The sequence below is a fragment of the Cryptomeria japonica genome, chromosome 7 (genome assembly GCF_030272615.1).
Source record: "Cryptomeria japonica chromosome 7, Sugi_1.0, whole genome shotgun sequence".
Lineage (NCBI taxonomy): Eukaryota > Viridiplantae > Streptophyta > Pinopsida > Cupressales > Cupressaceae > Cryptomeria > Cryptomeria japonica.
This window is the reverse complement of record NC_081411.1, coordinates 685,400,153-685,472,241: the sequence shown is the minus strand read 5'-3', so window position 1 is coordinate 685,472,241 and position 72,089 is coordinate 685,400,153. Positions and strand designations below refer to the sequence as shown.

At 35.4% G+C, this 72,089-nt stretch overlaps 1 protein-coding gene and 1 pseudogene across 1 annotated transcript; one reads left to right on the top strand and one right to left on the bottom strand.

The window, feature by feature from the left end:
• Positions 1-20,612: 20,612 nt before the first annotated feature.
• On the top strand, positions 20,613-30,665 carry LOC131078466 (phosphoenolpyruvate carboxykinase (ATP) 1-like; annotated as a pseudogene).
• A 2,878-nt stretch (positions 30,666-33,543) lies between these two features.
• Positions 33,544-38,615, bottom strand: LOC131078501 (putative multidrug resistance protein). Its single transcript, XM_058016226.2, has 6 exons — positions 38,369-38,615; positions 37,780-38,237; positions 36,872-37,412; positions 35,830-36,741; positions 34,628-35,625; positions 33,544-34,048 (listed from the first exon to the last, which is right to left on the bottom strand). Exons 1-6 carry the CDS (start codon positions 38,558-38,560, stop codon positions 33,670-33,672), a joined length of 3,480 nt encoding a protein of 1,159 aa, XP_057872209.2. The 5' UTR covers positions 38,561-38,615; the 3' UTR covers positions 33,544-33,669.
• Positions 38,616-72,089: the final 33,474 nt, after the last annotated feature.

Sequence of the window (72,089 nt, the reverse complement as noted above, 5' to 3'; positions counted from 1 at the left end):
TCTTCTTGGTTTCCTTTTTGGCCTCTTTCTATGCATGTCTTTCTCTTTCATTCTTCACCTCCTCCGAGGTGAATCCCATTTGAGCTGCCACCTCCTCAACCATCTTTGTAACTTTACTTTTTCTGGTAGGTGCAGTGAATTTCATGTGCAAACTAAGATCCTTCTCTTTGAATGTTCCAAATCTCTCTTCCTTAGGATCAACCGATTGAATCAATAAATGTTGATCATAAGCCTCAAGAGTGACAGATTCAACTTCATACCCCTTGGGCATGATCCACACTATTCCTCTATCTATAGCTTCCATTAGACATTGATCCTTGTCAACCATGAAGCAAATGGTTTGCTCATACATCTCCACAATTTCCATAGAGATCCTCTCTCTTCTTTTCATTGCTGCTTGGAAGGATTTGAAGTATCCCTAGAGAGTAGATATTTGCACTCTAGAATCTCCAACTCCCCACAATCCCTCTTTAATCTACATCGCCACCGGTCTATCATAGGCCCATTGGACCTTCCCTTTCACACCGAGTATCTCATTCAAGAAGTATAAGGCCAAGCAAATAAGAAGAGTTCCATATTTGAAGGTGTTCTTCTTATCTTGCCTAATTTTCTTCAAATTTCTTAATAACTCATTTAGGAGGACTATGCATAGGTCATACCTTTTGTCTTCTTTCAACATCTGATATACAAAGTAAATCGCAGCACCAGAGACAGAGTTATGTCTACTTGACTGGTAAACCTTGTAACCGACCACCATTGATGCAAACTTCACACCATTCTCCAAAATGTCATTGATGGTCATTGATCTGTTGTCAAATTTTGAACCAGTAGTTGCTATCACCATGTTATTCGATACTTCCTCATGATAGGTACTTCACTGCATCCACTAAGGCATGTCACGGCTCGGATTGCCTGTTTGGTAATCTTGTGAGGCCTGTCAAGCCATATGAATTCATCATGAACCCGACTGAGAATGTACCAGATTCACTCTGCTTCATCAAACAATGGAAAATAGACAAACTATGAAAAACCCTTGTCCTGAAGAACTTTATACTCGGGTTTGATATTTCCCAAACTATCTGCCAAGTGTTTGTTATATAGGTCCAACATATCTATGCTACCAAGCTCTTCGAGATCATAATGGATATATGACCTAATGTCTTCATTGTGAAGCACATCATAGGGTATTGATGAAAATGTACCTTCAAGATCATCCTCAACCGACTTGAAAGGGTGTTTGTTGAATATAAGTCTTGCTCTATCCTTAATCTCGACCATTAAAGGGATAGCAATATGAGAATCTGAATCCATTTAGAATTTTAGGGTTTGTGGAAACTGAAAGCCTAAATAGACAAATACCTTGATTCGCAACCGGGCACTAAAAATCGCTTTAGAGTTGTTGAAATCACTGTTGAAGTCACCAAACTGCTTCACTCTACTTCTCTGCACTATTAGTTTGATCGCATTGTGATAAAATAAGCTTTGAAGTGCTTTTTTATCCTTCAAAAACCTAATTTTCCATTGCAATAAATGCAACTGGTTACCATGATTTTCATAGAGTCACTTACCAGGCCACCAAATCTTCTCTAAAACTTCCGGATAACATCTGCATATTTGATTTAAGCCTTCTTCAACCTTCTAGAATTGATTGCAAATCATTGAAGAGGGAGTTCTTAGAATTTTGATGAAAAGTTCCCCCTAAGGCATAAAGCCCTAGTTACCAGATGAAGATCTTGCATTGGATTCAAGTGCAAATTCATTTTCTTCTTTCGATTCATCTTTTCTAATCCACGTCTTCTCATGTTTGTCTTTGGTATCTTCTACCTTCGCCTTATCCTTCTCATCTAATTTATTTGTGTCCATCGGAGAACTGTTTTTGCTTCTGCAGTACTTTGCAATGTGATCGGTTTTGTTTCATGTACAACAAACAAAATTATTCTGCATAGGGTTGAAGTTCATCTGATTTTGTCTCATCCTGCACTAGTTAGAGACATGTTCAAACATCCTACAAGCATAGCATCTCTTCTTTTAGAAGTTATTCAATACTGCTCTACACATATTTGACTTGTGACCAAAATTATTGCATATGAAACATTGACCGGTAAAGGTAGGAGAATTACTCACGTTGTTCATTCCATTATTCATCATACTTCTACATTGATTCTCCATATGACCAAAATTATTGCGAGAAAAGAATCTACCATTGAATTTATGAGCATTAGGTTGTCTTACCTGAGGATTCTTTCTCTTCTTTTGATCAGCTTTTGCATTGCTTTGTCTAGATCCGAAGGATTCACCTTTCTCAAAACCAAAGTCCTCGCATGTCCTTTCCATGTCTCTGACTTTCCAACATCTCATCAAGCCTTTCCGAGCTAGCTTTGAAATTGTCTTTGTAGTCATTAGCAGTAGTAAGTTCATCTCTTAAGGTAGCAATCTATCTTTCAACTTCTTGACCATTATTCCTTGACTGTGTCAACTCAAGTTTCAACTAATCATTCTCATAGGTAAGCCTGAAGCACTCATCAACTCTTTCCTTCAATGATTATGCCAGATTTTCTTCATTCTTCTTCTGGTCCTCAATCTCCTTAGTCAGACTAATCATAATGGATTACATCTCATTCTTCAAGGCAACATTATCTCTCTCAAGCTTGCTAACTTCATCAGCTTTATCCTGGTATTCCATGATCTGATCTTCTTTCTCCTTTATCTTGTCCATCAATTCTTTTCTCTTGTCTCTTGAAATGTTCACTTTCTCCTTCAAGTAATTGATGAAATCATCAACAACATTTAGGTTTTTCTTCAAGGTATAGATCTCATTTCTTGCTGCATCAAGATCCTCAAGTGCCACACTGAGTTGTCTCTAAAACCACAATCCATTGAATTAATCTCTCGGACCTTCCTCGAGTGGTTAAGCTTCCTCAGAGGAACTAGGCTCTAATACCAATTATTGGAATTAGGGATCACTGAGAGGGGGGGTGAATCAGTGATCTACCAGTTAGCATATTTTCAAACTTAACTTTAAACCATTGGAAGCAAACAATTGAAACTGAAATGTAGAAACATAGAACAAACAACCACAAGAGCATAACACTGGATTTTTACGTAGAAACCCAAATGGGAAAAACCACGATGGGATTTCATCCCACAATATTATTCCACTATGGCCTGTAGAAAAACAATATTACAATATGGGAATGCATAGGCATTTAGGCACACTGCCTAGAGCTCACTGCTCAATTACAATAACCTAGAAGGCTACAACCCTCAGGGAAGGCTCACTGCCTTACAAATTAGTTACAATGATGAATTATAGTGAATGAACTCTAAAATAACATCTATAATGCTTGGATGAGTTTCAGTTGAGTGCCAAATATACTGACTGGATCACCTTCTCTATTGTGCTTTGTTCTACCCTGTTCACTATCTCAGACAGCTACTAGATCAAGAATGCACATGTGAAACTATGCTACAAAGAGTTCTCGATCACCACTTTATCGCACACAATCATCCCATACTCCAAAAAGATCATCCACACCAAACTTATATACTGTAAATCATAAAATAGGTCTTTTACCATGTCGCCCTACTAGTGTAATATGTAGTCTCGTGTTGGCTTGACCAAATCCCAAAAGATAATTGTGAATCAGCAAAAAAATAATAAAATGATGTGTCTATGTCGGCCCAATCAACCAAAACAAGATTCAATGCACCATAATCACCGGAAAGCTTCCAGACCAAAAATGCTTTGTTCACCCTGGAATACTAGTTAACATCCGCTTCCGCATAAGAAAAATTATGACCACTAGATCGAATCTCTATGAATATTTTCCATCAATGACAACCCTAGATCATTAATAAGCCACCAAAAACCACCCCAAACCGCCGAATGAGTGTCAATTGCCAATAGAGTCTTTATGAGTACTCGAAGCATGAGAGGGGCATCCATTATCTTAATTAGTTAATTAATTACCCATGTATCCTTAGATTTTATTTATAACCATAAATTTCCAACAATATATTCTAGTAGCCTCTTTGTGCCTTGACCTTCATGGAAGCCACTCCCATAACCCTGTCTAATATCCACACCCAAACTTATCACATCGTCTAATGAATGTGGCATGCATAATAAAACACAATTTCCAAAATATCAACAATATTCACAACATGATTCTAATGGAATAATATCAATATTTAATGAAATATTCCCATATTTATAAATATCATAATTCACATAAAAATATCAAATTTCAACATTTCAAAAATCCAAAAACCAACAAATTTAAAATTTCACCTTTAAAATGGCTTGAAAATTTACCCAAAATTAAATTTGTCAAAATAAAAAACTAAAAGTACCATTTGGTTGAAAAAGTGCCCAAACCCATTCTAAGCAATAAAATTTGATTTCCATTCAATTCTTATTTTTTTGGCATAATAACATGACATTTTGGAAAAAATCTCAAAATTTTACAACAATAAATTATTCAACATCGAATTAGATTAGTTATGTCAATGGTCGACAAGTTAGACTACTAAATAGAAACTTATGTACTATAATTTAGAATTGTCAAATTAACATCAAAATCACTATATTGAAATATAATTTCTCTAAAATTGAATTCTTGATTACCTCATGTCTTGGTTTTTTTTCTGAAAGGCTTTCTGCATATGATGGTCCCTTAGGACAATCAAGAGTCCTAACATATTGCAATGGTAGAGGAATTTTGACATTGCTAAATCTTACACAAGACTATAATAAGTAAAATAAAATTGGTACAAATTAGTACATAATTATTTACAAAGAAACATAATACAAACATATATAATCTACTTGTATCTAAAAGTATATCTATAATATAAAATAAATGTATACCTATTGTGATGCTTGTTCTATTATTGTAGGAGGGCTTGTCATCTCTAGCACCTAATGACTCTCTAGGATGTGTTCTTGCCTCTGTTATCTCATCCTATGTTGGCAATAGATACTCATCTGGTGATTTCAAATGACTTCCGGTAGTTGCTTATTTGTATAGGGTTGTCATTGATGGAAACTCTTCTTGGTGATTCGATCTAGTAGTCGTGATTCATCTTATCCGGAAGATGGAGTTAACTAGTAAAACAGGGTATTTTTGTAATGTTTTGGTACATAATGATTTTCGATGATTGTGGTGTTTTTGGTGATTTTTGATGTGATATTGGTGATTGGGATGAATCTTAGGAAGCGTGTGATTATAGTCTTTTGGTCTAGTGCTATGTTTTGTTCATGATTGAAGCCGACTTGGAGCTACACATTACACTTCTTAAAGCTGACTTGAAGCATGCTACTTTTGTGTTGAGACCGGATATATAAGATTAATTTGGCAATTGATTTTTGGTATGTTAGTGGTGTGGCGATCACTTTTGGTGCGATTGAGAATAGTTTCACGTGTGCATTCAATTCGGTAGCTGACATAGATAGAGACAAGGTATTGGCAGAGTGAAGACAGTAAGAGATTCTATGCTTAACCAAAACTCATTATTGAATTATGGGATGCTGCTTGAGAGTTCACTTCTTTGTATTTCCTCATTCTAATCAAATTGTAAGTTAGTGAGACTTCCCTGAAGGTTGTAGCCTTCTGGGCAATTGTAATTGAGAAGTGAGCTCTAGGCAATGAGCCTAAATGCAAGTGCATTCTCCATCTATGTAATATTTATGTACTATTGGCCATAGTATATGAATATTGTGGGTTCCAGCCCCATCGTGGTTTTTCCCTTTTTCGGGTTTCCACATAAAAATTATGATATTGTGGATTTGTGTATTCTTTGTTGCAAGTTTATCTTCTTTTCTACTATGCATTGCTAACTGGTGGATAAAGAATAAGTTTGAGGATTTGATTTCCAGTAGATCACTAATTCACCCCTCCCCTCTCAGCGATCTATAATTCTAACAATTAGTATCAGAGCCTAGTTCCTCTGAGAAAGCTTAACCGCTTGAGAAAGATCATGGACATTGATTCAATGGATTCCGGTTTTCAGAGACAACTCAATGTGGAACTTAAGGATCTTGGTGCAACTAGAAGTGAGGTCTGTACCTTGAAGAAAAACCTGAATATTGCTGATGAATTCATTAGTGAGCTAAAGGATCAAGCAAGTCTCTTTAGAGAAAAGAGGAAGGAATTAATGTACAAGTTGAAGGACAAAGAAGATCAGATCATGGAATACAGGGACAAAGATGATGAAGTTAACAAGCTTGAGAGAGAGAATTCTACTTTCAAGAATGAGATGCAATCCATTATGATGAGACTGACTAAGGAGATTGAGGACCAAAAGAAGAATGAAGAGAAGTTGATAAAATCACTGAAGGACAGAGCTAATGAATGCTTCACGATTAGCTATGAGAATGATCAGTTGAAGCTTGAGTTGGCACAATCAAGAAATAATGGTAAAGAACTTGAAAGATAGATTGCTATCTTGAGGGATGAACTTGCTACTACTAATGAATACAAAGAAAAATTCAAATTTAGTTCAACAAGGCTTGCTGAGATGCTGGAAAGTCAGAGACATGGAAAGGATATCGAGGTCTAGGATTTGAGAAAGGTGAATCCTCCGGATCTGGACAAGGTAATGCTAAACCTGATCAAAAGAAGAGAAAGAATCCTCCAGTAAGATAGCTTAATGCTCATAAATTCAATGGTAGATGTTTTACTTGCAACAAGTTTGGTCATATGACAACTCAGTGTAGAAGTAGGATAAATAGTGAAATGATGAACAGTAACAGTATGATGAACGCCATGAATAATATACCTACCTTTATCGGTTAGGGTTTCATATGCAATAATTTTGGACACAAGTCAAATGTGTGTAAAGTAATAAATAACTTTCAAAATAGAAGATGGTATGCTTGTGGAATGTTTGGACATATTTCTAAACAGTGTAGGACAAGACAAAATCCGATGAACTTCAGACCCATGAAGAATAATGTTGTTTGTCGAGCATGCAACAAAACCGGTCATATTGCAAAATTCTGCAGAAGCAAAAATAGTGCTCCGGTTGACAAGAACAAATCAAATGAAAAGGGAAAGGCAAAATTAGATGAGATTAGAGATCAACATAAGAAGATGTGGGTAAAGAAGGATGAATCTAAGGCAGATAATGGATTTGTACCCGAATCCAGTGTAAAATCTTCATCCAGTAACTAGGGCTTTTGGCCTTAGGGGGAGGCAAACCAATGCAAATCTTGTAGTAGCACTTGATGATATTTGTAGTCTATTGATTGCAAATGGTAGGAATTGAGCTTCAGTTGATATCTAGAATTCAAATGGCTAATTTCGACATCCCGTAGTGGAACGGGGCATCCGACTGAATATTTGAGGTGCATTTATTTCAAAGTAAAATTAGGGTTTGTAAAGTTAAAAGGGAAAATACGAGAATAATTATTCACTTTGTGAATAGTGTTTTCGAGCTGAGGAACAAGGCGATCAAGGTTTCTAGGCAATCAGAGAGCAAAAGAGATTTGGCAAGTGATCTAGGGCATCCGTCAGTTGGTTGAGGTATTTTTCGAAGAGTATTTTTCAGAGTGATTTTCTGAGAATTTAAAATGGCATCTGCATCTTCCATTGCTACTCTACTGGTTGTTGAGATCAAGGATAGGACCCATCCTATATTCAAGAAAGACCCCTACAAATCGATGGAAAATGACCCTGTTGGAGAATTTCCTTTCATTTTGCATGGAGTTTTGCACGTTGATGATGTTAGAGCCTACATTCACTATGAAATTGAGGAAATCGGCTCTAAGGATATCCTAGAATTTTATACTGACAACATCATGGATGAGATCAACAATCCCAAGCTGAAATTTGCGTAACTACAAAGAAAGGGTATCACACAATTTATAAATTGTCCGACATTCGATGAGAAGGAATGGATAAGGTATGCATTAAGAAGGATCACTATTGAATTCATGTGGCTTGACCAACCACACAAGATCATTGCTAATGCGATTAGGGCAGTAACCTATTTAAACCAAACTGGTGAAAAGTCAGGGTTTTGGAAGGTAACAAACCCTACCATGAACAAACTAAATGATGCAGAGTTTGACGAGTGATCAATGAAGATTAGCACAATAAAGGAGGATGATGTCAAATTTACAGCAATGATAATTGGCTACAAGGTGTATCAGTCTAACTGACTAAATTCTGTATCCAAAACTACTATCCATGCAGCTTACAAGATGGTCACTATGACCTGTGCAATGTGCTATTGGAGGAGTTAATGATAAATTTGAAGAAAATCAAACAAGATAAAAAGCATGTCTTTTAATTTTGTTCTATGATTATTTGTCTGGCACTCTATTTCATGAATCAGATCTGCGAAACCGACAGAGTACAATGGGCTTATGACAAACCGTTTGCTCAACAAATAAAGTAGGGACTTGACAGACTTGGTAACCAAGATAAACAAAATGCTGCTTTGTGATATTTCTTTAAAACTTTTCAAGACAAAATGGAACAGACACTGAGAATCCCCAAAGAAATTGTAAAGAAATATGAGGGGACAATCTTCTTTATGGTGAACAAAGATGAATGTCATATGGAAGCAGTTCAACCTCAGATAGTATGGACAATGCCTATGGGGTATGAGGTCGATGAAGCTACCTTGGATTCCTATCCACAACACCTGCTAAATGCTCTAGTAGACACCAAGGAGGAAAGGTTCAGAACCTGCAAGGAGAAATCAATGGAGTTGCACTCCAAGTTCTCTGAACTGGCAAGGAAGAGGAAGGTTGCAAAGATTGTAGAAGAGATTCTTGTCAAAGAAGGACATCCCTGGAAGAAAGTAAAAGTTGATAAAGATGTGAGAGATGCAGTTGAGAAAGAAAAGAAATAAAATACTACACCTGCTCCAGTTAAGGTGAAGGTGACAAGACCTAGTCCTGCTCTGGTGAAGACACCTCGTGCTGAAACAGAACCCTGTGGTGCATCCAAGGGGAAAGGTGTTCTGGGGAAGAAGCATAAGACTCAAAGAGAATATGTGGCAGTCTCGTTGGTGCAATCTAAGGCTGAATTAGATACAGACATTCCCAAGGCATCTAAGAAAGGAGAATTTACTAGAGTGATTCGGAAACCCCAATCTGGTGGTGAGAAGAAAGGGGAAAAGGAGAAGAAGGCTACATCAGACCCTACCGGGAGACCTACAAGAGGAAGGCAGGTCAAGACTCAACCAGAGTCTGATGATCAAAAAGGTAAATCTGAATCTATTCTCTCATTGACAACAGATTACTTAATAGATGAAATAATAGTAGATGGAAATTTGAAGAATGTTGAAGTTTGTTATGTAAAATTTGATGATGATGACAAGAGAAAGGTAGAAGAAGCAATTGTAATTTATTTAAATTAATTTTAGTAAAACATTGATTGAATTAGAAAAGTCCATTCCAAAGGAATTGTACAATTTAATTGATGCTAGAAGAATGCATGCAAGCAAAATTGATAGAGAAATGATGGAAATAGAGCTTGCAAATGTATGCATATGTATTACTCATAGTGAAGTTAATAGGTTAATTGAAGAAGAAAATAAAAAGGAATTAAGAAGTAAGAAACGGATTAACAGATTATTGATATGGAATGTAGAGGAGGTGAGGAAAGAGACAGAGGAAATATGGAGAAAGATTATTTAGAATGACCCTCTGTATAGAGGTGCACTTAAGCCTTCTTAGTGAGAAAATCCTCCAGTAGATGATGTAAATAAAGAGGAGGATACTCAAAATGTTGTGGAGCAACAAGTTTGGATACTGTCAAAGTTGAGCCTGCAAAATAAAATGATAAATCAGTAGAGGCAAAGGATGGTGCACCAAGTGGTGACACCAGTGCACAGGAGGCACCTAAAGAAGTCAAATCTGGACTGCTTGAGGCAAAGAAGAGGGAAGAAGAGAAACAAGAAGAACCAAATAGAGGAAAGGGTAAGGCAACAAAGACTCCGATACTTGTGGCAATTAACACAACAAAAATCCAAAGCCAAGGGATTTTTCCACAGTTCAACATCAGTTTTGATAAACCCTTCAATCAAATGTCTCCGACAAAACGAATGATACTTGTTGCTTCTCTTCAGGCACAAGTTAGTCAAGATCTATTGAAATCAGAAAATGAAGACAAAAAGCTAATTTTGATGTCTATATATGTTTTGCAGAAGGTGGCTTCCAATGTACAGTTAGATTTGAATAACAACCCATTCGATAAATTATTACAGTTGATTAACAGTGTAAATACCAATTTTGATTCTTTGGAGAACTTTGGAGAAGACGACTGCTCATAAAGTTTTGGACAAGTTTAAGGAAGTTAGAAAACAAACTCTCTTGAAAATGATTGAAGATGACAGGGCAACACTGAATAAAAGATTGCAAACCATTTCTGACACATTGTTAGAAGATGGTAGATTACATAAATCTTGCCTTATTTTGCCTAAATTTAGTATTGATATTGATAATCAGATAGGTGTCTATTATGGGAAGCTTTCTAGTATTTCTCAATATTTTGACTCCAATGTAACATTAACCAGAAATATTGAAGGACATATTATAGCCTTGAATGATCAGATCTCAGGCCTTCAAGCAGATAAGGAGAAAGTTTTGAGGAAAGTGGGTGAACCCCAAAACCTGATTGCCATCTGGTTAGATACCATGCTAAGTAATAAAGAAGACTATATGAAGGAAATGGCCCGAACTGTACCATAAGATTTGAGAGAATTAGAAATTTATGCTACTGTATTTAATGCATTTATCATAGTTTTGGATAACCTAAAGAGTGGGTGGGATACTCACCTAGTATTTTTAAAGACCACTTATGCTGACATCTTCAAGTCTTTGTAAAATATATGTTGAATATATATATCAATTTTGGGAAACACACCATCTTTGGCATTGTTGTCAAAGGGGGAGAGATGAGGTGAAAAATGTATAGAGTGATTGTATGTATGGAGTGAATAGTCCAATGTAATGCAGATTTTTGGATTGTTGATGTAAGGGGGAGCCTCAAAATTCTTTTATTCCTCAGAATTATTTTGTTCTTTCATCCGATGTATAGGTCTCAAAGGTGTTGCCATCAATGCCAAAGGGGGAGATTGTTGGCAATTGACACTCATCCGGTGATTTTAGATGACTTCCGGTAGTTTCTTATTTTTTTAGGGTTGTCACTGATGGTAATTATTCTTGGTGATTCAATCTGACAATCGTGATTCATCTTATCCAGAAGATGGAGTTAACGGGTAGGCAGTTAACCGATAAAACAAGGTATTTTTGTAATGTTTTGGTCCAAAATGATTTCTGATGATTGCAGTGTTTTTGGTGATTGTTTTTGTGATCTCGGTGATTGGGAAGACCCTTAGGAAGCATGTGATTATAGTCTTTTGGTCCAGTGCTATGTTTTGTTCAATATTGAAGCCGACTTAGAGCTGCATGTTACACTTCTTGAAGCCGACTTGAAGGAGATTACTTTTGTGTTGAGACCGGATATATAAGATCGATTTGGAAATTGATTTTTGGTATGTTAGTAGTGTGGCAATCACTTTTAGTGTGATTAAGCATAGTTTCACATGCGCATTCAATCTGGTAGCTGACAGAGACAAAGACAAGGTATTTGCAGAGCGAAGATAGTCAGAGATTCAATGCTTAACTGGAACTCACTATTGCATTATGAGATGCTACTTGAGAGTTCATTTATTTGTATTTCCTCACTGTAATCAAATTGTAAGTCAGTGAGACTTCCCTAAAGGTTGTAACCTTTTGGGAAATTGTAATTGAGCAGTGAGCTCTAGGCAGTGAGCCTGAATGCAAGTGCATTCTCCATGTATGTAATATTTATGTACTCCTGGCCATAGTATATGAATATTGTGGGTTCTAGCCCCACTGTGGTCTTTTCCTTTCCGGGTTTTCACATAAAAATTTTGGTGTTGTGGATTTGTGTATTCTTTGTATCATGTTTATCTTGTTTTCTGCTATGCATTGCTAACCTGTGGATAAAGAATAAGTTTGAGGATTTTATTTTTGGTAGATCACTGATTCACCCCCCCTCTCAGTGATCTTTGATTCTAACATCTTGTACATTTGACATATGATGTACCTCATAATCAGATGTGTCCATGGAAAACTCAATAGGTTGTCCAAGAGGGTGTATACATAGGTGTTTGCACATAGTACAATGATTAGACACACAAATATGTAGAGACAAGGAGGGTATACCAATATCAACCAATCCAATAGGTGTATCAGTGTCATGTGGTTGAGTGATTGGGAGTTCTGTGTGATCAAATGGTTAGTTAAAGTGTGTATGGACAAGATGCTCTACAATGTTGCATTTGCAACAATGTCTAGGTGTTGTATCATAAGCAAGGAAGCAATATGACGAGGGGGAATAAATGGGATTTGTACTACTCGTAGTGCCCTAGATATATCACAAGGTATTCCTTTACCCATGAACCTTAGAAATATATACAAAATCAAAGTAGTTACCATGCTTACTCATGACAAATTCAACATGTAGTTTTTGAAGAAAATATTGGGGAACATCAAGATTGTTGTTGGGTGGTTTATCAAAAACCATCCACCAACGATCCAATTTTTTTTTATATGTGATACCCTGATGCATGCACCATTTGATTAAAAAAATAGGCTTATGCACATCAATGAGTTGTATAGTTTTAGGATTGATAAAAAGTTAGGCTAATTGGGCTTTTGAAATCTCCAATTCTTTCATCGGATCATATGATAAGCTATTGGCATATTATTTTCTCTTGGCCTCTCGCCACTCTAAAATGGAATTATGTTGGTTTGTGAGGGTTTCAACATGGTAAATTATTGCTTCTAGAGTGGTTCTCATTGAAGAAATTTGAGGGTTCTTACAGTATAACTGACAAATATTCTTCAATTTAGTACAAAATTGCATTAATTAGGTCTTGAATTGAAAGATGGTTTTGTAAGGGAAAGTTTGGTGGTGGAGGAGGATTTGGTTGGGTAGGTTTTGGATTTTCAATCAATAATACACTTGTTTGAAGCAGAAAACTAAAAAAATTAATAATTTGTTTAGCAAATTTTTTTATCTATATATATATATATATATATAAACCTAGTTTATACTAGTATTTTTTAAAAGAATGTTAAAACACAAAAATCAAATAAAAACACTAATATTTTAGATACCTTGCAAACAATTTGGTAAATTGAAAGAAAAAATAATAGGATGTCAGTTATAATCAAATATCCATTTGCTAGAGTTGCTCTTCTCATTGTTGTAGTTTGGTCAATGTAAAAATGACCTTCTTAGCTATGCTATTTTTTTTATTGTCATACAAAATGGATATTCATTTTGAATGAATATCTATTCAAAATAGATTTCCATTTTGTGACATATGCTTTTTTTTTTTAAAGTCAATTAAATTTACACCGTGTTTGTGTGTGTATATATATATATAATAAAAAATATGTATGTTATATAATAAACTACATTATATTATATAAAATATATATTGTATTATTTTGTATAATATAATATTGTATTAAATAATTCATATAATTTAATATAATATAATATTATCTCATATTATATATATTTTTATTTATCTCTTAGAAACGGATATCGGTTTCAAACGAATATTTGTTCTACTTTGGTTCTTACCATGAAAATATGTACTTTTATCCGACCCAAGTAAAAAGTCAAACTTTCTTTCACATTTTTTGGCAAATGAAAAATGTTTTTTTTTGTCCTACAACCACTTTTTGGACACCCATGATCTTTGCATTCACCCACATCTTTTTCTGGGGCTTCTTAGTCGATGTCGCCCATCTCAATATTAGTGATGTTTTGCACCTCTCAAGTAAACATTTTAACCTTTGGCACCCTATAAAACTTATACTTCATTATTAGAGGGGACTTGTCTATCTTCAAATTCCTTCCTTTCTTGTCTACTTAGGTAAATCTCTTATGTAATTTCTACTTCCATTTTCTCTTCTTAATATATTTGTGATACGTACAGGGTCATAAGACATCACTAAGAACAAAAAGAAAACCATTTAAAACCCTTAAGCTAAATGAATTTTATCATTTTTAGCCTTTGTGGGGTTTCAAGATTCGAGAGGACAAAAGGATTGAGGATTGGGATCTTGAAAATATGAAGGTTTAGAGGTCTTGATTTAAAGGTCCTTGTGGGACCTGAAGTCCCACAAGGACATAAATATTTTAATATCATGGAATTTAGACATTGGGTACTCAAAAGGATCAAGAAATTTGAGTCTTGGTGGAACACAAAGCTCCATAGGGATGGTGACTTTTAGCACTTGAAACATTCAATAGGTAGTGAGTCCATGAACAAACCATGCCTCGTAGGATTTGAAGAAGGGATATGCTCAAGACCCAAAGTCCAGATGAAACCTTCAAATTAAGCAACATTTGAGGGTTGGTGGAAGCGATATTTTTAATGTTTATTTCTTTTAGTACTAACATCCCTTCGGGTCTTAGAGACTCATAGGGAAGGCTTGGATTACTCTTGGTTCCAATGACTCCTTCAGGATTCAAAGTCTTGAATGGACTTTTACTGTTATCTCTGAATATTTTTGAATTTTCATTAAAATACAAACTCGACTTGTTTTGATGGTAGATAGGGATTAGAGTGAAGCTCTAGAACTTTCGGTGGGAAAAGATACTACATCTTGAGGGGTCTTAACTTGGAACTCTAGGGAAATAAGACATGTAGAATATTACAAGTTCCATTTATTAAGCCAAAACCCGACCCTAACTTTAGCTAACCTAACTACAAGAGCCAACACAAAACGAAAAAATAAAATGACAATTGACAAGATGAGAAAAATAGAAAAGAAATAGAAGAATCACAATAACCAAAATGGAAACCTATCCTTGGTTCCAATACTCGACGCGAGGGGAGATAGGAATATAATGCATGCAAACAATAACAACAACAAAGGAATGTAACCATGAATATGCGATCACCAAACCACATTCAATGTAGGTACAAAAGGATATTGGGAGTTCAAATCTCTTTAGAAATTTTGTTTGCAACAATTAGATGTTGGAATGATTGTTTAGAACACATTAAATACATTTTTAGAAAGGTTTCCATCAATATGGTAGGTAAGGTTGAGGAAATAGAGGAAAAACTAATTGTTGGATTAGAAACACATTCAACAATCCTCCAAAGTCTCAAAGATTGAGGGAGAAAGGAAGGAGTGTGAGTGGACACTAGGAAAAGTCTTGATGTGATTATAGGACCTGATGTCCCAATAGATAGGCAAAAATGATGAAAACAAGGAATCAAGCTAAACAAGGACCTTAGGAAAAAAATCTTAAGGTCCTTTTGGGACCTAAAATCTTGAACGTTCAAGCTGAATCTTGAATAATAATGGGTGGAGTTTGATTTGAGATCTTGATATCCTTAAAGGGAAGCGCTATAGTATGGGTTGCTAAATTGTGAGCTTAGTTATTTTTTCCTATCTACTATAGGTATATTTAATTGAGGGCAATCGTTAATGAAACCATGGTTATGGGAACCTATGTCTATATTTTTTGAGAGAGGCCTTGCGAGGAGAATTAAATGTGATTTGTCCCATCTAGAAGTTGGTGTATAGATAGTCCTTGGGTGAAGGATGCCCCTATGATCTCTAGCCTATAGGGGGTGGGTTCAGGGGAATAACTTCCAAAGTTTAAGGTTATTCCTAAACTTGTTCAACCTTCATAGACTTTATTTTGACGATGAAATTGGTATTAGATGTTTATGAATGAGTTAAGGATACTTGATCTAACTTTTACCTAATAAATAATATGCTTTTATAATAATAAATTGAATAAAGTGAATAGATTTGAATAATTCATAATTGGTATTATTTATGTGTATATGCTTAGTAGAGGTCATCTCATGTGGGTTGAATGTGATTACATGTTTGTAAAATTCAAATCCAAACCTATAAGACTTTGTGTACATAGGATCTTAGCTCACTTCACTATGATAGACATATCTCGATCCAGTTGACTAGTACTTGTGAACCTCTGTGATATATAGATTATGTATACATGACTACAAGACCCCCACAAGTCATAACTAGGTTTGATATGTGAAAATAGTTAGCAATTTGTCATTGCACTGCATTAATAATAAATACCTATAGCTACTATTATATCTTATGGATTAGATGATATTCACCTATATAACAAAGGTGAAGGTTTCTAGGGGCTATTTAAGAATCGACACTAGATAAATTATCTGGGTAGTTACCCTATTGTGTGGGTAACAATAACCAAAGGTAATTTTGTTATACTAGGAGGCTTAGTAGGAAGTCACATAGACCATAAATGTAATTGATATTAAGTGCTACTTATATTGTGATGTTAGTTTACAATATCACCAAGGTCATTACCTGTAGTATATGTCGGAGTTTACTCCTTAGGTGGGTAGACTTATTGTCAGTGGTCTAGAGATGATAGATGTCAAAATACATTAGATGATTTAATGGATTTTGGGAATCTTTTAATGGCCTTGTGATGTGTGTATGAAATAGTCATTGTTGTACTTATGATGTGTGCATGAAATAGTCACTATTGTACTTGTGATGTACATATGCATTAGTCATTTTTGTACTTGTAATATGGGAATGAACTTGTCACCCTATGTATAAGTGGTGTATGTTTGAGTCAATCACTATGTGAACTTGGGATTATGGAATGGTATGAATTGTGTGAATTTGTGTATCTATTCACTAATTATTATTATTGATTGATATTAAACCAACACTTGATGGAATTTTTTTATTATTCTATTGCAATTAGACTAAATTTTAATCTTATAGGGTGAGTGCACCAAGATGGGGGACCAAGGAGTTGCCAAAGTTTTTTTCCCAAATGAAGCCATTTGGTGCACACCAAATAGGATGCTCACCATATTTGGCATGCACTAATAGGTTTGGTGTTCCAAGCATAAGGTTTGGTCATGCCAAACCTATTTGGTGAGCATCAAATAAGACGAATGCCATATTTAGCACTAGCCAAATGTTTAGCATTGAAAAATTATCTTTCTCTTTCACTTTCTCTCTCCCAACAAGAATATATACATGAAATATAGCATTTAAGTATAAGTCTTTTTCCTTTCTTATACTTTAAATTATATATATATATTGGTAGGATGTTTGAGAGTGGTTTCAGATCTCTAGGAGTTATAATGTAGATTCCAAGTTTTAGAAGATCTTTAATTTTTTACTTAGTCAAATTTCAATAATCAACATGCTCTTATCAACATTCTCTTGCTCTCTTTATATCAATGTCTTTATCTACCCCAAACAATAAACCTATAGATATATCTCTATCACTCTTCCTCTGTCTCATTTCTATTTCTCTCTATCTCACTGTCTTCTCTCTTCCCCAAGATCTAACAGAACCTCTTTATCTATCTTTCCTACCCTTCACTCTCTACTATATGTTTCCTCTCTCTCTTTACACACCTCCCCCTCACTTTCTCACTACCTTTATTGCTCTAGGTCTCTCCTACTTTCTCTCCCTTTATGCCTCACCTTCCCTCCTTACCCCCATCTCTATCCCTTCTTCCTTCCCTCTCTCTTCCTTTCTCTCCCTCGCTCTCCATTCTCTTAATAACTACCTCTCCTTCCCACCCTTTGTCTCTCCCCATCCCTAGGTCTCTCATTCCCTCTATCTTTACCTCTCTACCTCTCCCTCCCTATCTCACTACCCACCTCTCTCTCCCTCTCTATCTCTCTCACCACTATTTTCCCCCTAGCTCTCTCACCCCTCTCTCCCCAGGCTCTAGGTCTCTCATCTCAATATCTATCCACTCTTTAGTCCTTTACCTCTATCTCCATCTTCGTCCTCTCATTACCCCTCTTTCTCTCTTTGTGAACTTATCTCTCTCCCTCGCCTCTCTACATCTCCCCTCTCTAGGTCTCTCCCCCCTCTCTCCTTCTCTACAGGTTGCCTTCCCTCCTTACCTCCATCTTTATCCCTACCTCCCTGCCTCCCTCCCTCTCTCTCTCTCTCTCTCTCTCTCTCTCTCTCTCTCTCTCTCTCTCTCTCTCTCTCTCTCTCTCTCTCCCTCCATCTATACCTTTGGAAAGAGAGAGAGATACCTAAGAGAGAGAGGGTTGGAGAGAGAGAGAGAGAGAGAGAGAGAGAGAATGTTGATACAAGCATGTTGATTACTAAAATTTGACTGTCTGAAATTTATATGGATATTCTAAAAATTAGAATCTACATTATAACTCCTAGAGATCTACAACCACTCTTGAAAACATCATGCCAAAATATATGTAAAATATAACTTAAAGTATAAGAAATGATAAAGACATTAAAATGTGTTTTAAATTATATTTTATGTATATATTGCACTAATGAATAGAGAGAGAGAGAGAGAGAGATAGAAAAATTGTTAATGCAATACATTTGGCATGCACCAAACTTAAAAAATAAACTTTTTGAATTTGGCACACGCCAAATTTGGCATGCGCCAAAGTAATTGCCTTAGGAAACAACAAATCCTAGGCTTGGACGCCCTTCTTAGGCCTAAGATGTGTTTTTCTGTAAACATGCATAATCTTCTCAAATTTTTGTTTATGCTCTTCGTCAGGTTTGCACGTGTTTCAATGAAAACAAAAATAAAGACCATGACAATGCTAGTCTCTCTCTTAGCTATCCATCCATATAATTCTTTTCACTTTTTGATTATGTTAATGTCTTCATCTCTAATTTCTTTTGTTAGCATGTTTGTTTTTTGTCAAAAACCAACATGTCGTATTTTGGGCATAGATTTTTACTTGTCCATTGAATTTTGAAATAAATAAATTTAAAAAAAACTAGACTCCATTCTACACAATTTAAAAAATAAATAAATTAGCTTTTGATTAGTTTTCACAAATTTTAGGGGGGGCCATGCTCAAAATATCTATTTTTTAGGATGTGTCCACTTCAGAAATTTGTAAATCACACATTTATCAAAAAATTAGCTGAAAATTTTGGCATAAAGTAGAGGTTGTTAGCTAGTTTCTCACTAGAGTGATTTTCAAAAAAAAAAAAAAAAAGGTTAACATTTTAGGGGCTGACATTTGGTGCTATGTTATGTTTTTCTGATAAAAAAAAAACCCATAAATGTGATGCCCTTTTTGAAACCTTTAATCTACACCATTTTCAAAATAGATTATCTATTTAGAACGTAGATTAGAGCAATCCAACTTTTGTTCTTGTTGCATCTTCAAATTCTGAATGTACCTATCTTCAATTCCTCGTCAAAGTTCAGACTTTGCTGATTTTAGAAAAAAGGTGGTAACTTAAGGCCCCCTTTTGGTCCCCCATCTTGGTGCACTTACCCTACACTTAATTAATAGTTAGTATTTAAAGAGAGATAAGAGATCTCATATAAGAGAAGATGACAAACTCTTTATTGTTGGTGTATGAACTATGAAGCCTTTGTTTTTTCAAGAGAATACGTAAACAAAGTCATCAAGAATGAACCCTTGAAGTTTAAGACTAGGTCTTGGGGTGACCCTAACATTAAGAGCTTACCATTTTGTAGTGTAAGTTTTTGAATGGTGGTGTAGATTTGTCACCACAAAAAATGGTTGATTAAGTTGATAATGATTGTGAAAAAAATAGTATTAATTGAGAGACAATTATTACACCTTCACTCTCACTACATGCTATAAAAATTTGTATTGTCTTTTCTTCATGCTAGTGACTATTTATAGAGATTTCACCCCAATAAAAACATAATTAAACCTTAGTAGCCCAAGCCTTTCCAAGATATGAAATACTTGGTGAATTATAATTGATATTAGTAGCTTTTTTGTTTATTAGTTCCTGCCTGCAAGAAACTATAGCGAAGGCATCTAATGGTAAATGATGATTAATCTTTCCCCTTTCACCCAATCAACATGCCAGAAAACTTTGCATAGTTTTATTTTCCATTATGCGCTATCAAGAAGTTGCTCATCTTTTAATGGAAATTTTTGTGAAATGTATTTTGGCAATCTCTGATTCGTATTGCACACGATTGGCAGATGCATTCAGAGTTATTCACAGGTTCCCATAAGAGAGAACGCACAATTAACAAAGGTAATAGATATTGGGGTATTCACTTCTAAAAATTGCAGGGCAGGGAAGATGCATGGCCTGCATGCAAAACAGAACACATGTCTTATCTATGTTTTCACATTTTCTATTATAGTTATTAGATCTATTAAAATTCCTTTGAGACTCACCATTTTCAGTGGGTAGCGGCGCCTCTAAGACAGAGTAAGAAACTGAGAATGTATATTATCAGTGTGGTTAATTGATTCGGTCTTGACATCTGCTTATTATGGCGGAGGAGGAAACGGATGGAAGGCAACCTCTGCAACCTTGTACGGAGACTCTGATGCTCTCAACATCATGGGTAAAAAAACATAAATTCCTTTGGTTTTTTTATTCATATTTAGTGATGGTCTTTCCTGGAGACAACAGTTTCATTGAGGCATTTTGTCAAACAGTTTACATGCCCTGTCAATGCTTCCACATTTTGTAGAGGTGTTAAAATGTTTTATGTTATGTTGTATGCTATTTAGTGCTTCTCTTGCATCCCTGACGAGGGAAAAGGGGCCCCAAATGATTCATGGAGATCTAGAAACGACAAAGGCAAGAGGGCAGCCTCTCAAGTCCTTAATTTCTCCCAAACCCACCATTAGTGACAGTTCTCTGAAGCTCACCCATGTTCTCTATAATCTTTCTCCTCCAGGTGCAATGCCATTTATTTGTATTAATTGTTTATTTAGATATAAAATCGTGGATTAAATAAGTTATTGTTGACAATTTGTGTGTGTGGGATTTGTGTTGTTTAAACAAAACCTTATGAGTAGGCTATAAAGTATGAGAAAGGGTCCTTCATCACTTGTACGGGTGCTCTAGCTACCATGTCTAGTGCAAAAACAGGCAGATCACCAAAAGACAAAAGGGTTGTGAGGGAAGAGACATCTGAACAGGATCTATGGTGGGGAAGGTATAAACATGAAATGATGTTTTTTATATTTGTGTAGAAATGTTCTTTTAAGAACTGTATTTTTATCAAAGTTTTGGATGACACACTTCGATCTATTATTATTGATAGTGTAAAGCAAAAAATCGCGATCGAACCCTAGTTGCTCTCCCCTCTTCCAACTCCGAGGAGAGAGAAGGGAGTTTCACTCTAGGGTTGATGGTTTTCACTTAGGGGAGAGACTTTACATTCAAAAGAGGGGTTGAAAACCCACAAGATCCAATCCCACGCAATGCAAGATTGGATGCTAAATGAGTTTCAAGGGTTATGACAGCAAGACTACCCTCTTTTGTAAAGAATGTGCATAGAAGAATTAAGCTAGGAATGCATAGAAAGTGAGAAAGATTCGCTTATAAACTGAGATAGGGATATAGGATGAAGCTGCGGACCTGGAATTAGCAGTAAAATGTCGATACGGCGCTGTCCTGTAAATTTAAGCGAAAGTTGCAGGGACGATGGCGCCCGAGCGCCACGGTCCTCCGAAAAATCCGCGAAACGAAGGGGGATCTGTTCATCTCTGCACAAGGATTCCAGATCTTCAATTTCAGCCGCGTACCTGCAACCTTGTTGTAAGGATGTTTGTATCCTTATGTGCGAAGGTATAGATGTTGTATGTTGTAGTAGTATGTTGTAAGTGATCTCCTCTTCAATGGTTGAATCCTTGTCTTGAATGCAACACTTAGCCTTGAATGGAGACTTGAAATGATCAATTGCTTGAAGGAATGCTTGAATGCTTGAATGCTTGAGTATAGTTTCCACGCTTTTTCCGTCATGTATGTATCTCCCCAAATGAGAGAGGAAAATGTAGTTTATATACTTGTCATTTAGGGCTGATAGACTGATTTTCCCGACCTTAGGCCGACCAGGAAAGATAATTTTCCAATTTGCAAACATAAAGACCCGAAGTCCAAAAGAGACCGGGCCCAAAATAGGACCCAGGGACTAGGGCGCTGGGCGCCATGGTCCTGGAGGACCAGGGCACTGGGCGCCCTGGTCCCACCTCCCAGGACAGCAGGGTGCAAAGGAGGTTCAGGCCAGGGTGCAAGAAAATGCAGTTTTCAGTGTCATAATCAGGTTTCGAGGTCTCCATTCAGGTTGCGTGTTGCGTCGCCATCGTGAAGACCCAAATGCGGTCGAAATTGCAAGTGTCGCAATTTTAGGACGCTACATTTAGCCCCCACTTTAGCGGGAGTATGTATGCTCATACTTCCGGTAAAGTACAAGGAAACAACATTGAAAGACTTTCACCACGTCAAGGAGGCAAGATACACCAAGCCCCCAGTGGACTAAGGATCTTACGACTTCGATTGACAAAGTAAAAGGGAAGGTCACGAGGGAGAACCATGACTGTCAGTAGTAAGGTTCCCTCACTATGAGTCATGCAAGAAAGATATCAAAAATTTTCAAGGCAAAGCTAAATTTGCCAAGAAATTCTCAAGTATCTTGAAAAGATATGAACAGGATGTATGCCCCCCTACGTTAAAGCGATCGCACATGCCTCACCGGGGGTGATTGCTTTAAGGTAGTGATACATATAAGAAAATGAAAAAGGGAAAGGAGCACGTTATCACAAGGATTTAGCCCCCAAGTGTGAGATAAGCCCAAGGATAATAGACACAAAACACAAAGCACGAGGTGACTTCGCTTTCCTTGGGGTCAGTATGCTGTATGATAATTCATGTATATATATCATATGTATGTATGCAGAACTGTTCTTCATTCCCCAATCAAGGAAGGTCACCTAGAAGAAGGGAACACATGTGTCTTTTGAGTCAACATGAGAGAGATCGAGAGATCTCAATGCTTTGCATCGTCCTCAAGTAGACAACACTAAGGACAACAAATAGAAGAATGAGAATAACGTATAGAGGAAGTAACACAAGAGAGGAGGAGAGAATCTGCTATGCTAATGTAACTAGTCTAGCACGTCATCTACCCCCCGATCTTGCTGATCAATGTTTCGGGAAGGCAGGGAACACGCTAAAGGAGGAACATCCAACACAGCAGATGGAGCTATCACAAGATCCAAACAAGGGCTATGTTCATGTTCCAAGCCACGTTGTTCTTGTCTAGGAGCTAGGATAAGTGCTTTAGAAAATTCATTAGATAAATGGTTATCAATATCAACAAGTTCATATTCACTATCAGAATGAACAAGAGTAACATTATGAATAACATTTTCATCTATATCATCATCAAGATTTATAAAGATAGGGTCTTTAATTCGCACAGGATCAAGACCATCATGTGTCTTATGTTTTGGAGATTTTGGAGAAAATGGAATAATGCTTGTTGAAGGTGTTTTTGGAGATTGCAAAGTTTGAGAAGCAGCTTCTTGAGCTCTAAGACGACGCTTTCGTCAGCGTTCACGTGCAGAACGATTCCGTCTAGTCTTAGTAAGAAGTGAAGAAGATTGAGGAGGAGGAATGTTCTCATCCTTATCACTTGGGTGTTTAGGTTGTGGTCTCTTAGGCTGGATAATAGGAGAAGAAGAAGGTCTCTTCTCTCTATAAAAAGAAGGAGGAGGAACTGCTCCATACAAAGGAGGAATATTTGGTTTAGGAAGAAGACCAAGTCCATCATGACGAGGAGGGATAGGTCTACTTTTAGGAAGTTTATTAGATATAGACATAGTCATATCCATAGGGATGGGTTGGGAATCTTCTTGAGGAAAGACATTAGTTTTATCTTTCAAAGGAAGAACTTCCTTCTCAAGAACGATAGGAATATCAAGTTTAGGTGTTCTAGGTTCACTTAAAGATAGGATCATATCTGTTTTCCACTTTTGATAAGATTTGAAAAGATGATCACTTCGCGGGGGAAGAGATTGAAATTGTTTAGGCCACAAATAATCAATAGGAACGCTAGAAGTTCTTTCAGCTGGTTTAAAGAGACTATGATTGACAGTAACAACTTCACCATTATGGGGAAATTTCAAACACTTATGAATAGGAGAAGCAATAGCTTTCATGGAAGATAGCCAAGGATAGCCAAGCTTCACACGAAATTGTTCGGAAGATGGAATAATAGCAAAGTTCACATCAAGGGATTTGTTATGGACCTCAATAGGCAATGTAATAGAACCAATTGCAGGAGAAGAAAATGCATCAAATAGTTTCACAATCACATCTGTTTTGTCATATATCACTTGATTCAATTGCAAAGTAAAAAGAAATTCTTCAGTAATAACATTAACCATGCACGAAGGATCAATAAGCACTCCACGGCAAGGTGTATTCTTGACTTTTGCAACTATATATAAAGGACCATCAGGTGCCCTAATGGTTTCACTGGAATCAAAGGTGATGGAAAGTTCTTTAGGGTTTTCTTGCTGCTCTACAAAGTTAATCACATTCGGAGTCATAGACACAAGACCATCAGATGAAAGAGAGGAATCATTAGTCTCAATCGCATTAGAGGTATGAGAAGGTAATGGATCAGTGAAAATCTGAAGATTTTGATTAGGAGGAGCTACAGATGTATTGCCTTTATCATTCACTCCAGAAACAGAGATAGTATTATTATCAATCAAATCTTGAATTTTACCCTTTAAAGAAAAACATTTTTCAGTATCATGCCCAGGCTGACGATGAAATTGACAAAAAGCTTTGTTATCAAAATAAGGTGAAGTAATCTTTGCAGGATCAATTTGTCTTATAGGAGGAAGAGTAAGCACATTTTGTTCCAATAACTTATTCATAATACTATGCAATGATTCATTCAAAGGAGTATACTTTCTTTCTTTCTTGAAAAATTTAGAAATAGGAGGCACACCTGATGCTGCATTCACATTGTTGTTGATGATGTTTTCATTGAATTTGATGGAATCTCTGTTCGGTTTAAACTTCCCAAATGGTTGTTGACTGCTATCACCCTTATCACTCGGAGCCATAGGATGTGATTGTTCCATTTGACTCACAGTCAATTGATAATTGTGAAGAGTTGCACACAACTGTTGGAAAGAAGTAAACTCAGAAAACAGAAGTTTGTCTCGAATATCTTTTTGTAAATTAGAAATAAAGATTCTTTGAATATCATTGTCAGGCACTGGAAAAGAAATTTGAGCATACAAATGCTTATATCTACCAATGAAATCAGTCACTTTTTCTTTAACACCTTGTTTACAATGCATTAAATCAATCAAAGTAACTTTAGGACTTATATTGTTTTGAAATTGTTGAATGAAAGCATTCGCAAGTTGTTCGAAAGAAGTAATAGAATAGGAAGGCAACGAGCAATACCATTGTAGGGCTTTGTCTCTTAATGTTCTAGTAAACAATTTTGCAAGCAACCTTTGGTCATGAGCAAAATCGGTACATATTGTTTGAAAAGCCTTAACATGTGTCAGAGGATCACCTTTACCATTATAAAGCTCCAAATGCGGGATTTCAACATGTTTAGGAGGGATAGCTCGAACAATGTCAAGAGAAAGTGGGCTCGCAACATCAAATGTGGGCACACTAAACTTAGATTGATTCATAGAGGCAATTTGTTGCTGTAAAGAAGAGACAGTTTGTGCAAGATTGTTAATGGTCGCTTCAGTCGAAGAGTTCATATTAGATGTGTTAGATTGAGATGGAGGTGTTATGTTATTGAAAGAAGGTAAAGAGTAAGGTGGTGGGACCCTATGATAATTAGTCATAGGAGATGATTGGATAGGAGGAACACTACAAGGAGGAATGGAATGATTGAATGAATTGCCCCCTTGCGTCATGTTCATTTGTGGAGATGTAATAGGAACACTCATTGAAGGAATGAATGAAGAAGTCGGATTAAATGAAGGAAGAGGGTTAATTGAAGAAGAAGGATTGCCCCCATGACTGGTGATCACAGGAGGAATGTCTTGTGTAGAAGTAGCCATTATGTTTGATGTAAAGGTAGGTATGCTAGCAATAGAAGTCATCAAAGGAATAGAATGATTGACTTGAGTAGGAGGTTGTGTATAACCCAAATTTTCAGCACAACTCTTCATAGGCATCACATTCGAATCCACAATGTGTGCAATACCACGCAAAATATCAATTCCATTCTTATCACTTTGAAGCATACGTTTTAGACCCTCAATTAAAGGAAGAGCTTGACTATCAGGGTATTCTTGAGACATCCATTGTCGAAAATCATCAAATTGGTTATCCAATTTTGAAAGTTGTTCTACAGAAACCTCATGGAGAGCTTCTTCATCATTAAGAGGATTAGAGGAATTACCCATGTCCTCGTTAAAAAGGCTATTCAAATTAGGTTCCATCTCCTCGGTAATTAAACCTCGGAAAGACTTAATTCTACGGCTTCGTCTAACGGGAATAGTGTAAGTAGGGCTTATTGTTGTAAAACTCATGCACTAGAGAGAGAGAGAAAGTTTTGAATTTAGAGGTAGCAATTTTCAGTAAAATCAGCCAATCTTCTGGATTTAAGCTGTTAAATACAATCAGGACAATCTCCCGAAATTTCAGAAAAAATGTCAGGGACCGTGGCGCTTCGGAGTGCACACGGTCCCGACAACTTTTTTCGAAATTTGCAGGGATGAAAGTTATGATGATTTTAGAGCTAATCTGAAAAAATTGAGTGATTTTATGATCTGTAGATAGGCCAAATTAAAGTTGCAATCTCGAAATTGAACCCTACCAAGATTGTCGAAAAATGCAAAAATTTGAATTTTGAAAAAGAGAGGGAAACTGAAATTTTGAATTTTATGATTTTAGAGGAAATATCAAGAGCAATGCAAATTTTGAAATTTAAAAATTGACTCAATTTCACGCAAAATTCAATTTTGAAAGCGGAAATTAAAGTTGTTGTAATTAAGCACTTAATTTCAAAAGTCACAAATTGTAAGAATTTGAATAAAGCACTGAAATTTTTAATGAATGCAAACACACTTTTCAGATTTAGGACAGTAAGAACACAATTTTGACACAAAATTTCAATTTCAATGATTTTTGAATGATTAGAAGCGTTAATCCAAGCAATCCCTAGACCAACTTTGACTTTAGTTTTGAAAGTGTTATAATTGATAAAATCAGCCAAAATTCTAGATTTTAGCAGGAAAATACAGTAAAATCTAGCTCCCGAAATTTCGAAAAAAATGTCGGGGACGATGGCGCTCGGAGTGCACACGGTCCTCGCAACTTTTTTCCAAATTTTCAGGGATGAAAGATATTGTGATTTTATTGCGGAATCCAAAGTTACAGCTGATTTGGAAATGTTTTGATCAGTGAAATTGTCGGACAAAGGTTGAATCAAGAGGGTTTCAAAAATTAGGGTTTTGACACTTAACCACTTAATTTTCAAAATTAAAGCACAAATATGAATTGATAATTTGTAATAGAAGGGTAGATCTGAAACAAGCATTAACATTTAGACATTTCACAAGCTTAATTACTAAAAAGAAAATTTAGGGTTTTTATGCAATTAACCTCTAAAATTTTGCCAAAGATCAAACATGGAAATGTAATCAAGGAATCCAATTTTCAGATCTAACCATGAATAATCAGAAAGGATGTTCACGTCGGGTTCACCAAAATGTAAAGCGGAAAATCGCGATCGAACCCTAGTTGCTCTCCCCTCTTCCAACTCCGAGGAGAGAGAAGGGAGATTCACTCTAGGGTTGATGGTTTTCATTTAGGGGAGAGACTTTACATTCAAAAGAGGGGTTGAAAACCCACAAGATCCAATCCCACACAATGCAAGATTGGATGCTAAATGAGTTTCAAGGGTTATGACAGCAAGACTACCCTCTTTTGTAAAGAATGTGCATAGAAGAATTAAGCTAGGAATGCATAGAAAGTGAGAAAGATTCGCTTATAAACTGAGATAGGGATATAGGATGAAGCTGCGGACCTGGAATTAGCAGTAAAATGTCGATACGGCGCTGTCTTGTAAATTTGAGCGAAAGTTGCTGGGACGATGGCGCCCGAGCGCCACGGTCCTCCGAAAAATCCGCGAAACGAAGGGGGATCTGTTCGTCTCTGCACAAGGATTCCAGATCTTCAATTTCAGCCGCGTACCTGCAACCTTGTTGTAAGGATGTTTGTATCCTTATGTGCGAAGGTATAGATGTTGTATGTTGTAGTAGTATGTTGTAAGTGATCTCCTCTTCAATGGTTGAATCCTTGTCTTGAATGCAACACTTAGCCTTGAATGGAGACTTGAAATGATCAATTGCTTGAAGGAATGCTTGAATGCTTGAATGCTTGAGTATAGTTTCCACGCTTTTTCCGTCATGTATGTATCTCCCCAAATGAGAGAGGAAAATGTAGTTTATATACTTGTCATTTAGGGCTGATAGACTGATTTTCCCGACCTTAGGCCGACCAGGAAAGATAATTTTCCAATTTGCAAACATAAAGACCCGAAGTCCAAAAGAGACCGGGCCCAAAATAGGACCCAGGGACCAGGGCGCTGAGCGCCCTGGTCCCACCTCCCGGGACAGCAGGGTGCAAAGGAGGTTCAGGCCAGGGTGCAAGAAAATGCAGTTTTCATTGTCATAATCAGGTTTCGGGGTCTCCATTCAGGTTGCGTGTTGCGTCGCCATCGTGAAGACCCAAATGCGGTCGAAATTGCAAGTGTCGCAATTTTAGGACGCTACAGATAGAAAAAAAATGTTAAACAACTTTTTTACACAAATGCAATGGCTATTGTTATTATTCTATGATGAATGTCATTCCAAAGGTTGATATAAAAATTTATTCTATGATGACTGTCATTCCAAAGGTTGATATAAAAATTTCTGCAATTTTTTTTAAAATTCTATATGGAGATTAAATTTTGTGGAAAAAAATTACCTTATGATGGATCAAAAGTGTAATTCTCATGTTACACAAAACGTTTTGTAAAACCCTATCAGATTTGTTTATCAATATTTTAGGTGACATTTTATGGTAAATTATTAAGATAATAATCACAAATTTTATAGCTATTATTTTGATGATATATTTTGATATGTAATTCAAAATATACTTTTATTTTCATGATGACAGTTCACAAAATGTAATCGAAAATGTCAATTACAATCATCTAACAAATAATGAACAAATCTCATCATTCTTAATGCTGATGGTCAACCATGATATACAATGCAAAACATTTTGTTATCTATATGATGATAAAAAACGAAGCATGATCTATTAGTTCATATTACTGAAAATCATATTTTGATGAAAATCTTATGTTTCTTTTCATCGGTCTATTCAATTATCTGTTCTAGTGATTATACTGAATATATTGAGCATTATAACATGTGTACTCTTAGAAATTTTTGTATTACAATTATACTATATTATCTAATATCTTATGCTTCCAGTGGTTCTCCAAACATTGAGATGGATGAACAAACATTTTTGGTCAATAGAGAGAGCTGTTGATTATCTGAATTCATTGGACAAGGTTGGGATTGTTAACTAATTAATGCATTGAGTTCAATCTAGGAATCTGATTCCTCATGGAAGATTTCCTAGACAGTGAACGCTAAGGATAACTGTGATTATTTTCTCTTTGAATCAGGTGTTTGTGAATGATCAATTCCTCAACTGGGATCCAGAGCATAGGTTAAAAGTGAGGATTATCTCTGCAAGAGCCTATCATTCCCTCTTCATGCATAACATGTAAGAGTCCAATGCAGTGAGATGATTTTAAAATTGCCCAAAACAACTCCTTTCAGAGATTCATTTAAAAAATATTTAGACTTTACCTCTATACAATTGTGAATATATAAAATATTCTTTGCTTTCATGCAATTCATTCTAGAATAGTTAAATTTTACCACCATATAATCATAAATATATAAAACAATTCTACATGGCCATCTCTATTGTGGCTTAACTATAATCTCCTAAAATTGAACTATCTTGGAGCTTTTGTTCTAATCTAATCATCCATTTACATGTTGATCTAATTGAATGCATGTCTAGGTCAACTGATTGCAAAGCAGGCCTTTAGTTTGCATTTTCTAAGAATTAGAATTTTGATGTTGTACTTGTGCTGAGATGATATATTCAGGTGTATCCGACCAACACCAGAAGAACTGGAGAACTTTGGTGTACCAGATTTCACCATCTACAATGCAGGCCAATTCCCATGCAACCGATACACACACTACATGACCTCATCCACAAGCATAGATCTCAACTTGAAACACAGAGAAATGGTGATCCTTGGCACTCAATATGCTGGGGAGATGAAGAAGGGCCTCTTCTCAGTCATGCACTACCTCATGCCAAAGACAGGGATACTCTCATTGCACTCTGGATGTAACATGGGCAAGGAAGGAGATGTTACACTTTTCTTTGGATTGCCAGGTATGTACATATATTGTTTAAAAACCTCATTCCCTATGCACTCTATGATTTAATAAACAAAAGTCTAGTGTTTTGTATTATCAAAGTCTTCTTGTAACCGAATTTACTAAAATATAGTGGTTCTGTAATATAGGAACTAGAAAGACAACTCTTTCTACAAACCATCAGAGGGAACTCATAGGAGATGATGAGCATTGTTGGAGTAATAATGGTGTGTCTAATATTGAAGGAGGCTGCTATGCAAAATGCATTGACCTGTCAGAGGAGAAGGAGCCTGATATTTGGAATGCCATTAAGTTTGGAATAGGAAGCATACTAATCCTACCAAATATTTAATGAAGGCTTGATGTTGCTTATTCTAGCAGGTTGATTAATAGGACTAAAGTTGCCCAGTAAGTCCTCCGGGCCATATGTAATATGACGAGATTGAAAAGAAGGGTAGTCATAATACCAACTCACTATGATGACTCTTATGTGCCCCAAACTCTTGAACCAACCTACTAAAGGTCAGCCCCCCGCCTAACCCCAGCCGTAAACCCCCGACCCTATAAAAACTACGAGGGGTGCTGCTTCTTCTCCAGGGAATGAATGCTACTAAAATCTGATCCCGAATCATTCGAGAGATCGAGGGCAGCTATAGAGTTGGCACTCCCCCTCTAGATATATGGGCCTCCCCTCCCCTCAATGATATATGGTATTATCCACATTTAGTTTGAGGTTGTCGAGGCCCCGGCTACCTATATGGCCCGACGGTTATGTCCTTCACTCACTCTTTGTCCTACCTAACTTGTCAGTTGCATACCCTATTCTAAAGCACCCGTTTTAGCACAGGCAAAAGAGGATTCTGACAAAGGCTATGGAATCTGGATAACACCTGTCAGTTGCATAGTTCATGTGCTTTGTCTATGCTTCCACATTTTGCATTCATGTCTACAAAAGAAGTTGCAACTAATAATCCCCCTTCATGTTCCTGAAGCGCCCATTTTGGCAGAGGCAGGCTGCCAAGGTTCTTAAAAATAGAATAAACGTCGCAAGAAGTGGGAAATCCGAGGTATAAAATGAAATTTGTGAAATCTTTTTATTGTGGTATAAATCTGAATCTTTTTATTGTGGTGATCTAATGTGTGAAATTATTTTATTGTGATTTAAAATTTTGAATCATTCATTTTGAAACTTTGATAAGCATTTACAGTCATAAATTAATCTAAAGTTGAGGGTGATTTAATTGAATGCTTGTATACAATCTGTGTCGTTTGAACTTGTTTGTATATACATTAATAAGTAAGGCCTTGAAATAGAAAACTTTACAATTGAGATCTAAGCATACACATACATTCTAAGTGACAGCAAAAATGCTTTTTATGTGTTCTTAATGGTAAGTAACATGTTTCTTCAGGTCTCTTCTAATAAAGCATCAAAATTACCTCTTACAAAAGACTTTCATTTGGAAGATATTCTCTTTCTTTAAAATCACAAAACAAATTTAGGTTTCTTTGTTTCAAGAAATTTGTTACCTTACATTTTGGTTAAATTCTGTTTTGAATCAAGAACACGACTCAGCCAAAAATTCGCAATGGTGTTGTGGCTATGTCTATAAGTTCAAAAGATGATTTTACTATTGAAATGCTAAGATCCACATGCATAGAGTCCCTTCTATGTGAGTATTGATATTAAAAAAAGGAAAATGCCCATACTACAGGTGCAACTCTTATCAAACAAATTTTGTGTATATGTATTGAGTAGATATTGCATATGCTGATATCTGCCTTCTCCCCCATTGATTCTGATAGTTGCATTTATAAAATAAAAATCTTTTTGATCTTCCTACTGCTGCACCACACCAAACAACTACAGTTCCGGCCATTTCTCGGCAGGAACTTCACTGCTTGCAGCTCTTGTTTCATATTTATCAAGGTGTGGTATTATCTTACAATCTTTTTTATCATTATAAGTTTTTTCTTTTTGAAACCTAAAATGATTAATAATTTCATGTAGTAAGATTGTATTTCTATGAAAATATTTCAGTATGTGTACTTTTTAAAATTTTATGAGTTTTTATAAGTAGGTGGTCTTATAGATTTCGTAATAATAAACAATTAATGATATAAGATTTTCATAGTCTATAAATTTGTTCACTAAACAAATTTAAAATTCTAAAATTTCAAAAAGCTAATGATTTCAAGATAAATTTTTATCAATAAGAAATATAAAGTCTAGAATTAAAACTATAACTATATAACCAAATATAAAAAAATACTGTTCGAATCTAAAATCTTTAATGTAAGAATTCTAATTTATCATATAGGATAAAACCTTCCTAAATGACTCCATTAGATCCAAATAAATATCTCAGCTGCATTCAGATTATACTGGAAATGTTGACCGTTTCCCTTATGCTACCCAAGTTGGTATATAACTTTTCTTCTAGTTCTTAACTTGAATATATTTAAGAGGAATGGCTCTCCAAAAAACATTTTGAAAGGTGACCATCACTTTCGAAGCAGTGCAGCTGAAAAAGTGCATTTTGTAGAAAATCAATACTGATGGGTCTTCAATGGGCAATCTTGGACATGTTGGTATTGGTGGAGTGGGATGTGATAGCTTGGGCAAGTTCAGTTTTTGTTTTCTATCTACAAAGGTTTTCACACGAATAATTATATGGAGGCTTTTGCTATTTTCATTGCATTGAGGCGTTGTTGTACTCTTTATTGGCAACAAATTGTTGTAGAGTCGGACTCTCAGGTTGTGGCGACTCTGTTGAACCAGCAAAAGTGTGATGGTCTTAGTTGGCAGTTACAGTTGGTTATTTGTCAGATTCTTTTGCTTTGTAACTCCTTTGAGTCTATTACTTTCATTCATATCCCCAAGGAATGGAATGGTGTGGCTGATTGTCTTGCTAAGTGGGCTTCTGTCTTTATGGAGGGCTGGTCTATTGAGGATAGGGGACAACTTTCTCTGGAATTGTCTCATTAGTTGGATCAACTTTTTGATCATGACAAGTCTTTGTAATCCTCTCTTTGCTAGACTTTTGTTTACTGTTGTTGTATTTCTTCTGTTTTGAATAAATTTTTATCCCTCTTTATTGTCAAGATGGTGCAATGAATTGTTATGAATACTAGGAAAGAATTAACATGGTGTAGTGAATTGATATGAATGCCTTGTGCTAGATCAAATGTGATGGGGTTATATTTACAAGTGAAATTTAGTTATGCACACAACATAGATGAACACATTCATCTAATTTTATTATTACTTTCTTTCTTGCCATCCAAAATAGAATTATACAGTCTATAAATAAAAAACAAAACAAAACAAAAATAGAATTCTACAGTGAGGGGATTCAGAGCAAGGGAGAGTGATTTTGCTGTTGAATCTTCACAAGAGAAAAATAAGCACCTCCTTCGCCTTTGCTTAGCAACCGAGAATGACTTCCTTGCTCCACAATTCTTCCCTTCTCAATTACTGCTATGCAATCAGAATTCTGGATGGTAGTCAACCTATGGGCTACAATGACACTTGTTCTTCCCACCATGACTCCGTCTAGGGCCTCTTGAACCACCTTCTCAGACTGGGCATCCAGTGCACTGGTGGCCTCATCTAAAAGCAGGATGCTTGGATTCTTGATGATCGCCCTGGCTATGGCAATTCTCTGCTTCTGCCCTCCTGACAATTGCACACCTCTCTCCCCTGTGTTTGTATCATATCCATCCTGTAAACATCTGCACTGACAGGGAAGATGATTAAAACCTATATTGATTAGTTTTTTTTTTCTAGATCTATAAATTCTATGATACATCATCAGAATATAGAGCAAGAGTGAAAGAAAAAGAAAAACTTTGATACATAAATATGGACCTATGTAATTTCAGAATGTTTCCCTGTTACCCTGTTTCAACCTGCTAATCTGAGCCAGACTTGAATAATTATGTATTTAATATTGATCCACATCAAAAGACCAAAGCAGTGACTATTAGACATTATAGTTTATAGTTTTACTAAATCAATTATAAGTTCATAAACGATTTCAATTAATAATAGATATTAAGTTTCTATAATTCATAAGATTTAAATCAACTGTTTTCGGATTCGATTGTGTGTAAATTTTTGCATCAACGTTTCAGATCAAATTTTATGATCCATTTTTCATCTTGCATGCTCTCTAGCTATTATCATCCTGATGATGAATCATAGAATGTAATCGAAAATATTGATACAAAAATTTACACACAATCAAATCTGGAAACAAACTGATTTAGATTTCAATCAAAACAAACAAATGGTTGAGGAGGTCTACGTACGAGATGAATTCGTGGGCATTTGCAGCCTTGGCAGCTTCGATCACCTCTGCTTCAGTTGCATCATCTTTACCATATGCAATGTTCTCACGAATACTCCCAGCAAATAATGTAGGCTCCTGCCCAACCAAAGCTATATGTTGTCTTAGAGATCTCAGATTGTAACTCCTGATGTCCTTTCCATCTAATTTCACCCTTCCTTTTAGTGGATCATAGAACCTCTCGATCAATCCAATGATAGTAGACTTTCCACACCCACTCTGTCCTACCAGAGCCATGCTACTTCCGGCCTTAATGTTCAGGAAAAAATTCTGGAAAATAATGATATTGGGACGAGCTGGATAAGCGAAATCGACGTTTTCCAAGTCCACATTACCTTCCAGTTTTTGAGTTTTAATGCCCTCTGGATCATCTGGACATATAAGTGTGTTTTTGTCAAGAATTTCAAACAGGGACTCCACGGTATCAGCTCCCCTGGCAAGATCTGAAGTCATACTCCCTGCATCTGCTATTATTCTACCCGCTCTTATCAAAATTAAAATGGTTCTGAACAGATCCACTTTTGTAATGATTCCTTGGCTAACCAACTTTCCTCCGTACCAGAGATCCATTGCCCAATTCAATATGGTAAGAGCCTGAGAGGCTGCCAGGCCCAATCCTGCATACCACGAATCCTTACTGATTTCTCTGTGAGGAACTTCCTGTTTAGAATCAAATAAGCGGAGAATTCTGTCCTGTGAACAGAGAGCAGTTATGGTTCTGTGGTTTACCACTGATTCTGCAGCTACCAGGCAGCCTTCCTCTTGGTATTCGACCGACTTTTTGGCAATGTTCCGGAGAAGAACTTTTCTCGTATAGTAGCATGTTATTATGAGAGGTTGTAATGCAATTATTACAATAGCGAGACGCCATGCTATGACAAGGCCAAGTATGCAGGCAACGCCCACTCCAGACAGAGCTTCAGTTAACAGAGATACTCGATCGGCCACCAGAGACCTCACCTACCAACACAAAATTAGACAAACATGATGCATTTTACTTGTGTTGAATATAAAACCATTCAGTTAATGTAAGATTGGTCTGAGCTCGGAGATAATATAAGATTGGATTAAATTATGTAGCGACAGATCATGTTATGCAACAACTAACAAGATAAAAATGGTGCGCTATAAGAGCTGTGTTAGAAATTATAATGCACTACATACCACATTAGCTTCCTTTCCTAGCATCGAACACAGGGCTCCGCTTGAATTCTCGTCCAGGTCAAACCATCCAATTTCAAAAGTTAAAAGTTTACCCAACATCATGAGCCGAATCCTTCTGGTCAGCAACTCCCCCATGGCGGCAAAGTTATAATGCTGAAGAAAGCTCACCACACAAGACCAGAGAGATAAACACACAAAAATGGCGCAATAAATCTTCACCTTTCGCTTCATCTCGTCTTCGTCTTTTAAGAACAGGACGCTTATAATGGAGCCCAATGTAAAAGCATAGGCAGGCTGCAAAGCTCCGTTACCAATGGCCCCTGCACAGCCCATAAGAGCCTGCTTCCATTCTGGAGCATTCAGCGCCAACAGTCTCCTGAACGAAGGAGGAGGAGCTTTCATCTCCTCGTTTTTCATCTGATTGTTTTCTTCTTCGTCCTTGTTTTCTTGCTCTGGAACTGTACGCCTTGATCTACTTCGGTATGATCCTTTCCAGGAGCTCTGTCTGCTTCTGCTAGATAATAAAATACTAGCTGCAGAAATACTCACAGAATCACTTCTTTGCATTTGCCCATGGTTTGGGTTCACTTGCTGCAATTGCACCAGAGCTGCGTAAGCTCCATTAGGCTTATGAATGAGTTCTTCGTGTTTGCCAGCTTCAATCACTGCACCGTTTTGAACCACTGCTATTTTATCTGCATTGCGTATGGTGGAGAGACGATGTGCTACAACCACTGTTGTGCGGTCCATGGAAGCCTTGTCAAGGGCCTCCTGAACTATTTTTTCTGATTCTGTATCTAATGCACTTGTGGCCTCATCTAAGAGTAGGATTTGAGGACGTTTCAGAATTGCTCTTGCTATTGCTATTCGTTGCTTTTGGCCCCCGGACATCTGCACCCCCCGCTCACCCACCTGCATTCCGATTTCGAACAGGGGAACAAATATTACTTACCTGGTTATGGACCATTGACAAAGCATAACAAATGAAATAATGTACATTTTCAATTACCACCTTAAAAACTGGAGACAGAGGAGTGCTTACTTGAGTATGATAACCATCTGGAAGTTGGCTGATGAAGTCGTGAGCATTCGAGTCTTTCGCTGCATTCACAACATCATCCATGGTGGCGTCCTCTTTACCAAACAGGAGGTTTTCATAGATAGAGGTAGCAAAAAGTGCAGGCTCTTGACTAACGAGCCCAATTTGGGTTCTCAACCATTTGAGCTGAAGGTTTTGAATGTTCTCTCCATCCAGAAGAATTTCTCCTTTGAGGGGATCATAGAAGCGTTCTATTAACGAAATGACCGTAGATTTTCCTGAACCACTGCCACCAACTAGAGCCACGGTTTTCCCTGCTGGAATTATGAGATTGAAATTGCTCAAAATTACGGTGTCTGGCCGGGAAGGATATATGAACTCCACACCTCTTAATTCGATTTCTCCTGAGACTTTTTCCAATACTTTTCCATTTGTATCCTCCCAATTGATCTCTGGAACTCTGTGAATCATTTCAAATATTTGAAATGCCGCGGTGGATGCTTCAGAAAAGTACTTGATGTTTGGCAATGCTGTCCCCAAAGCCCTGAAAGCATTAAGCAGCTAATTCATCAATTAACATATTTTCAAGTAAACATAATAATGCTTAAGGTTATTTTTGCCGTAACTAGATTTGAAAAATATGTATTTTTTTTAATTCAATCTTTTGGATCACATTTTGTAATGAGTGTGTTCCATTGTCGGCATGAAATAGAGTTTAAGATTAGAAAAATAGATGGTTGAAAATAAAAACTCTCAACTTTTAATGCTTTAAGAGCGTTCCACGCTTACGCTTACCCATGGCTACTAAATCCTTCTGAAAATCTCACCTAAGATATACCACGGGAAATAAAAACAAAAAGTATTGCAACTGAAAATGCTTGAAAATTAATTTCACTAGGGCAGATCCTTACAGGGCACCTAGGATGAGAGCATATCCCGTTCCAAGAATCTTTCCTGGTGAAACTCCATGGTGCAGGACAAGTGTGCTTCCATACCATGTAATGAAACCCCATATAGCGAAATTGACACCAATGGCACCCATAGTCAGGCCTTTTGCCAGGCCCTGTTTAATCCCAAGCTTTACAGTTCCTTCTAGGGCAGATGAGAACTTGGCCATAACTTTCTCTTCAGCAACAAAGGAATACACAGTTCTGACTGCGGAAAGAGCTTGGTCGGCAATGCTGCTGGCTTTGTTATGCTCTGCAAGCATCTTCCCACCAATGGCCATCAACTTTCGCCCGTAAAGCACTCCTGGTATTATCATTAATGTAATGAAGGGTAAAGTCACCAAAGCAAGCTTCCATTGCAAATAGAAGGCAGCACCGTAGCAGCTCAAGAACGTAGTCAAATTCATGATGAAAATGGGGACCTGATCATTCCTCCAAAAATTAGTTTGCTGAAGTCAGTCCATCAAAAAGTGATCTGATGTACAATATAAAAATAATACTGCACAATAACCCAAAAAGAGAAATCTATGGCTGTTTTGTGAAAATTAATTACCTTTTCACTCAAAACATCTTGTATGATGAGTGTATCATTGGAGATGCTGTTGACAACCTCAGCCGTATCAACGCCTGCAGTGTCGAAAAATGCAACCTCCTGCCTCAGGACAGCCATCAGATACTTTCTACGAATGCGAGAAGCTTGCCTTTCTGCAGTCCTTGCCCAGCAAAAAGCCTCTGAAAAACACATCCTACAGACTCAAATAATGGAAGCGAAGGAATTTGACTGTTTCAATTTATACGGTGATAATTTTGAACTATTATATATCTGTATGCGTTTGAGAAAAAGTTTCAATTGTCAGTGTTCTAACAATTCACAATTTGGGCCAATGGCTGAAAGTCAAGTTGGTCATGCTGTGCATGGGTCATGGTTAATCTGGTTTTTGTCTAATACTAATTTGAAAAGAAAAATTCATTAGAGATTCCAGTGAGAAACATTATTTATTAAACTAATTAGGAATTGGTTTTGGTTGAATCTGAATATTCTTCGAAAAGGCAGTATTGTTTTTCATATAGGTCGGGTTTTGGTTCTAATCCGGGGTTCTTTGTAGAGGTTTAGATTTAAACATTCATGATTGTAATGGTTTTTTTTGTTATTTTGATGTGAGTTTGTTGTTTGGCCATTTATTTCTCATAAAAGCTTTTTTGAATATGAAACTTGTTTCTTGTAGATTTTTGTCTCTTACTACTGTTTATGCTTTATCTTAATATATAAGATTTAAGAATTCTTGTAAACTCTTTTTTAATTTATAACTCTATCCAAAAAAAATTATCTAATCAAAAACATAATTCGCTAAAATCCACATTAAAAATTTTAAATGTTTTCAAATTCATACGATTGAAATCAATCCAATGGTCAGCTACATTTAACATTACCCATAGTTATCCAGAGACTCTTACACCTAATCTAGGCATTTGTCTCTTGTCTCAGATACACACTCTGATTGGGAAATGAGTGAGTGACAGGAAATTGAGCTAAGGTCTATGGAAATATCTTAAAAATAAGCAAACCTCTTACAATTTATTTTAAAATGTAATAATATTTTCTTTCCTATAATGCTAATAATTGTTTGAAGAGAGATGAAATAGCAAAATGTTTGCAGAGCAGATCAATGACATTTTTTTAGGATTGATTCAAAGCAAGATTATTTTTTGGAAGGAATTTTGTTAGGGTTTGTGTTATAATTGATGATTCTAAACCTTTCCGTCATTCCATTTAGATGATATTTTCACATGGTTCTTGGCTTCAATATGGGAATTTTGAGGGTTTACTTTTTAGGTTCGATTGCAAAAATGGATTCCAAGAGCTACAAAGCTTGGCAAGGATTTTATATAGAGGAACTACAATTTCTTAATGATAGACAGAGAAAAAGAATTGAGAAATTCTTCTCCTGCTTAATTGGAGGAGCTTTAGGGAGTTTCAGCAAACTATTTTCATCATCCCCATTGGAGAAGTCAGTTAGCGCTGCTAGGAACAAAGGTTTTGGAGGAGTGCAGGGTGGATGTGTATGCAAATATGAATTTGCCCCTATGAACAAGTTTCTCAACTTTTGTACAACTAGGGTTTGGATTACAGGGTTGAAGGAAAAATTCAAGTTACAATCCACATAAAATTAGCCATCTCTCTAATGGAAGGTCAAATCAGATAGGGAAATTCTGGGACGTGAAATTTTGGAAAAGTGAAAACGGAGGATGCAATTTAATATATAATAATATTATTTGTGTATAATAATTTCAGCTTTTAGTTAACATTTTAGAAAATAAATAGATTTTAATGTACCATTTTGGATGAAAAAAAAAAGCAACACACTAATTTTATTTTTACATTTATTTTTAAAATGTTATTTTTTGTTCTCCCTTTAGTATTAGATTGTTGTAGACTAATCTATAAGATGGATAAATCTAGGATATTGGCTAGGTAGTCTAGTTAGAAAACAATATTCAAATCAAGATTAATAGGGTTATTTAATTTCTAAATCATTGTAACAACACAATTGTGAGATGAGAAGATCTCTCAAATATTCTCCACACGTCTAATGAATGGGCCACTTTTTCTTAAAGGGTTCACAACTGTTGCTTTGTTGGAAGGTACCCAAAAGCAACAAGTGATGGTTGAACATTGGACACTTATGTATGCCTATGATAGCATCAAATAAAACATATATCATTTCCCTTTTGTAAATATATAGATCATGTACACCAATATCAATCATGAAAGTAGTAACCATTATTACCTTTATGAACATTGTAGCCAAAAAATCCCATTGTGGTACATAAGGGAGATACTGAACAATTGTTTGGTTCTCAACAATTTTCTCAATCCATCGTCCTATCTTCATTTAATATTACCTTAACACCTTTAGTGTTGAAGATATGTCCTATCTCCACATGACTATGATGTTTCACAACTTCTAATATTAAAGACATGTCTTATCTCTACAAGACCATGATGTCTTAATAGGTTTAATATAATTAAAGATGTGTCCTAAATCCACAAACCATGATATAGCCTCTATATTAAAATCTATATATGACTATATCTCCATGAATATAGATAGATAGATACATAGACCTATTTTTAGAGAAATAAGAGAAATATATGTTAAGTATGTAGAATATCATTTTTTTATTATTATTCCTCTTAAAAAAATATTATATTGTAATTAATATTAAATTATTATTCAAATATGATTATATTATTATGTTTTAATGATTTTTGGTTATTATATTTTTATGTTTCAATTAAACTCTTTTCAAAAGAAAAATCCTTTTAATATCAAATTATTATTATTATACTATAATTATGTTTTCTATATTTATATTAAACTACAAAGCAAGAAAATCTATTAAGACTACATCATCATTATTATTATATTATCATATCATTATATTTTTATTTTATATTTGTTCTTATTCTTTATCTTTGAGAAAAAAGTAGATCTTCTGTAGAGACTTTCAATCTTCCATAATTACTAATCTATTATTATAATATTATTTTATTATATTATATAGTTTAAAACGTAGTTTGTTTTAATATATACTTATTAAGAATATTAGAATATTAATGTTGTAACAAAAATAATATAAAATTAAAAAATAATTTCTTATTTTTCATACATTAAATGTCACAAACACTTCTTTAAATTATACTTTTAATTTTTATTGACATGTTGCATAACTAAACTTTGAATTAAGTAAATAATAATTTACACACACATATATATATATATATACTTCCAATTCTATAATTAAAGAAATTACAATATCACTTTTTTAATTTTGCTTAGCATACATATTTATAAATACTAAAGAACAATCCACCTTCCCTCTTATGAAATAAAAATAGAATCAGGGAGGTAAAACGCTAGGCAACTTGTATTCAATCTCATGGATCTTTCTGTTCTTAAATATAAAATATTCTCATTTTATCTTATAAACAGCGCCATGAAAAACTCAAAATTAACAAGCTTAGTTAGAAAACAAAACAGGCTACAGCATATTATGCAGGCTATTGCTAATTTTTAAAAACAAGGGGAAAAGATAAAATCATTTTGTACTAATTTGTTATCAAAACATATAAATAATCTGCAAACCTACTTTAATCAGGAAAATCATACCTAAAAAAGCTGCAATTGCTACTCCAGCAGCCAAATATAGAAATTTTGCAACATTCTGCATCATAGAAAAATGAAAATGAAGAAAAAACAAAAAAAAAAAAAAAAAAAAAATTCAAAAAAAATTCAAAAAAATTCTTACATGATTTAGACTACCGATGGAATGAGAACCAGATCCCAGGCTGTTAACAGAATTACTGAGAATTAAGAGGACACCTGCATTGTAGCAGCCATCACCCATAGCACCCAAGCTGCCAATAACCACCATCAATCTGTCTATCCAATCCGCTTGTTGAAACAAATTCCGTAACAACATGCTCAGCTTAACTTTTTTTTTCCTCTCTGCCATACCCTCTGCCATGCTAACATTTTTTTTCCTCTCTGCCATACCCTCTGCCATCTTATGATGCGTCACCTGGTAAAACATCATCATTAGAAATCAATCAAATATCTGTACAAAATAATTCACAACACAATCTAATAATGCTCAGAAGTTAAAAACAATCATAGTCTATTATTCCGACTTCAATATATATATTTGACATGAATATACACTAAGCAACATATTAAGTATAGAGGATGTCACTCAATTTTAAGTGTTTTAACACTTTTAAGTTTAGAAGTCAAAGCTTATTGTGTGAAATTTAAGCCTCCCATTTGACAAGATTGAGAATCCATAAAATAATTCTATACTAATACTTTTCTGTTCATGCAACTTGGACGGAACAACAGATTTTAACCTTCAGAACATTCGATATTTTTTGATAATATAGAAGTTCAAATCTGTGAGCACATTTGATCAACAGATACAGATACACAAACCTGTAATCATGATGATCAAATAAAAATTTGAATCTTGATCATCCAACAACACCACCAACACTTACCAGAACATTTTAAAAATAAATTATAACCAAAAGAAAATTAAATTAAAATGATAAATTATAACCAAAAGAAAATTAAATTAAAATGATAAATTATAACCAAAAGAAAATTAAATTGAAGCTCAACCTGGTAAGTACCCAAAATAACAGATAAGAAAGAAAGAAATGGATTGTAAATGTTGCCAACTCTCCCAGAAAGCAAAAGCAAACAATTTACATGGCTATAACTGGCTGGACGGAAGATGATATGTACAGTGAAGACCAAAGATAACGTATTGAACAATACCAAACCATTTATTGTGTGTACATATATAACAAATTCAGTGCTGGAACATCAAGCAATATATTTTTAGGTGCCAAATGAATAAGACATTCAAGCTAGTCGGCAGCCATGAAGTAATAGATGCTCTTATACGTTCTGTAGTCAATGGATTGTCTTCATTGTCGTTTCTCAGACTCACGATCGGAAGGACGGACATGAAATTGATACTTCAAATATTTTAGTTAAGAAAAAGCTTTCAAACAGGCAGATAGGGTTCAAATTTATATAAAAAAACCTGAAAGAGGCGCTAGATTGGCAAATGCTACGACCATGTTTTCTGTAGCTGTGCTGACACTGTTAAACAAATCAAGGTTTCAAAATGTTGTCGGGTTGAACATTCATTTTGTTAGGTTGAAGAGGTGGCACAGGGAATTTTTTATACTAAAAGGCTTATCAAGTGATTCTTTACATGGTAACATGTCTAATCAAGTAATGTAAAACGGCTAAAATTCTATCAGGATTACATCTTTTTGTAAATAAAAAGTTGTTAGCTTTATTTACTAGAACCTGCACTTTCAAAGAGTGCAGTGGGTGTGTTGGGAGGTTATTAGTGATTGCTGAGTTTTATATTATCTTTTGGAAACGATTACATTACAAAATTATACAGAAGCACAACAAATTGCCATAAACAAGGGATTAGATATGAGAAGAAATTGTAATTGATTGATATCAGATTATCTTACGTGGATATCTTTAATACTTCTATTGCTACTGCTATTATGAACACATGTTCAAGTTATGAACGCATGTTCAAGCTTTCAAATTCATGATAGTGACGTGGATGTTAGATGGGTTTAATCTCCCAATAGCCAAATGCTCCTAAACTATCAAATGAGCACATTATTAACTCTTTTTAAAGCTCAAGCACCTCTACTCGACACTTTATAAGTAGAGGCATGTCAAAGACCCTTTATTTCCTCCAACGGACTTTTCAAATGTGCTTCGATGATCCCAAAAAAGTAACTAATATATACTAAAACACGACGAATTCTCCATTGAACTGTTAATAATGTTAGCCACACCTATGGTACTACCTACAACAAACTTTATCTGTCTTACACTACTCATATTGATGAGGGTAGTTATAATCTTCATCATTTAATTATCAATCAAGAGCAGTGTCCATGGCTATATGCATGAGGGAGGAGAGATAATTTTGATGACAGCCTCTTCTACAGACAAAATTGACAACTCATATTGATTAGGGTTGCTATAATCCTCATCATTTAATTATCAGTCAAACAGTATCCATGGCTATATGTATGAGGGAGAAGAGATAATTTGCATGACAGCTTCTTCTACAAACATATGCAAGAGGGAGAAGAGATAATTTGCATGGCAGCTTCTTCTACAAACAGAATTGCCAATTAAATTGGCAACAAATGCATGAAATTTAACTCCCGTGAAATCAAATTTCTTCTAGGAATAGCTTGTAAACAGGAATCCTCAGAATACAGTGTTAATATATATTCCATTGAAAAAGTGGTAGCAAGAGGAGTTGGGTAATGAAAAACATACAAGTCGGCCACAGATAGCAATGGTGAAATCGCAGGAAAGGCAGATGTGGATTTGTCTCCAGGGCGCCTCCTGCTTTTGCGGCCGACTGTGTCGATTAGTCTGAAATCAGAGATGGAGGAGAAAGTGAGTGGTTTGGGCAGGAGAGGAGACGGCCACGTTATATGTTTACTGCCTCATCGATTTTCCCTTTACTGCCATATGTGCAGAATCTTCATTTTGCTGTTGTCTTTTCTCAGGATACAGATCACCAGCCTGCACAAGATTCCACTCATATAGAGTTGTAGATGTACAGACAGAATGCATCGATATTCTAGAATGTATAGTCACGTCAAATTTGAAAATATATACTTTAATATAAATTCAAGTCAAATTTGAACATACTTTGAACTTTCATAGCTATTTTTTCTCTATGTATTTTAATCCATTTAAAAAAAATACTAGACAGGTATTCCAATTTTAATAATCTATTATTCAAGTTATAAATGTGAGATTGTGATATTTCACAAAATTCAAACCACCAAGACATATGATGCAACATGTGAAAATGCAAAGTGAAATCAAACAACAACAAAATGTTGTTTGATATGACAATTTCTAATACTTCCACACAAATGCGTTCCAACTCCTTGCTCTTCTGTCTCTGCGCGTAGTTTTATCCACTGATAAAACTGTTGTCTGTTATTTGCGTGTGTTTATTTTTATTATTATTTATATGAATATTTTACATTTTGAGAGAATACCACCAAACGAACCCTAACAATGAAATAATGACAATTCTTATAGAAAAAGTGAAGCAATAAGACTTTGTTGTGGCAACAGCAGGTACCTTGTCACGACATATGTCGAATCACTTTGACCAATTTCTTTCCTCACGCGGTTTGGAAAAACATGAATATTCTCTAAACAGGAGGAATGAAACTAGTCGCATGTAATACATTGAGTATGTTTTAGTATAGTAGTGTATGAAATGAAATGAAAATAAGTTTTTTAATGCACGTTCACGAGTAGTTTATGGCACTCACAATTGAAAATACCACAATGATTTCAAGAGAGACAACCAACAAATTCAATCTTCTATTTTTGAGTATCTATTATTTTTTCGCTGAATCGGTCATCTTTATAATTCATTCTTCTTTAAATAAAGTATCTAGTGACTCTACTTTTAGAGTATCAACATATTTGGTTTGAATGTCTTCATAGGTTGAATACTCCATGATGTAGTGTTATTCTCATTTCCACTAATTTTGAAGTGCAGATATGACAAATCTTGTCACCCCATTTCTCTTTGGGTGTTTTCCACCTCCTTGTTTTGCACATCAAAATGTGCGAGTTTGTTCTTAGATGGGCTATTAGCAATTTGGCTTTCCATTTTATATCAACCTCTATATAGTGTTTTTGCTCATGGTCATATGAGGGATTGAAATGTTTGTGACATAATATTTTCTTTTTTTCATCCAAGATGCTTTGTCCAAATCAATACTTTGACTTTTTCTCTCACATACTTTGTGGTTTCTATGTTTACATATGAGTAGTCTTGCATGTTAAGTACCCATTTATTCATCCATTTGATATTTTGTTTCATTCAAGTGTTTATTCTTCTATTTAGCTTTTCCCCTACAACAATGTTGCAAGTTGTGTTAGAATTTGGTATGGATTGATTGGTGTATAATCATAGATAGTGGAGAGACTTGGGTTAGGCTAGATGTCTACTTGTAAAGACGTAAATTAAGGATAAGACCTAATCTACTCTTTATTCATAAATAAACTCAAATTTCAAACATTAAGTCTATTTCATACAAAATATAGGGAAACATCAAATATGGATATAAAAACATTCATAGATATATCATTATCATGTAAATGAATAATACAAATTTCTCAACATATAAGTCCTTATTCCCTACTTAGGCTTTCATATTGCCTTAAGCTTATACAAGAAAAGTGAAGGTAAGATGCATTCGTCGATCTCCATTCTGAGTCGCTTCCTTTCAGTCCTTTGAACGAAGACGAGAACAAGATTCAGGTGCTTTTTCCGCCCAACCTTGAAGCTTACGCTTCCCCAGAATTCTTGTTCAATCAAGAATACCCGACCCTGCACGAATTATTTTAGCCAAGGAATTCAAAAAGCAAGAGGGAATCTGGTGCGTGCCTAGATGATATATGCATTTTCATTTTTCTACTTCATTCTAAGAAACAAGCATTCACTATCATTCAAGGATATAGTAGAGAGCATAAAATAAAGAATTCCATTTATTCCTATGGAAAATTTAAATAATTACTCGACCGAGTATAATGCCATGCACAACAAATAGATAGTTGGCAAAAGCAACTATTCTCTCTAAAATCCACATTCGGCACCCATCCCGAAAGGTAACTTTCTAACTCAAGCCTATCCCTAGCTTGGTTCCCTCAAACATAAATACAATTGAGAATACAATCTTTTAAAAAAATAGAAATATCATCTTTCCTATAAACACTATTTCACCTATTTTATCTAATTGAAGACAATCTTTCATACTTTAGAAAAAAACAATAAAATTTCACGAGCATCATAGTTTCATAATCAATTTTTTGACTAAATAAAATTACAATGCAATGCATAAGAAGGTGTTATACATGCATGAATTTTCTTTCATATATAAACAAAAAGGTATGCAAACACGTTCTTAATGGAAATATAAACTAATCATTTAGACAAATTGCACTAATATAGCAATTAATTAACATCTATGTCTCTATGATTTCATTTCATCTATTTTAAATGATTTATAATGCATTTCCAATAAACAATGACATATGCAACACATATAAATAATCGTACTCTATTTCTAAAACTTCTAATTTCATACTTTCTTATTCCAAATAATAACCATAATCAAAAGAAATCCAACCTCTTGTAAGCTTGGATTGGTTTGTAAGACTTCTAACGCTCTTCCGCCAAATAGAACTACGCCTTGCTTGCAAATCTATCTTGAATCTATCCTATCACTTTATTAACAAAACAATTCTCTTCTCTCTCTCTTCAATACTATAAAAGTATCTCCTCTATTCCTTCTTCTATTCTCTTCTTTCCTTCGTAAGTCTATCGTTTCTCCTTGCTCGTGAATGTGTGTTCTCTTTCTATCTCCCATCTCTATTTATCCTAGCTTTCCCTACGATCTCTCCTTTTTCAGAGGCTTGGTGATTGTTATTGATTTGGAGTCTTCTACTTGAGTCTACGTTTAAACTCTTCTCACATCTCCACGTCTATCAGAGATGGCAACTTTTGATGCATATTTTATTGTTTATCGTGTATGTTTACCTATGCATTAGTTTCTTATCGCTCATTTTCCTATCATAATGGCACCATGTGCCTGTTATCTCATTATTTCTTGCAGTTATTTGCTACTTTTCCTATGGTTATATTCCACCACTGATTGTCAACTTCCAATCTATGTGGAATGAAGAGTTAATCTGCAGTTTTACCGTGGGCTATAGCACATTTATCGCTCCATGGAGAGGTTGGCAAGTTAGAGTTGTCTTCTAACACTAGAGTTGTCATGGGTGAGTTCATTTCTCACGCTGCCATATCTATCCATGATCTCCACGTAGATGATACTCTTAAGTCTGCATTATAATTTTAGTTGATGGCCTTTGCATGCCATGATCTCCATGTTTAAAACCTCCAAATTCTGCATTTAACTAATGGTTGCCTAGTTTATTGTTTTGATTCTCCACCAACGTCGACATTAACTAATAGTCTATGCCTACGTGCTGGTCTGCATTAAATCGCTAGTCTATGCCTAAGTCTAAGTTAACTGAAAGACTAATCGACCTCCCAATCTGCCATGCGACATAGTCCCTTATACTAACCCGCCACCTTTCTCAAAATATAAGTACATGTGACTATATAATAATTTGCAATATAAATAATAAACTTTAAACGTATAAATAATAATATATAATACTAATTTATATACATGAAAATATATTTCATGAATAATCATGTTGGTATCGTAAAACAATGATCGTATAAATTTAATTTAAAACATTAACCTTAACATTAATATTTATAATATGTACAACTATAGTATAATTCCTAAAACCAAACATAAATTATAGTTTTGGTAATTTCCACACAAGGAACGTGAAATCATAGAGTCACTATTTAATTCAAATCATTAACGATTTTTTTTTCATCCTATAAGGTCAAATAAACATAATATTTCATTCATGATTCAAAATCATTCATAAATGAAGACATAAATGTATATGCATAATTTCACTAATGTGGTATGTGAGATTCCCTATTCCATCGAAGTCATTTAGTTAAAAACAATTCTACTCAAGTCGTGTTCTCCCCTTCGACCTCGTTCACCTGATCCTACATCACTTGCACTTGATAGTTTATCAGCATTGACAATCCCAAATTAAAGAATACTAGATATTGAATTTCATATCAATTGTAGGAATAAAAATGCATACAATAATTCCTCACAACTGAATTATGAATGCTCAAATCTATTTTAATTTCAATGCATACATAAAAATCACATTAAATCTTTGAAATGCACATTATTAAGAATACGATTCGTGACATCCTTCCCTTCTTGGAAGAGACATCGTCTCGATGTCTTGCCACTCATCAATAATCACATAACAATAATATCTCGTAAAAATTTCAACCACACATCAAATTTCAAATAATAATACGAATAGCACACATGCCATCCAAAATAATAATATGAATAGCACACATGCCATCATTGTTTCAAAGATATCCAAAATAATTAGCAGTTATTTCCTAAGAAAGAAAATGAGGAAAGTGACGGTCAATCGTCTCAGCATCCTCCCATGTAGCACTATCCTCAGAATATTGGTCTCATTGAACCTTATACTGAGTGAAATCTCTGTTGTGTAGCTTCACACTACGTTGATATAGGATTCAGATGGGCTCCACTAGCACCACCCCTAGATCCTGAACCTGTAAAGATTGCCAATCAAGAATATGAGATGCATTAGCATGGTAAGGTTTCAATAAAGACACATGAAACACATTATGGATTCGAGCTAGAGTAGGGGGTAAAGCTAATCTATAAGCAACTGGATTGATAACCTCTAGTACATCAAAGGGTCCCACATATCTTGGAGCCAATTTTGATGATTTTCCAAATGAGATAGAGCTCTTATGAGGTTTGACTCTCATAAAGACTTTATCTCCTGCAGCAAATTGTCTATAAGTTCTATTTTGGTCTGCATAACTCTTCTGTTGGTCAGCTACTTCCTTCAACCTACTCTTTATCAACATCATTTGCTTATCCATTTCCTTAAGTAAATCAGGACCAATGATGATCCTATCCTCTAGTCTATCCCAACTGATAGGTGTGTGACACTTTCGCCCATAGAGTGCTTCAAAAGGTGTCATCCCTAATGATGCATGAAAGGAGTTGTTATAAGCAAATTCAACTAAGGGCAAGTACTCCTCCCATTTGTACTGCTGATCCATGCAATACATTCGCAAAAGATCCTCCACTACCTGATTAACCCTTTCTGTTTGGCTATCAATCTGAGGATGATATGTTGAGCTAAAATTTAGCCTTGTTCCCAATGTTGCATTCAATGTTGTCCAAAATCTGGAAGTCATCCTGGTATCCCTATCAGATATTATGGTTTCTGGAACACCATGTAACCGAAAAATTTCTTGCACAAATTTCTTGGCAAGAACAAATGATCCATCCTTGAGATTCCCATGTATGAAATGTGCAACTTTAGTCAACTTATCCACCACTACTAAGATAGTGTCATGTTTATTCTTGCTCATTGGTAATCCTTGGATAAAATCCATAATGATTACCTGCCACTTCTATTCTAGTATAACATGTTGGAATAGAAGTCCTGCTCGATGAATATGTTCAGCTTTTACTCTTTGAAATTCCAAAGATTATTCTATATACTCAACCACTTCTTTTATGAGTCTAGGCCAAAAATACAAGGATTTCAGATCAGCTACCATCTTTGTTATTACAGGGTGTCCCAATTAAGGTGTATTGTGCATCTCATGTAATATCATCTTCCTCAACTCTCCCCCTTCGGGTATGTACATCCTTCCTTGGTACCTCAAAATACCCTCTAGATCTATCTCATATCCATCATAATGATGATCTGAAGAGTCTCTTTCCAAGGCTTGTTTAACTCTTAGATAATGTTCATCTTCTAGAAGATTCTGCAAAACTTGTTGCTTCAAGTTTGTCTTTGTTGTAACCATAGCAAATAGGTGTCTTCTTCTGCTGAGAGAATTAGCTACTCTATTTTCTTTCCCTTTGATATATTCAATACTAAAGTCATACTCACTTAGAAATTCAAGCCACCTTCTTTGTCTTGCATTTAGGTTAGGTTGTGTAAAAATATACTTCAATCCTAAATGATCCGTTTTTAGCTCAAAAGGCTTCCCTAAAAGGTAATGCCTCCACATTTGCAATGCATGCACAATAGCTAGAAGTTCTAAATCATGCGGAGCATAATTCATCTCATATTGCTTTAGCTTTTGTGATTCAAATGTAACCACCTTTCCTTCTTGCATCAACACTGCTCCCACACCTTCACCCGAGGCATTTGTAATTACTAAAAAATGTCCATTGGGATCTGGTATAGTTAATACTAGTGTTGTTGTTAATTTCTGCTTCAGGAGTTGAAATGATTCCCCACACTTCTCAGTCCATTCAAACCTTTTTTTCTTTTTTTGAAGTAAGGTAATTGGTGCTGCTATCTTGGAAAACCCTTCCACATATTTTCTATAATATCTTGCAAGTCCCATAAAACTCCGAACTTCTGAAACATTCTGAGGTGTTGGCCAATCTACTATTGCTTCTGTCTTTGCAGGATCAACTGAAATTCCTTCAGCATATATGACATGACCTAAGTATTGCACCTTTTCCTTAAAGAAGACACACTTAGAGAATTTCTCTTAAAGCTTACGATCTCTCAATAGTTGCAAAACTATCCTCAGGTGCTTCTTATGTTCTTCTTCATTCTTAGAATAGATCAATATGTCATCAATGAAGATTAAAACAAAATCATCCAATTATTCTCTGAAAATACTGTTCATGAGGTTCATGAATGCTGTTGGGGCATTAGTTAAACCAAATGGTACAATTGTGAATTCATAGTGCCCATACCTTGTTTGGAATGTAGTTTTAGGAATGTCTTCATCTGTAATCCTTAAGTGATGATATTCGGATCAAAGATCAATCTTGGAGAATACAGTTGCACCCTTCATTTGATCAAATAATTCATCTATCCTTGGTAGAGGATATCTATTTTTGATAGTTACTTTGTTCAACATCCTATAATCAATGCATAACCTCAAAGTACCATCTTTCTTCTTTACAAAGATCACTGGTGCACCCCATGGGGATACACTTGGTCTAATAAAACCTTGCCTAAGAAACTCTTGCAATTGAGCCTTAAGCTCATACAGTTCTGTTGTTGTCATTCTATATGGAGCCTTTGATTGTGGCTCCATTCCAGGTAAGAGTTCTATAGAAAAATCGAACTCTCTCTTAGGTGGTAACTTGGAAAGATCTTCTGGAAAGACATCTAGGAACTCTGCAAGGATGGGATAATCCTTAGGACTTTTTTCAACATTATTCAAATCATTCACCATGACGGAAATGATGGAACATCCTTTTCTTTGGGCCTTCTTGAGTTGCATTGCTAAAATATATCTCAATTCAAGAGGATTTTGAGACCCAAAAATTTCAACAGAATTCCCTAAATCATCAATGCAACTGATGACCTTATCTTCACAGTTCACTATGGATTTATGTTCAGTCAACCAATTGATACCTAAGATCACATCATATGATCCTAGTGGTGCAACATAAAGGTTTACTTGGGTTTGGAAACTGGGAAGTTCTAATTCACTACAAAATAGACAAGTAACTACCCCCTTTTTGCTCGATTTCCATACTGAACCATCCATGAATTTGAAATATAACCAGGTTTAACAGATATTTTAGAAACTACTTTTGGATTAATAAAGCATTCAGTAGCTCCTATATCTATTAAAATAGAAACTATTTGTCCAAAGAGCTTACCTGTAATTTGGATATGTGCAGCTTGGAAATCAGCTTGATGATTGTCGACTGCAGCGTGAATCTAATGTTGAGGGGCTCCTTGCTGATATGATCCTCTCTATACAGGGGTACATTGCGGACAATTGGAGGCGTAATGACTCCCTCCACAATTATAACACCCATCCCTAGGTCTGGGATGGCCACCTGACCTTCCTCTGTCCATATTTTGTCGGGCATTGGTGTTATTGTTTGCTTTCTTGTTTCCATCCTGATTCACTCTTCCTCTTTCCTGAGTGTTGGGTCCCCTCTTAATATTTCTTATTTGCTGATTGTTTCCATTATTGTACCTTTGGAAGTTCCTATTCCCAAAATTTGGTCGATTGTTCACATTCTTTCAGAAGTTCCCCAACTGCTGCAACTTCTTCTCTTGCTTAGTCACCTTCTCAAATACATCCTCCATAGTTAATGGATTATGGATATCCACCTCTGCTCCTATATGGGTTCTTAAACCCAAAATGAACTTTCGGATGCAGAATCTTTCATCCATCTGGTATTACGGAACATACTTAAGGAGATTAGTAAACTTCTCCCAGTATTGTGTTACCGACATATTACCTTGAGTTAGGTTTTGAAATTTTGTCATCTTCTTGTCAAAGAATAGCTGAGGAAGCCACCTCTTCCTGAAGGATTGCAAAAACAACTCCCAAGTGATCTCTCTTGGTTGTAGTTTCCTTTCTAACTTTTCGTTGTCCCACCAAGTAGCAGCTTCACAAGACAACTGATAAGCAACCCAAATTGCCTTGGTTTCATTTGACATGTTGCGGAGACCAAAATATTTCTCCATTTCAATTACCCATGCCTCTGCACATTCGCTAATAGTTTTTCCATCAAACTTCGGCGGGGCTATTCTTTTTAAATCTTTTGTCAGCTCCTCTTCTATTCAGGCTTGGTTATCTGGTTGCTCCTCAACCCTTGGGGCTTCCTATCAGACTTCTCTGACCATTCGAACCTCCTATTTGAGATCATTCATTCTTGTACTTTGCTGATTAAGTAGATCAAGGATTTGATCTAGCCTTTCGTTCCCATTACTTGTCCCAGCGCTTGTGGTTCTTGAGGCCATTTCTATTTAATAATTCTGCATCAGGGAAATGTCAAAATTTCTTAGCGAAAAAGAAACATATTTGCAATGTTATGACTTTCGTAACTTCTATCATGCTCCCTAACATCTAGCCTTATAATATAACTAAAGAGATTAAATACCCTTATTCACTACTATAGGGAAACTATATAAAATTATAATATGGCAATATTAGATAATTTTCAAATCCACTTCATTCAAGTTTATAACATTTAAGTTAGGTTCAAAATACATATAAATATCATCATAGGAATCTTACAAGAAAACATAATATTTAACTCAAATTTATAATAAAAAAGAAGACATCTTTATTTATTGATAATAGAAGGAAGACATCTTTATTTATAATAGAAATGTTGTAACACATTACATCACTCATCTGGAGGAGTCAGGGGAGTGTATTCTTCAGACTCACTAGGACTTAAAGGAGTATAACCTTCAGATTTAGTCTCACTCAGAGGGGTATAGCCCTCATATTCATTATCGCTTAGAGGAGTATATTCCTCGAATTCTTCAAAACTTATGACAATTGGCCTTATGGGTGAGTATTCTAACTCAGGCTCTTTTTCTTCTACAGGGATAGTCTTCTCAGTAACACATTCAGTAGGGTCTTTTTCTATCACAACACTTTCTTCAGGGGTTGGTTTCACTTCAGAAGGAACGTCATCCAAAACCGTCTTGATAGGAGATTGAGGATCCTTCTTGACCCTCAGGTAATGGGCATACCCAGCTATGGACTTTCGAGCTATCTGCTTAATACGAACCATTTCTGTAATGTTTCAACATAAAGCTATTAATCTCCAAATTTATCTTAGTGAAGTGACTCATGTAGGTCCTAGTGTTATAAAACCCAGGCTCTAATACCAAAATGTAAAGACATAAATTAAGGATAAGACCTAATGTACTCTTTATTCATAAATAAACTCAAATTTCAAACATTAAGTCTATTTCATATCAAATATAGGGAAACATCAAATATGGATATAAAAACATTCATAGATATATCATTATCATGTAAATGAATAATACAAATTTCTCAACATATAAGTCCTTATTCCCTACTTAGGCTTTCATATTGCCTTAAGCTTATACAAGAAAAGTGAAGGTGAGATGCATCCATCGATCTCCATTTTGAGTCGCTTCCTTTTAGTCCTTCAAACGAAGACGAGAACAAGATTTAAGCGCTTTTTCCACCCAACCTTGAAGCTTACGCTTCCCGGAATTATTGGTCAATCAAGAATACTTGACCCTGCACGAATTGTTTTAACCAAGGAATTTGAAAAGCAAGAGGGAATCTGGTGCATGCCTAGATGATATATGCATTTTCATTTTTCTACTTCATTCTAAGAAACAAGCATTCATTATCATTCAAGGATATGGTAGAGAGCATAAAATAAAGAATTCCATTTATTCCTATGGAAAATTCAAATAATTACTCGACCGAGTATAATGCCATGCACAACAAATAAATACTTGGAAAAAATAACTATTCTCTCTAAAAATCCACATTTGGCACCCGTCCCAAAAGGTAACTTTCTAACTCAAGCCTACCCCTAGGTTGGTTCCCTCAAACATAAATACAATTGAGAATACAATCTTTTGAAAAAATAGAAATATCATCTTTCCTATAAACACTATTTCACCTATTTTATCTTATTGAAGACAATCTTTCATACTTTAGAAAAAAACAATAAAATTTCATGAGCATCATAGTTTCACAATCAATTTTTTGACTAAATAAAATTACAATGCAATGCATAAGAAGGTGTTATACATGCATGAATTTTCTTTCATATATAAACAAAAAGGTATGCAAACACGTTCTTAATGGAAATATAAACTAATCATTTAGACAAATTACACTAATATAGCAATTAATTAACATCTATATCTCTATGATTTCATTTCATCTATTTTAAACGATTTATAATGCATTTCCAATAAACAACGACATATACAACACATATAAATAATCGTAATCTATTTATAAAACTTCTAATTTCATACTTTCTTATTCCAAATAATAACCATAATCAAAAGAAATCCAACCTCTTGTAGGCTTGGACTGGTTTGTAAGACTTCTGGCGCTCTTTCGCGAAATAGAACTACGCCTTGCTTGCAAATCTATCTCAAATTTATCCTATCACTTTATTAACAAAACAATTCTCTTCTCTCTCTCTTCGATACTATAAAGTATCTCCTCTATTTCTTCTTCTATTCTCTTCTTTCCTTCGTAAGTCTATCGTTTCTCCTTTCTCATGAATGTGTGTTCTCTTTCTATCTCCCATCTCTATTTATCCTAGTTTTCCCTACGATCTCTCCTTATTCATAGGTTTGGTGATTGTTATTGATTTGGTGTCTTCTACTTGAGTCTACATTTAAACTCTTCTCACATCTCCACATCTATCAGAGATGGCAAATTTTGATGCATAATTTGCTATTTATCGTGGGCTATAGCAGATTTATCGCTCCATGGAGAGGTTGGCAAGTTAGACTTGTCTTCTAACACTTGAGTTGTCATGGGCGAGTTCATTTCTCACGTTGCCATATCTATCCATGATCTCCACGTAGATGCTACTCTTAAGTCTGCATTATAAGTTTAGTTGATGGCCTTTACATGCCATGATCTCCACATTTAAAACCTCCGAATTCTGCATTTAACTAATGGTTGCCTAGTTTATCGTTTTGATTCTCCACCAACGTCGACACTAACTAATAGTCTATGCCTACGTGCTAGTTTGCATTAAATCACTAGTCTATGCCTAATTCTGAGTTAACTGAAAGACTAATCAACCTCCCAATCTACCATGCGACATAGTCGCTTATACTAACCTGCCACCTTTCTCAAAATATAAGTACATGCGACTATATAATAATTTGCAATACAAATAATAAACTTTAAACGTATAAATAATAATATCTAATACTAATTTATATAGATGGGAATATATTTCATGAATAATCATGTTGGTATCGTAAAACAATGATCGTATAAATTCAATTTAAAACATTAACCTTAACCTTAATATTTATAATATGTACAACTATAGTATATTTCCTAAAACCAAACATAAATTATAGTTTCGATAATTTCCACACAAGGAACGTGAAATCATAGAGTCACTATTTAATTCAAATCATTAACGATTTTTTTTCATCCTATAAAGTCAAATAAATATAATATTTCATTTATGATTCAAAATCATTCATAAATGCAGACATAAATGTATATGCATAATTTCACTAATGTGGTGTGTGAGATTCCCTATTCCATTGAATTCATTTAGTTAAAAACAACTCTACCTCAGTTGTGTTCTCACCTTCAACCTCGTTCACCTGATCTTGCATCACTTGCACTCGATAGTTTATCAGCATTGACAATCCCAAATTAAAGAATACTAGATATCGAATTTCATATTAATTGCAGGAATAAAAATGCATACAATAATTCCTCACAATTGAATTATGAATGCTCAAATCTATTTTAATTTCAATGCATACATAAAAATCACATTAAATCTTTGAAATGCACATTATTAAGAATACGATTTGTGACACTACTATGCTTAGAGATATATGTGTTGACATGGTTGCTTGTTATAATCTTTTTCAAAAAAATGATTGAGGAGCCTATACCTAGAAATGGATGTGAGTCCATTATAAGACTTGATAAGAAATAGTATCCCACTCTTGGTCTACTTTTTCTAGAACAAAATGTTATTAGGGTCCATAACCTTGTAACATTTATATATTTTTCTAATATAAGATTATAATACCTTATATATTATATGCTTTATTAAGCATATCCCTTTTAAAATAATTATAATCCAATAGCTATTAGATTATTAATTATTTATGAATGAAGTCTATTAAAAAGGTGTGAATAATGTTGCCACCCTTCCTCCTATATTTAAGGAGATTCTCTCTCATTTAAGAGTGTGTGATTTTTAATTTTTTTTTGTATTAAAGATCGAGAGTAAACAAAATACAACCAGTTATAAACAGGTGAGGCTACGCCTCAACCACCAAAACCACTAAGGATCTGGATTACATTACTGAAAGCAATCCAAAGTCAAAAAAGGACAGAACAAAGGAGAACCAAAGCACTACTATAGAATGTGGTCGAATGGATCAACCCAAGTGGTCCACCCTTGGGCCCCTTCCATCCAGATCACCTTTTTTCGATCCTAGAACTGAGTCAGCATTGCAATGTGATCAGCCTCGGGCATCCTATTGTTGTTAATCTCTTTTCGTAGCTTCTCTAGAGCCTCTTCAAAGGAATACTGGTTGTTTGTGAGCCTCCTCCACTCCTAGCCATCCTTCATTTCATATATGAACATAGTGGCGTGACCATCTTGCAGGAACCAGAGGAACTTATGCCTTTCGACATTCATCAAGAAGCAGACCTTGTGAAGCAATTTTTTAAAAAGTGAGTCTACAAAGAGACTCAGTAAGACATCTGCCATTGCCATTAAATTTGTCCTCATTTCGAAGCTTCCAAATGAACCAAAGGATATAGGAAGATAAGATAAACCAGAATAAATTAGCATCCTTTTTTAATCCATCAATAAAACCGGTAATAATGTTAAAAATATCCACATGATTAGGAATGCAAAAACCAAACATTAACCAAACCTCCCTAGCAAAGGATCAGTCAAAAAAAAAGTGTCTGTCGGTCTCAGGTAATCTGCAAATGGAACACATATCAGTACTAAGAGGATTTCTCCTTAATGAAAGTCTATCAATAATAAGCTGCCATTTAAAACATTGAATTTTAGGGGGAACCAAGCTTTTCCATAGATGAGTAAAGCACTTATACCAAGAGCTGTCAAGCAGATCCAAGTACCATAGCATGTTAACATGGTTAACAATAGAGTCATCATTGGAGATCAAGTCATATATGGCACGACTTTTAACATTGGGTAGGAAAGAGCCATCTTTCCATTTGAAAGTCAAGAATTAGTGAGAGTCCAGATCAGTAATAGAGGGCAGAGCAAGGTTATCACATGCATTCTTCATCATATGGTATGTTTTTTTTTGGGTGGGAGGCAGATTGTAGGAAGCGCTGAGCTCTTCCCAGCTGATTAAGACAAAATTCTCAAATAAGTCCTCAAAGACTCTGATGCTGGCTCTAGCCCAAAGCTTGACCGAGCAACCTTGAGTGAGGGCTAAGGGTTTATTATCATGAAAGAGGTTTCACCAAATCGACCTTTCCCCATGAATAGTACCATTGTTGCTAACACTAGAGCTATCAATAAGATGTCTAATATGCTCCTAGGCTTTCCAAATGGACTTAAAGACATATGAGCCTTGCATGGAAATAGGAAAGCTACCTACCACCAGGTCAGCAAGGGGAAGGGCTTTCCAAGACTTAGCAATCTTAGGGACACCTCTCTCGATATTGTTTCTAATCAATACTTTCTAGGGTTCCAAGCCATCTAAGGCATGAAAAATCCATTTCGTAGTGAGGGAAATACCTTGGATCTTGAGATCCTTTAGCCTAAGGCTACCAATTTTCTTAGTCATGTGACACCATTTCCATTTAACTGCATTTTTTTTTCCACCTTTGCCATCAGAACAAAGGTACTACCTTATGGTTTTCTGGATATCAAGGATTTGATAGTTATTGAACTTCCAAGCGGAGGAGTAGTAGACACTATATGAGGGGAGAATTTTCTGACAGACTTGGATTCTTCCAACAAGAGAGAGGAATCTATTATCCCATCTATGAATTTTTTTGTCAATCTTATTCTTTATCCACTACCACATCTCTTTAAGAGAAGGAGAAATAGAGAAAGGGATGCCGAGGTATTAGATGATTTTGTTGGGGCCTCCCCATTGAAACCCATAGGGACTAAGCCAGTCAGGGGGTTTTTCTTTCCAGCCAAGGAAAGGAGATTTTATAGTGAGTTATATATCACTAAGCATAGAAGGTATTGTGGTCCATGTGTAGTAAGGAGAAGTATCTCCACCTTTAGTCTATTTATGATATACTATATTTTGTGTGTTTCAATAAAATGTCTTATGATTTTTATACCCGAAAGGATTTTTCCTATGCATATCTGGTGTGGTCCCACAATCTAAATTATTCAATCATATATTCATATTTACATAATTTTTCCTTGAAATATAATAAAAGTTCTATCAAGACTATCACATGAGAGGTGATTTTTTGAATAGATCATATTAAATTTATATAGGGTTTATATTTTCAATAGTGTATTGAAGTAGTTGAATACATAGTAGGCCTCACTAGTGCTATCTAAGTCATTTACAAGTGAGTCACTTGTGCTAACATAACAAATAATGGACTAGGTGTTAATATATAAGTTTTCTTTTTATTTTAATCAAATGGGTGACATCAAGAAAGACTCGATGTGAGCTGTGAATTTGAAAATGATACAAACATGAGAATAACATCTTTTTGTGAAGAAAAAGTTGAAAAAATTGGCAAGAAGATGGACCTCTTGTATAAAATCCTCAACAAATATTGACATGCAGTTATTATTGGAAAGTATCATAAATTTTAGAAGAACTGATTATGTATGATCAAATATGTTCATGTTTTGAAGAAAACATTGGTAGCAACAATATCATGTGGACTCTACATTTGATTCCATGTGAAAAAGTTCTTTAAGTAAGAATATAAATTTTTAAATAGAGATAAGGTATGGATAGTCCAAATATGCATTTGTTAGCAAATAATATGTGGCATGATAATGAAGCAATAAAAATGGAACCAATTGATATCTTGAATGTGAGCATCACTTTTACTATTTATACATCTAAGACATTGTGGCCCATGATAAAAGCATGGCTCTACTATGGGTTACCATTTGTTATTATTTTGTTTTAAGCACAATCTACTATGGTTACCCAATAGTAATAAAAATGTAATTTAAAAGTCATAACTTTCTTGATCATGCTTACCATTATTGCTCCTTAACAATTGATGCATTTCTAGTGCATGAATACTTAATCAAGGGAATAAGAAATATAATGCTAATCGAAAAGATATACTATGCTCAATTGATTCATTTGATGAGAGCTTTATCTGGTGGTAAATTTGGATATATTATAATTTGAGTGGTCAAGACAATTCAAATGAAATTTTATAAGAATTAAATATTTTTAGCTGATAGGCTATTTCTTGTTGGGTAACACTCCCATCGGAAAGTTGTCTCATGTCATAAAATTTTCTCATGATTTTTGTTGTCATATTTTTTGAACAGCTAATCAGAGGTAGTTAATTTGATTTTTTAAATCCTCCAAAAGCATGTGAAAAATATTTTATAACTACAAATGTCCAATTCACCCACATAGATTTTTAACGTCCCATTGCCATCATGATCATTTGCTTTCAAAGTCCCATTGTCATCATGATCGTTTGCTTTCAAATTAAAAAAATAAACTAGGGACAAATATATAAGGTTTTATTATCAGTTGTACCTCATCCTATTTTTAAAGATTTTGGGTGATTTCATTTCATAAGAAAGAAGAGATCTTTGAAAATATTTTAGTTATTAATATTACTCATGATAATATAAATATATATTTAAATATTATAATTTTGAAATAATTTTTTTTTTAAATTATAATTTTTTTTCCTTTGACAATATCTTATTATTAGGATTTTTAATTTTTTTAAATTTATGAAACCTTTCATTAAAAATTTATATCAAAATTGTCTAATATTAAATGTAAAAGAAAACTTATAAGAGATCAATAAATTATTATAAATATTTTTAAAATCACTTTGAAAAAAATAATCACATTTTCCTTTTTCGTAAGGTTTAACTTTGTTTTTAATGAATATTATAATTCACTAAATCTAGTTCTTTATATAAAGTGATCATTGGCGGAGTATTTATTTGCTGATTTTTTTTACTGATTTTTTTCCTAGAGGGATCCTCAAGGAATTATGTTGATGATGAGTTTTCATAATCACACAACCACCTAACCTACTATGGCACTAGTTATGTGTGAGTCATAACAATTCCCATTAAAGTGAAAGTTAATATTTATATTAGAATTTATGAAACAATTCACTCAGTGTTCAAGTTTACCTTGCTAAATACATGATTTTGTATACTATTATATTGATGGTACAAGTTACTAATGTAGGTTAAGCATCTTCCATATCTAGAAATTAAATGCTCAACCTCATAATGACCATCACTTTGGAATATATAAGGATTCCATTGATTTGTTTTACTTTGTTTTACATATAAAAATATAAAAGCTAAGTTAAGTCATATTAATAATGTAAAATTATATATCATATAATATTATAATATTTTTTATTACAATGATATTAAATATACATATAAAGAGAATAACGAGATAATATTAATTTTAATATAATAAAATCACAATTATAAGATAATAAAAAATAAAAATTTAATAATACTATAATATAATTATGATATTAAATGATAGCATACTAATAAAAAATAAAATAATAATAATATAAAATGATATAATAATAATATTAAACTATACTATGTAATTGTTAAATGTGTTTTATAACAAAGATAATAAAAAATATATAATAATAAGGTAATATTAATGACAGTATAATAGCATAATGATAATATAATAAAAATGGTTATCATATAAGATCATATAATAATAAAATATACTATTTTATATGTTTTTGATTAAGATAAATGGGTTTTATAGGGACTCAAAACCCAAATCCAAACATAAAATTAAGAAAGATGAAATAGTCGCTAACCAGTCCAAAACCAACAACAAAACTACCACCGAAATAGGGAAGAGCCCAAACAAAACAACAACCAACAATATACTATTTTATATGGTATATGTGTACTATAATAAAAATAATATAAAATGATATTAACTACAATAAAATAACATCATAATCATAATATTATAAAAAATAAAATTAATCATATACAATCATATGATAATAATGTAATGTTTTTGATTAAGGTAAGCAATATTTTGAAAGGGCCCTAAACCCTTGTACAAAGCAGAGAAAAAACCATAGTGGGTTTTAAAAAGGACCCGAAAAACCTTTATGGGTTTTCAAAAGGACTCAAAATATTCACTTCTAGAAACTAACCATTTGGAAAGACAAAGAAGGGATCACAAACATACCACCCATCAACTAAACCTCCCATCCAACTTGGTGCAAGAGGAGGGGGGACTTTTCCAAGGTTCCCCTAACCTTGAATAAGGCTTTTGGATTGGAATCTTGAGCCAACCAACAACTTCTATCCTAGAGCTGCCACCCATGAATCATCATCTCGCTAGCATAAATCCTCTCCACCTCAACAGAAGAGGATCCCACCTCAATAGGAGCCATAGAGAAGAGGACAACCATAGGGGCGAACCAAATAGGCCACAAACTAGCAATCGAGCGACACCCATTGAGAGAATACCACATTGAGGAGCCTCCAACCTCATTCTAAAAGAAGATCTCCACCTCAATAGGAGAAGTCCCCACCTCAATAAGGAACAAGAAAGAGAGTCGTAGGAGTAGAATCCGCCATTCCCTCAAGAAAGTAGCCATCACATTCCCCACCTCAATAGGGGTGACATTCACCTCCATAAAATCCATGCTGGAGTGGACCCATCTAGTAGCAACATAGGCCAAACTGAAAGAGAGAGGAATAACCATACTCTTGTCAAAAACATACCTTAACCAAGAACAAGCTAAGGCTAGAACGAGCCCTTGAAAATTGCTAGCATCCTTATGACCAAGAGGAAAAACATCAACAACATCTTGAAAAACAAAAAGACAAGGAGAACCAGACATGTTAGAACCCTCTAAAATCCAAGCAATGCCTAAGTAGAAAGGGCCTTTAACAACCCTAGCAAGAAGGGAGAAGAACATAAGAACCACAATCCACAAAGGCATAAAATCATCATGTCTCCATCTCTAAAGCTAGGCAAACCATCGAATAGCAGCCACCATAGCCAACACTTCCCCTAGCTAAAAAGGGAATAGAAGAACAACCTAATCCACCATTCTCCTCTTAACCACCAAAACTAGCCGAAAAAAGCCAAGAGAAGCCTTCCATCTAGCCCCCAACAAGAGATAGGGGGAGACATCTAGAAACCCTAGACCAAAGGCCAAAGGCACAAAAGCCTCCCCCATCAATAGTGAGGGTAGGGTTGGCACCGACAACAATAGTAGCGAAAAAGATCCCAAATCCTTGCAACACAATCCACATGCATCCACTCAATGCAACATACCAATGGCAAATGTGAGGCCAACCTACAACCAAGAGTGTACCCACCAAGCTAGGAGCAAAGGAAAAAGAAAAAGCCCTAAAAAAAATGCCAACAACACTAGTTCTGTGGCAACGGGGAGGGGAAAAACAAACTCCAACTAGGGACTAATAGCACCTCCACAAACCATCCAACACAAGGTGCCAAGGGGAGGAAGGCAATTGAACCTGTAGCCAACGCACCTTAACAAAGACTCAAGGCAAGGTAGAACCAACACCCAAGAAATAATGTGGCATAGGGTTAATTCTATGACCATGGAGTCGAGGGAAACGATATAGCATAGAAACATAATTTAGAGAGTAATCTATTACCAATCCCAAACTGAGCACCCAAAAAAGATTGGGTATCTACCACACAGGCAAACCAAGCAACAATCATCCACTAAGGGGCCAAAATGGGAGAGGGGAAGCTAGCATCCCCTGCCATCTTGTTTCCATCCTCCTCATCATCATCCATCTCCCTTGCAAAATATTCCCCTCCTGAAACCCTAACTCCTGAACTTCTCCCACTCTCGCTCATCGCGATTGTTAAATTTTAATGTAATGCTAATTAAATATAATGATATAATAACAATAATATTATAATATTATCCAAATATGATATATAACTGTTATATATGTATTATAAGTTTAATAAATTTTATTATATTAATAATTATAATAATACTTCATTTTCTATAACATATTACTATAATAATATCTAATTATTCTAAAGGGGTGTCTTGATATCTAATAATTTTGTCTACACGGGTCTTGTTACATTCAAACAAACATTTTTTCTCTTTGGGTTGTATGTTGTGTTGTGTTCTTTTTATATGCAAGTTGTTTGTGGGAGAGACTCGTGTACATTTCTACAATTTAGAAGCTTTTTGCTTTGTAATATTTCTATCTAGATTTATGCAGATCAATGGGTTCATCGGAGAAAATACATTTCATTCTCCTTTCTATCTTTGAAGGTTGTAACCAAACTTTTTTCTCAAATTTGATCATTCAAGCCAATTTTTCCTTTGCATCTTATTGCTATGAAGTAAAGGTTAGGATTAATTCTAGATTAGGATTTAAACAGAGACGATTATGGTTACAATTAATGATCAAGGTAAAATTAGGGTTTTAAGAAAAAATATTTAAGTTAGTGTACAGGTTAGTGTTAAATAATGATCAGGGTTCAAATAGGGTCAGTACACAATTTCGAATCTAATCTCTCTCACACTAATGTGAGTTATATATGATGTGTAATTTTCACTTATCCAAACACTAAAGTTATTTATTTCTATAACAACAATTACTACATCAACTATACTCAACTTCTCATTGGACCTCTATTTACTTCAATAAATTTCTATTACAAAACTTTGACTATATACGATAAGTAAATTTAACTCTTTAGAAATTTCATTTTGTAGAAATCAATTCTAATAGATGACAGAGTCATCTTCAAAAGATTGAAATGAACAACGAAAAAAAGACATCTCAACAATCAACAATAAATACATTCAATATAAGATATTTGACAATTTAATACACGTATTTACTACTAATGATTTGCTATTTGACTATATAATATTATCACCCTAACCATTTGATACAAGTACTAATATTAATTAATAATGAGAGTGAAAGGTGCATCCATCATACATGTTAGATAGACAAAAGTGTTGGATGCACCATCAGTCTAAGCATCTTTAGGTCACGCTACTTTATTGCATTATTAGCTCAGGTCAGACAACAGAATGTGACAAAATCTAATACTTCCACACAAACGCATTCCACCGATGTCTATTATTTGCATGTGTTTGTTTTTATTATTATTTATATGAATATTTTACATTTTGAAAGAATACCACCAAACGAACCCTAACAATGAAATAATGACAATTCTTATAGAAAAAGTTCAGTAATAAGACAAAGTCGATTTCCGTCAACTCTTGCTTTATCTTGTTATGTAGCAGTCATAAGATGGATAACTAAATTATATTTTATATTATTGAACAATATAAATAAAATATTATACAATATGCTGATAATTCAAGATCACAAATACATTCATTTAATTATTTAAAAGCACAAATGATTACATATAGGTTTCAACAACAAATGAAATTTGTGAGCCTTGTGTTATTCAGTCTATTGATGACAATGTTTCTAACTAAAATATTAAATATGTCATCAAACAATATAATATTAAATTTTAAAATTATATATGGTTTCGTGTATGGGACCTACTTTAAAGATCTCTCAATATTATTGTCCCATGAAGTATTGAAACATTGTCATCATGTCATCTATTAACCTTCCTTGAAACTCTTGCCAACTTTAATATCGTTTATCTAAAGAAAAGGAAGTAGAATTTTTGATGACGTAGTCTCCTTATGTTCCTCTCTAATCTAAATTAAGGTAAATTGAAAACCCAATGTAAAAATTAAACTAAACTTACTATAGATACTACTATTTCTCGGCTCTATTATAGTGGTTACCTAGCAAATACAAGTTTAGGGGACTTGAGATTTATACAAGTTTATGGCCCCCACCAAAAGATGCTAAACTATGTATACTGACAAATTGAATTTATTCATATACAATTTTAGAACTTGAACAACAAGTATTTTTTAGTCTTGAAACAAATAAAATTGTTTATAATGAAGCAAGCATAATGGTAACTAAAATTGTTTATAATGAAGCAAACATAATGGTAAATAAAATTGTTTATAATGAAGCAAACATAATGGTAAAGCAAATAGTTATTATCCTTTTGAGTAATGGAGGTAAAATAATTTATTATTCATTTTAAGGAAGTGAAGTAGAAGATAAAATATATTCATCTTTCTTATTGATAATTATAATACCAAATTAAGAAATGACATTCAATTTACATTTTCATTGAATATAAGGTATTATCATATGAGAAGGTTGTTGGAAACTTGAGTTGCATTGAGTTGTGTTGTCATTGATGTCAACCTATCTGGTGTTGTCATTAATGTCAAATGGTTTGAAAGTAAATGTGTTTATATGTTTTTGTGTGTTGTGGTGGTGATGTTGTGCAGGTATGATATGTTTTCAAAAGGTTAGTGTAGTGGAAGTCGCAATATGTAGGAAACAATATTTATATGCAAGAAATAGTAATGTATCAACGGAAGAATGCTTTGCATTCCTTCGGTTTGCAAATATTATTGCTTGCAATTATGTATATAATAATTATGATCTATTTATATTGCACTATTAGGTTTTCAAGTCCTCTATTTCATTGATGATAGAGTTGGTTGTTGTTGCTTTTGTTTCTAATAGTGAGTTTGTCTATCAAAACTAGTTTGGAGAATGCTTCGTGGTTCTTGAATATGTTAATTCAATTGTTACGGCTTGGAGGTGGTGCAAGAGCACATAATAGGCCTTCATGCCTTAATGAGGCCATGATGCAATATCCTAAGGATTTTGAGTTTATTTTATGTAATGAGGTCAATCATGAGCATTATTGATGTAATAAGTAACGAGACTGTCGGCCGTTGGAATCTACAAATGGCCCACAAACCCTTTTTTTTTTTGGTTATTAGTACTAAAATCGGATATCGGATAAAATCAAATATCGGATTTTATCCGATATCCGATTTTTGTACAAAAATATGTGGTCCCCAAAAAAATTCCCATTGCCGCCATTTATGAACTAAACTGCCACATGGTAGATATCCGATATCCGATTAAATCAGATATCGAATTTTATTGGTCATATTTTAGAAAGAGAGAGGGATAGAAGGAGAGAGAGAGAGAGAGAGAGAGAGAGAGAGAGAGAGAGAGAGAGAGAGAGAGAGAGAGAGAGAGAGAGAGAGAGAGAGAGGAGAGGGAGAGAGGGAGAAAGAGAGAGAGGGAGAGAGGGAGAGAGAGAGAGAGAGGAGAGAGGGAGAAAGAGAGAGAGAGAGAGGGGGGAGAGAAGGAGAGGGAGAGAGAGAGAGAGAAAGACACCATATGACCCCTTAACACACCAAATCATGTCGTTAGGGGTCATATTGTGTCTTACGAGGTTGTAGGACACAATATGACCCCTAACGACATGATTTAGTGTTGTTAGGGGTCATATGGTGTCCATAGGGGTCATATGGTGTCTTGGGACAACATAGGACCCCTTAAGACACAATATGACCCCTTAAGACACAATATAACCCAAAGCGACCCAATATGGTGTTACTAGGGGTCATATGGTGTCCTAAGAGGTCATAAGGGTTCATGGGACACCATATGACACCATAGGACCCCTTAAGACACCAAATCATAATATTAGGGGTCATATTGTGTCTTACGAGGTCGTAGGACACAATATGACCCCTAACGACATGATTTGGTGTCTTAAGGGGTCCTATGGTGTCGTTAGGGGTCATATGGTGTCCATAGAGGTCATATGGTGTCCCATGAACCCTTATGGTGTCCCCGTAAGACATGACCCCTAACGACATTATTTGGTGTCTTAAGGGGTCCTATGGTGTCATATGGTGTCCCATGAACCCTTATGACATCTTAGGACACCATATAACTCCTAGTGGCACCATATTGGGTCGCTTTGGGTCATATTGTGTCCTAAGGGGTCCTATTGTGTCTTAAGGGGTCCTATGGTGTCCCAAGACACCATATAACCCCTATGGACACCATATGACCCCTAACGACACCAAATCATGTCGTTAGGGGTCATATTGTGTCCTACGACCCTGTAAGACACAATATGATCTCTAACGACATGATTTGGTGTCTTAAGGGGTCCTATGGTGTCATATGGTGTCCCATGAACCCTTATGACCTCTTAGGACACCATATAACCCCTAGTGACACCATATTGGGTCGCTTTGGGTCATATTGTGTCCTAAGGGGTCATATTGTGTCTTAAGGGGTCCTATGGTGTAAATATGACCCCTAACGACATTATTTGGTGTCTTAAGGGGTCCTATGGTGTCACAAGACACCATATGACCCCTAACGACACCATAGGACCCCTTAAGACACCAAATCATGTCATTAGGGGTCATATTGTGTCTTACGGGGTCGTAGGACACAATATGACCCCTAATGACATGATTTGGTCTCGTTAGGGGTCATATGGTGTCGTGGGACACCATAGGACCCCTTAAGACACAATATGACCCCTAATGACACAATATGACCCAAAGTGACCGAATATGGTGTCACTAGGGGTCATATGGTGTCCTAAGAGGTCATAAGGGTTCATGGGACACCATAGGACACCATAGGACCCCTTAAGACACCAAATCATGTCGTTGGGGGTCATATTATGTCTTATAGGGTCGTAGGACACAATATGACCCCTAATGACATGATTTAGTGTCTCAAGAGGTCCTATGGTGTCGTTAGGGGTCATATGGTGTCCATAGGGGTCATCTGGTGTCCCATGAACCCTTATGACCTCTTAGGACACCATATGACCCCTAATGACACCATATTGTTGTGTCCTAAGGGGTCATATTGTGTCTTAAGGGGTCCTATGGTGTCACAAGACACCATATGACCCCTAACGACACCATAGCACCCCTTAAGACACCAAATCATGTCATTAGGGGTCATATTGTGTCTTACAGGGTCGTAGGACACAATATGACCCCTAATGACATTATTTGGTGTCGTTAGGGGTCATATGGTGTCTTGGGACATCATAGGACCCCTTAAGACACAATATGACCCCTTAGGACACAATATGACCCAAAGTGACCCAATATGGTGTCACTAGGGGTCATATGGTGTCCTAAGAGGTCACAAGGGTTCATGGGATACCATATGACACCATAGGACCCCTTAAGACACCAAATCATAACATTAGGGGTCATATTGTGTCTTACGGGGTCGTAGGACATAATATGACCCCTAACGACATGATTTGGTGTCTTAAGGGGTCGTAGGACACAATATGACCCCTAATGACATGATTTGGTGTCTTAAGGGGTCCTATGGTGTCGTTAGGGGTCATATGGTGTCCATAGGGGTCATATGGTGTCCCATGAACCCTTATGACCTATTAGGACACCATATGACCTCTAATGACACCATATTGTTGTGTCCTAAGGGGTCATATTGTGTCTTAAGGGGTCCTATCGTGTAAATATGACCCCTAACGACATGATTTGGTGTCTTAAGGGGTCCTATGGTGTCACAAGACACCATATGACCCCTAACGACACCATAGGACCCCTTAAGACACCAAATCATGTCATTAGGGGTCATATTGTGTCTTACGGGGTTGTAGGACACAATATGACCCCTAACGACATGATTTGATGTCGTTAGGGGTCATATGGTGTCCATAGTGGTCATATGGTGTCTTGAGACACCATAGGACCCCTTAAGACACAATATGACCCGTAATGACACATTATGACCCAAAGCGACCCAATATGTTGTCACTAGGGGTCATATGGTGTCCTAAGAGGTCATAAGGGTTCATGGGACACCATAGGACACCATAGGACCCCTTAAGAGACCAAATCATAACATTAGGGGTCATATTGTGTCTTACGGGGTCGTAGGACACAATATGACCCCTAACGACATGATTTGGTGTCTTAAGGGGTCCTATGGTGTCGTTAGGGGTCATATGGTGTCCATAGGGATCATATGGTTTCCCATGAACCCTTATGACCTCTTAGGACACCATATGACCCCTAATGACACCATATTGTTGTGTCCTAAGGGGTTATATTGTGTCTTAAGGGGTCCTATGGAGTAAATATGACCCCTAACGACATGATTTGGTGTCTTAAGGGGTCCTATGGTGTCACAAGACACCATATGACCCCTGACACCATATGACCCCTAACGACACCATAGGACCCCTTAAGACACCAAATCATGTCATTAGGGGTCATATTGTGTCTTACGGGGTCGTAGGACATAATATGACCCCTAACAACATGATTTGATGTCGTTAGGGGTCATATGATGTCTTGGGACACCATAAGACCCCTTAAGACACAATATGACCCCTTAGGACACAATATGACCCAAAGCGACCCAATATGGTGTCACTAGGGGTTATATGGTGTCCTAAGAGGTCATAAGGGTTCATGGGACACCATAGGACACCATAGGACCCCTTAAGACACCAAATCATGTCGTTAGGGGTCATATTATGTCTTACGGGGTCGTAGGACACAATATGACCCCTAACGACACAATTTGGTGTCTTAAGGGGTCTTATGGTGTCACAAGACACCATATGACCCCTAACGACACCAATCAACCCCTTAAGACACCAAATCATAACATTAGGGGTCATATTGTGTCTTACGGGGTCGTAGGATACAATATGACCCCTAATGACATGATTTGGTGTCTTAAGCGGTCCGATGGTGTCGTTAGGGGTCATATGCTGTCCATATGGCTCATATGGTGTCCCATGAACCCTTATGACCTCTTAGGACACCATATGACCCCTAATGACACCATATTGGGTCACTTTGGGTCATATTGTGTCCTGAGGGGTCATTTTATGTCCTAAGGGGTCCTATGGTCTCTCTCTCTCTCTCTCTCTCTCTCCCTCCCTCTCCTTCCTTCTCCCTCTCCCTCTCTCTCCCTCTTCTCTCTCTTCTCTCTCTCTCTCTCTCTCTCCTTCCTTCTCTCTCTCTCTCCCTCCCTCCCTCTCTCTCTCTACCTCTCTCCCTCCCTCTCTCTCTCCCTCTCCTCTCTCTCTCTCTCTCTCTCTCTCTCTCTCTCTCTCTCTCTCCCTCTCCTTCTCTCTCTCTAAAATATGACCAATAAAATCCGATATCCGATTTAATCGGATATCGGATTTCTGCCATGTGGCAGTTTACTTCATAAATGGCGGCAAAGGGAAATTCTTTGGGGACCGCAAATTTTTGTACAAAAATCGGATATCGAATAGAATTTGATATCTGATTTTATCCGATATCCGATTTTTGTACTCAAAATTTCAAATTTCAAATTT

Coding starts and splice junctions, on each gene's coding strand:
- LOC131078501 (XM_058016226.2), bottom strand. CDS start 38,560: ATGTGTTTTTCAGAGGCTTTTTGCTGGGCAAGGACTGCAGAAAGGCAA. Junction 36,742..36,871: donor CAGATGGTTATCATACTCAA/GTAAGCACTCCT, acceptor ATCGGAATGCAG/GTGGGTGAGCGGGGGGTGCA. Junction 34,049..34,627: donor AATGCCCACGAATTCATCTC/GTACGTAGACCT, acceptor CTGTCAGTGCAG/ATGTTTACAGGATGGATATG.